The sequence below is a fragment of the Sitophilus oryzae genome, unplaced genomic scaffold (genome assembly GCF_002938485.1).
Source record: "Sitophilus oryzae breed Bouriz unplaced genomic scaffold, Soryzae_2.0 scaffold_1582_pilon_pilon, whole genome shotgun sequence".
In the NCBI taxonomy this organism is placed as follows: domain Eukaryota; kingdom Metazoa; phylum Arthropoda; class Insecta; order Coleoptera; family Curculionidae; genus Sitophilus; species Sitophilus oryzae.
In genome coordinates this window covers 1156779-1228867 of record NW_022146261.1, presented here as the reverse complement: position 1 = coordinate 1228867, position 72089 = coordinate 1156779, and the positions used below count along the sequence as shown (strand labels likewise).

General features: G+C 33.5%; 4 protein-coding genes across 4 annotated transcripts; all 4 read left to right on the top strand.

Moving 5' to 3' along the window:
• The first annotated feature begins 8212 nt into the window (after positions 1-8212).
• On the top strand, positions 8213-12266 carry LOC115879564. Its single transcript, XM_030896459.1, has 4 exons — positions 8213-8350; positions 9352-9728; positions 9805-10011; positions 12242-12266. Exons 2-4 carry the CDS (start codon positions 9535-9537, stop codon positions 12264-12266), a joined length of 426 nt encoding a protein of 141 aa, XP_030752319.1. The 5' UTR covers positions 8213-8350; positions 9352-9534.
• Positions 12267-37826: 25560 nt separating this feature from the next.
• LOC115879563 lies at positions 37827-49166 on the top strand. Its single transcript, XM_030896458.1, has 5 exons — positions 37827-37958; positions 41234-41380; positions 41541-41708; positions 42011-42124; positions 46422-49166. The coding sequence occupies exons 1-5, from the start codon at positions 37827-37829 to the stop codon at positions 49164-49166; spliced, it is 3306 nt and encodes a 1101-aa protein (XP_030752318.1).
• Positions 49167-49770: 604 nt separating this feature from the next.
• LOC115879562 lies at positions 49771-50745 on the top strand. The gene has a single exon (XM_030896457.1). The coding sequence runs from the start codon at positions 49771-49773 to the stop codon at positions 50743-50745; it is 975 nt and encodes a 324-aa protein (XP_030752317.1).
• A 41-nt stretch (positions 50746-50786) lies between these two features.
• LOC115879542 lies at positions 50787-51801 on the top strand. The gene has a single exon (XM_030896435.1). It carries the CDS (start codon positions 50867-50869, stop codon positions 51494-51496), a length of 630 nt encoding a protein of 209 aa, XP_030752295.1. The 5' UTR covers positions 50787-50866; the 3' UTR covers positions 51497-51801.
• Positions 51802-72089: the final 20288 nt, after the last annotated feature.

Genomic DNA, 72089 nt, shown 5'->3' with positions numbered 1-72089 from the left:
AAGAGCTAGTTCCTAGCATTCCAACTAAAAATCATATTCCAAAGAGACTTAAAAGCGTTATTCAGTGTAAAGTTACATTAAATTTTGCTGATTGTGAACATAAGGATAGTATAGAAAATTTAATTTTTAATTGTTTTATAAAAATATATATATATCTTTAATTATATAAAAAAAAATTAATTTTAATGGGTAAACTGAATCCAATGAACAAAAATTCAATAGAGCAAACATGTTTCGAAATCTACAAAAAAAGAATAATAAAAAAAATAAATAAAAATTTATAACAAAAAATAAATGATTTTTATTATAAACTTCCTTGTCATATCTGGTATATAATCAATTCACATGTGTTATTAATCATACACCTATTATTAAAAGTTAAATCTGGTAGTACTTTTTGATTGTGGTATAGAAAATATTGTAATGTGATTTTTACGGCATGTGTATTGTTTAACGATTATAGACTAGATAATTTGTTTGACAAGTATATTAAATCAAACATCTTTTACAACATATTTTTTTTAAATAGATTGTATAAGATGTTTTTTAAATTTACTTGAAACAAATTATCTGGCATAAAATTATCCTAGTTTAAATATTGTATGATCGAACAATACGGCTTCAAGTTAACTTAGAAATGACTATTGATGACATTAACCTATTACCTCCCACCGTACTTTTTTGGGTACATCGTAAAAGTTTGCTTCCCAGCGCCATCTGTCAAAATAAAACTACAATTTGATAAATTGGAAGTAATCTGCAATGTAGAGGGAGTACACACTTTCAAGGATTTAAGTCATTTTTCCTTAATAATTGATGAAACCACCGATATTGGCACTGAAAAGTCCTTAGCCATATTTGTGCGATACTACGACGAAAAAACAAATACAGTAAAAGACTTAAAAGTAACTTGAAGCCGCATAAACTTCTTCATCCAGCGCAAACCAGGTGGCTTTCTTTACAAGTAAATTTACACTAAATTCTTTTCAAATAATTATAAATTAACATTAATTTTTTCAGGCAGCTGTAGACAGAATTTTGGAAAACTGAAGCCCATTGCTTTTGAGCCCTTTGAGCAAAATTTACACTACTGTAACAAAATATTAGAAAAGCTAAGTGGCCCATTTATAAGGTATATTTTCAATTTTTATCTTACGTTCTAGATATTGTTAACAAATTAAATCTAGAATTTCAATCTGAAAAAAAACTAAAATACGTTTAGTTCAAGCTAAACAAAATAAAATAAAACACTAAATACACCAAAACACTTTTACTTTTACACTGGACGCGCGTTTCGCTAACCATTAGCATCATCAGCAGATGATTATAAACTAAAATACAATCTACAATTGGAGCGTTTATATACTCGCTCAGTGGGCACAGAGTGGGCGTGGCAAGATCTAGCCAACCGAGTCTGAGCCCACCGAGCGTAACAGTTAGATTTCCACCACTAGAGTAGTAGGAACAAAGAACTTGAAGGAATTGGACCGTTGTCTCTGTTCATAGTATCTTTACATTTATTAATGCTGATGCTTTCATATGCATCTAATTGCCTGTGATTTGAGACTTGTTTAATTAATTTCAAATTATTTAGATCTATACTTTTTAATTAGTAAAAGGTTAAATATCTTACCGTATAACATAAATTTACATCTGAATTAATCTAATCAGATCAAATTTTCTTCATAGTATAGAAAACATCGAAACTATTTGACTGGTAATCGAGCTATCAATAAGCTGACACTAAAATTTAATGCATAATTAAATGGGATAATTATTTTCATGTAAAACAAAACTTTATACTTAATAAGACCACAGGGAGTACATAATAACAGTGTTACTGAGATTTTTGATTTAATGTATTGCTTGGTATTTGTAGATCTATTATTGTATTGTGATTACAATTGCCTTCTTCTCCATTGATGCATCCTAATTTAAGATTACTGATTTTCTAATACATAATTAAAGTGAAATTATTTTTCCTACCATTACATAATTAATTTCTTCCTACCATTAGGTAGATACCTGAAAGGTTAATAAATTAAAAACGAATTTATTAAGACATTTAAACTGTTTACCTCATTTCTCACATATTTTTGACACCAAACATTATAAATAAATCAAAAAATATTCGTATACCAACTGAATTATATGATATTTCATTTTGAATAATAAAAGTACTTTTTTACAGGTTTATTTGGCATTGTTTGCATTGTTTTTTGTTGTTTTCTGTTTTGTTTTTGTGCGAGTTTAATAACCCACGATTAACCTTAAACATAACCTTAAACTACACACCATACTAGGGATGTACGATTCGAATCGATTATTATCAAATCGACGTGATTTTTATCAAACGATTTTTTGGTATAATCGATCTTTTTTTTTAAATCGAAGACCGATTTTATTTATACAGTTTTACAGGTTTATTTATTTGTTAGAATTTAGAATAAGAAAAAACACTTTAGTTTTGCTGGAATATTTGTTTGCAGTGCATCCCTAGTAAAAGGCCACTAGCAATGAACTGAAAAAATTAAATTCTTAAGTGCTCGCTGCCGCATGCGCCGATGTTTGTTTATCACTTTGATATCAGGTGTCAGATTTTTGTCAGGGGCTTCCATATTTTTTATATTTTAGATAACGTAGAATATTCTTTGATTTTACCTTAATTCTTTCTTGTACTTTTATTTTATTTTTGGGATATCCCTACTCCATACATTAAACATTTAGAAAATTGATTTATCTATCTTTATACAACCACCAAAACGTTGACCCATAATAGTAATACATCAGTCCAGTAGAGGACGCTAAGTCAAAAAATTCCTAAATAAAAATTTGTAATTTGTAATTCCTTCAGTGTTTTCGAAATCGTTGTCGGGGTTGCGTCGGTTTTGAAGAAATGTCGAAGAGAACCCAGGACTGTCTACCATCAGCCGCCGGATATAAGTAGTGATTAAAGCAAGTTTTTTTAACATTTTTATTGTATTTATGAGTTTAGTGTTTGATTATTATCATGAGTTATGTCGTGACGCTACCCCAGAAATGCTGGTTCATCATATTTCGCTGATCCGCTGATATACCCGCAGCACGCGTCGCCGCGGGAGCATAGACATTTTTTTCTACTAGCTTAGACAACTTGTATTTTTTTTTACTAGTTATTGTTCAGGCAGATGCCATTTTAATAGTTGTAATTTTAATAAATAAATATTTTTAAACGAATTTGGCTGTTCTAGTTATTTAACTGGCGCAGTCGGTAGGATGTTTTGGATTCTAGCGTATCGTACGTTTGAATTTTCGTTTAACGATCAACCAAAAACTGTCCAAAAACAGAGTAGTGTTCAAGAAAGAAGATTTTGGTCTACCTGAAGATTGGTCTTCAGAACATCAACTCTACAGGAATTTGAACAGTATCGTCGAATTTCGCAAGAACCAGTAATTTGGGAAGAACAGCATCGCTAACCAGAGACCTGATTCTTATAGAAAAGAATGGCCAAAATACTAATGTAAGTGCAATTTTTAATTTAATGTCTGAGCTCGAAAATATTATAAATAATTTACAAAATTTAAATTTAACGCCTTCAAAGTGACCCTAGTGTACCTAATAATTTAAGAAATTTTTTAGAAAATAATTTAATTTTAAACGTAAAATGTCTCTTAAAAACAGAATATCTAAACTGTGTTCCGTTCTTTGACGGTAACCCAAATGATCCTAAATAGATACCCTAGTAACTTGTCAGGGAGTCTAATCGATAATTTTTATATTGCTGCTGAACCACAGAAATTTTCAAAATACTTATTTACTTAACTCGTTGATCGGAAAATTGACGGGAAATGCAAAATTAATTGTTAATATACAGAACGTTAAAACTTGGGACGAGTTAAAAAACACTCTTCGACGTAATTTTGCCGATCAAAGAGATGAAGTATGCCTTAACAGAGATTTGGTTATGTTGCGACAAAATCCTAATGAAAAACCCAATCCATTTCACGATAGAGTTCTCCATATACTAAATTTACTGTGTTCGCATATTGATTTACATGAATTAACAGAAACAGCTACAATTTTAAAAAGAAAATTGTATAATGAACTTGCCTTGAAAACATTTTTATCGGGGTTAAGGGAGCCTCTTGGTACAACAATACGTTGTATGCGCCCCCAAAATTTAATGGAAGCCCTACAGTTTGTGAGTGAAGAACATAATATTCATTATTTACAAAATTCAGGAAAATTTATGCCTAAACCTCAATTGTCTAATAATTTATCTAACAACAGTACAAATAGTTTTGAAAATCATAACGTATTTTCTAATAATTTTAGACCTAACTTTCAGCCTAATTTTAATCCATTTAATCCTAATACTCATAATAACACACAAAATAATTTTGCACAAAAGCCCGTGTTTCCCTCACAGCCTATTCAAATTAGGCCTAATGTAAATCAACAACCGCAAGAGTTTTTCACAAATTCGCAAGTTTTTGGAAAACCAAATTTTTCTAGACCGAATCCAAATTTGCCACAACCTAGTCCCACGCCTATGAGCATTTCAACAAACCAAACATCTAATAGATTTAGGCCGGATAACAATCCTAATTTTAATAATTCACATCCCACGCCTATGAGCATTTCAACAAACCAAACATCTAATAGCTTTAGGCCGAATAACAATCCTAATTTTAATAATTTCCGTCCACCTCAATTTGCATTTGAGGAACTACATAATATCAAAATGGAAAATGAACAAAAATCTCAATCTGAAATTCAGAGTGATAACTTCGAAAACGAGTATGAAACTGATTTTTGTTATGCAGAACATTTAAACAATTTTTCACAAGAACATGAAAACGAAAATTTCCTCGACAACCAAAAATACATAACACCAGAAATTATTTCCTTTAATATGTTTAGCCCTAGTGAGTTACCCTTTGTAATTTTTCCCGAACAAAATTTAAAAATACTTATCGATTCAGGTTCAACTAAATCATTTTTAAATCCACATATTGCAGAAAAATGTTATTCACAAAATATTATTAAAGATCCTTTTATAGTGTCAACAGTTTTTCAAAAATCAGCACATCAATATAGTGCAAATATTTCTATTTCAAGAATATTCAACTTATCTCAAAAACAAAAATTAAAATTATATTTATTCAAATTTCATAACGTGTTTGATGGACTTCTAGGACTTGATAATTTGAAACTTTTACGAGCTAACTTAGATTTTGAAAACGGATTCTTGTTAACATCACACGCGAAGATAAAATTACAGTATCATCGCACTCAAACAAGGTTGAACTGTATTACAGTATCGCCACGTGCGGAGCAGATCATTGGAATTAAAACAACTATAAAAAGCGGTGAGACCATAGCACCTTATCAAAAACTGCGTAATTGCGAGATACCGAAGTCTTTAACTATAGCTCGAAATGAAAAAGTTGTTACAACAATTCTGAATAATACCGACGATTCTATTCCTTTAAATTTTTGCGAACCTATCGAAGCCAAAAAATTTGATCGCGTTTCTATTGAAAATTTTAATTTTAATAATTACGATGAAGAAACCCCCGAAATATGCCAAAAGACAAAATACGAGCAACACCCTGTAAAAATGATAATGAAAATAACACCTACACCTACACAACCATTCGAAATATTATACTTAGACACTTATACTAATTTAATATTCTGTCTATGGTAAATAGGCGAAAACTTCATATGTTAACATTTATCTACCGTATCTCACAAACTGGCCAACCGCCTTATTTAAAACCATTGTTTATACCTTTTGACCACACTCATGTAACAAGAAACTTACATCGTTTCAGAATACCTCAACATAGGACGGCTGGCTTTCGGAAATCGTTTTCTTTTTTTGCGCCGCAATTATGGAATTCTCTTCCAATTAGTGTTAAATGCTTTAAATCACATTATTTTAATAAATATGTTAAGAATAATTTGCTTGGTTTTACAATCGAATATAATACTAGTAGTTATTTCTAAATTTATCTTTTTATCTTTTTGTTATTTTGGCAAACCGTGGTGAACGGGCCTTTAATCTGATATGGTTTTGACTGGCTCACTGCTCAGCTTTACAATTTTGGAAAATATTTGTGTATGTGTTGAAATTGTAGATGAGTATTTTTAACATTGCTAAATTATTCCTCGTGTATGACGCTTTGTTCTTGAAAAGCCAAAGCCTCTTTTTTTTTGCTTTGCCGGTGGTCCTCTGTTTTTCTTACGGGTTTGTTTGTTGTTGGTATATTATTGTATTGAAAATGAAATTCTGTTTAGTTATTTTTTACAGGGAGTGTGCCACACTGATGCCTTTGGCAATCAGTGAATCGGTTTTGTAATCGCGGTGCACTCCTTATTAGGCTATTAGGCTATTAGTCAGCCAAAGTATGGTTTATATTTTATATATTTTTTATATTGGGGCCTAATAAAAAGATTTGATTTGATTTGATTTGATTATACTCTCGAACAAGGAAAATTCTTAACGATAACAGATATTTTCTCAAAATACGCACAAGCGTACGCAATACAATCAGCTTCGGGTACAGAAATTGTCGATAAATTATTATCTTTCTTCTCACATCATGCGTACCAAAACAAATTGTCATTAATGATGGTACAGAGTTTAAGAATACTTTTGTTACTGAATTATTACAGTTGCATAAAATTAAAATACACTTTTGTTCGCCAAATCACCCACAATCTAACGGGGTTATCGAACGTCTACATTCAACTTTGTCCAAACATATAAAATTATTAAACTCAAAACGCTTTTTAAAAACACCTATTAAACAAAAAATGGTTTATGCTATGCGTACAATCATACTTTACATTCTTCCACAAAATTAAAACCAATCGATATAAACGGCCATATAACTTCTAATGATTCATTCGGCATTAAAATTGATCAATTACTTTTAAACAATTCTGTAAATGAACGTAAAGAAAAATCGAAAATTGCTGCATTCACAAATCAATGAAAATTTAATTAAGCAAAAAGAAAAAGTTATTGGGAAAATAAATAGTAAAGACCGTGACAACCCAGATTTATTTGAGGTAGGTCAAGAAGTTCGAGTCAAGAAACGACAAAAGAACGCGAGAAAATTTGCAAGACCAACTCAAATCGTATCTCTGAACACGAAACGTAAAACCGCGACAACAGAGTCTCACGATAAAGTACACCTAAGTAATATTAAAAGACCGCTTAGAAAAATATATAGTTTTGATTAGTATATAATTAATTTACAAAATTTTAAACAATTTATAATTTTATTTTTACTATCAGTTTATTAAAAAAAAATATCGTTAGAAATTATTTTACTCTCTAAAAGGATTATAAAAATTAGATGATTTATTTTATTTACAATGCTTATTTTATTTATTAGAGATGTACCAATAGTACAACCTTATATTCTATTCCAAATAAGGGTCATTTTAAGGTTATCATTCAAAAATAAAAATATCTTCAATAAAAAAAAATAAATTGCACTTCACATTTTCTAACGAGCCCTGTCAAGAAATCTCTGAGGGTGCAGCCACACTATCCTGAAAACGGCGTATCGGCGTAACGGCGTAACGACCTTGATCGATTTCCAGTAATTCTATTGGCTAAAATTTGTCAAAAATTTTGCGTATTCAAGGTCATTGCGCCAAAAATTAACTTAACATTTTTCGACGTAATGGCGGATTGTGATATCATATATAAAATAATTCTGTCCTTTTTCATTATCGCCTCCATTTCTTTCCAACAAACGATATTTTGCAAACTGCGTGCTTTGGGTATTTTTTTTTTGTTGTTTTTGTTGTGTTTTGTTTTTAACGTGTATTTGGTATGTATATTTCGATTTTGATCATTTTGATGTCCTTTTCATACGTTTTTTGCCTATTTAAATGTATAAAAGTCTTCAAATCTTTTATCTTTTTACCTTTGTGCCTTTCTAGTTACCTACCTAAAACTAGAACCCTTCGAATGTACCTATTCTCTGCCTTCGAACAAGGCTAGAACCGGCACCCACGAAATAACACTGGAACCCATTGAAGAACCAGCTAGAACTGCACATCCTTCATTAATTATTGTGATGGTAAGAAATATTCTTGAATTACCCTTTATTATATTACTTCCCACAACTTTATTATTTTTTATTAAATATTAAGATATTTTCATTAAATAATATAATCCAATCCCCGATGATTTCAAGGATCAGCCTAAGGAACGTTACAAATGCGGATATTGTAGTTCGGTTTTTCCCAGAACATGCCAAAGGTATACTGATCACCATTGTTTAGCCCATTTTAAAGAAGGAGATCAAATTGTTGCAGATGAAAATAATGCGCTGACTGTAGGTGAGTACCCTTTTACTAGTCTTTTACCCACCATTTCAGCAATCATTTTAGGCTCTATAATTCATCATACAAGTGTTTTACCAGTTGTAAACTCTGCTTGAACTTCTGCCTTTTTGGAATCATTCATTTATCAAATAATACCTCAACTTTTGTTTAGCTGAATTCAGTTATGTAAAAAATATTTGTTTATTTAGTATTTGGAAGCCTTTTCAATTAGAAAGTCACTAAATTTTTTCTAAGGAAATGCATAATTTTCAGTGTACCAGTTACATGAAACACGTTTCTGTTTTTCATTCTAGAAATTTTTCTAAACAGACACGAAAAAAAAAATTCTTGTGGAAATGTACAATTTTCATTTATTGATAAAATATAGGAAGGTTGAAAAGCACTCGGTAATTGGAATTCATAAACAGGCGCGTTTTAGCTTACAGCGTGTTCAGATTGCTTTGGTTTGGTTTGTTGGTTCGTTTTTGTTTATTTTTGTTATTTCTCGGTATGATATTGATGTCTAACAGTATCTACTAGGTTAAGTTCATATCTACATGAGATTTTAGAATGTAAAACAGGAACATGTTTTCATGTAATATCAGTTATTCTAAAAACACTATTTAATGAACATGAAATATTTCCACAGAAATTTGTTTTCTGTGTTTATGTTTAGAAAAGTGTTTAGAATGCAATGTAAAACAGGAACATGTTTTCATATAACTGACTTCATTTTAAAGTTGGAAAAAAGAAAATGAAGCATTTCCGCAGAGAAATTTGTATGATTTTATGTTTGAGGAGGCTTCTATATACTGCGTGTTTTGTTGTTTTTTTATAAGAAATTTCAGGTAAAAAAAAGTTCACCTCAAATAATTTACCTAAGCACTATATTAATTCATTATAGAGTTTGATTTTTTAAACCCATAATGTGTGTGTGTGTGTGTGAAAACGATTTTGCATGCTTTATGCTTATGTTATAATAATAAGGGAATAATAATGTATACTTATTATTTTAGTGTCAAACGATACAGAGCCAACGTTTCCGCGGAGAACATTTCAGGGCTTGGATTACGACAATTTGGACGAAACTTTAATATATTTAGTTCAAGAGAGGAGAGCCCTCTATGATTATAGAGTCCCATTGAAGGAGAGAATCCAAGCCAAAAAAAAACAATTTATGGAGAGAAATTTCAAACTGCATGGGGAGGCACTTAACAGATGAAGAGGCTAAAGCCAGATGGAAATATCTAAGAGATAGTTACACCAGATGCCATAAAAGAATGACAATATATAAACCGAGCGGTTCTGCTGCTGAGACAGATATGGAGCCCCCTTTTCGGTTCTATAGACTAATGTCGTTTTTAGAAGATCTAACATGTTCAACTCCTAAGAGGTAAGAAAGTTCAACTCCTAAGAGGTAAGAGTAATTAAGGAAAAAAATGGTGTCAAGAAAATTTTTATTTTTTTAGAATGGTATCATCCATATCAAACCGGCCTTCTTCTAGCAGTACTGCATCTAGTGGCACTAGCGAATCTCCGAATCAGCATGAGTCTTCCAATCAGCATGAGTCTCCCAATCAGCATGAGTCTCCCAATCAGCATGAGTCTCCCAATCAGCATGAATCAGATATATCGGTCTCTTCCTCTCCGTCTACATCTCAAAATATGAATAGTATGTATATTGTATCCCAGTTTTCATATATACCGTATGATCGAGAAAAAACGGCGTCAGCGTTGGCTATGAAATAAAGATCGCTGTCATTTTACACGTAAATTTATATGGGAAATGTCATCGATAGTCATTTCCCAGCCAACTGGACGCCGTTTTTTTTCGATCATACGGTATCTATCATGCGCTAAGGTGTCTCTGTATACAGGGTGTTTCAAAAAACATGTGCCATCTCTCCATTGCCATCTCTCATGGAGAGATCCCTCACTTAAAAATAAGATTGATGGCCATCTCATAACTATCTACTTAGGAATGCAGAGCACGATCTTTATCTGCCAACCCCGAGCTCAGAACTAGTTAAGGGTTCCATACTGTACAATGCTAAAAAAATGTACAATCATCTGCCTTTGAATATCAAGTCGCTTTCATTCTTTCCCGCATTTCGCAAAGCTCTAAAATCATACTTACTGGAGAGAGCCCTATATGCGGTAAACGACTTTTTTGTTGATATTTAATTATGAACAATTTTGAATTTTAAAATTTTGATCATCTCACACATTGGTCAAAGGTCAAGTATTTAATATTTTATAACTCTAGCTCTAAAATTATATCTATTTACTGCGTACTGTTCTAAAATTGTCCATGTATATTCTTTTTGTAATTTTAAAGACTTAAATTTTTTTGAATTGTATTATTTGTATTGTGTATTTTTTTTGTGATTTTGTTGTTTGTGAGTGCTTTGTCGATGAAGCTGTTTTGGCTTTTTGTACAATAAAGCGTTGTTTGTTTGTTTGTTTGATTTATTTTTCATATCAACATAGGTCCGATTCTGCTTTGTTTCGTAGCTACAAGGTGTTAAAGTCTTAATATTTTTTTGATTTATTATAATTTTCTTCCAAGTACTTTTATTGTTTCAAATGAAATTTTGAGGGTAAAAGTTGCTATAAATGCGACATATTTTAAAGCTAAAAAAGTCTCGACATATTCACCAGGGACGTGCATATGGGTTATCACTGGAATATTTTTCTAAAAAAGCATGTATGCCATTGACTTTTTTTCTCTTGTTGGCAATATTGTGTAAGCAGTTTAATGCCGATTAAAAGTTGTCTCTTGATATTTTGTTGATTTCGGCCTCCTTGATGAGATAAATGCAATTTTATTAATTTGCCTTGATCCAAGTCTAATAAAATTTTAATAATAATAATATAATTTTTATTTAATAATAATAATAATACAGTTGAATGAAGCTATAATATACTATTTGATATTTTCCAAATATTATTCTAAATATTATCTATAAGATAAAGTACCTAGATGTGTAACATTTGTCATCATTTATCAAAATATAAAGCATGTAAATTACATAGTCGCTTACATAATCATTTTGACATAAATTATGCAATATGATTGAAAAAGAAGGCGCCAGCGACAAAAATTGATGATTGATGAATTTATCGACACTTTTATAGCATCAAAATATGTAGCACTTATACCTAGTAACATAGTAACTTTTACTCTCAAAATTTCGAATCACTAAAAGTGCTTGGAAGAAAATTATAATAAATCAAAAAATTATTAAGACTTTAACACCCTGTAGCTACGAAGCAAAGCAGAATAGGACCTATGTTGATATGAAAAATAAATCTATGGCACATGTTTTTTAAAACACCCTGATGTAAATGCACTAAGATGTAAGATGTCTCTGTATATGTAAATAAGATTTATCAAAATATAAAGCATGTAAATTACATAGTAGCTTACATAATCAGTTTGGCATAAATTATGCAATATGATTGAAAAAGAAGGCGCCAGCGACAAAAATTGAAATGAAGGTCCCTGTTATTTTATATATAAAATTATATGGATAATGTCATCGATTATTACCAAGCCAAAAATTATGGCAATTTTTCAACAAGAAAGTGAAAAGTCTAAAGCTGTAGATTAAAATATGTGCTCACCATAGTGGAATTTTATTATACAGTATATGATATTTTAGCATGTACCTATGCAGGGGCGGATCCAGGTTTCGGGAAAGGGAGGGCGCCAGACACAAAACTTTACTCAAAATACATACTCCACACTTTGCTCCAGAGTTATTTCTGACATAATGAATTCATAATATCGTATTACACGACTGAAATTAAGGGGGGGGGGGCTTGAGCCCCCCGAAGCCCTCTCCGTGATTCCGCCACTGTACCTATGTATTATCAGTTTATTAGAAAACTTTCATATTTTAGGAAAAAAGAGAAAACAAACGTGTGAAGACCCTCTTTAAAAGCCCCATCCACCGAGAATCCGGCCTTCAGGTCTGCAGGGATTTCTATTGAGAGTAGAAGAAGGGCTCTCTAGACTGCCATTTAGAAAAAGGTCTATATTAGAAATAAAGATATTGCACTTATTAGAAGAGGCAGATTCTGATTAAAAACAAACAATCACTCCAATGTAATTTTGACATATTTTCATTCATCTGAAGCCCAAGTAGGTGCTTGGTCTTGGATGAACTAAAATGTGTCAAAATTACTTAGCTTAATGATCTGTTTTTTGATATGTTAACTTGTACCTACTAGTCGCGGCTCGTGACCCTTGTGACTGGGTAGACGACAAAATTTTAGTTGCGTCTATTGCCCTCCCCCTAATTTACATAATACCCTAACCCAGTTTGTAAATATATGTTATCTCTGGGCTAAAAACATAGCTCAAGAATATTTAGGACAAAACTAAAGCAAAAATAACAGCATTCAACGTAATGACATAATGATTGACATAATGTACAAGTATATGTTTTTTTTATCTATTACTATGGAGTCACTATGGAGTACATCATAGAATTTTATTTTATTTTTATTTATTTACGCAAACTTAAAAATTGGTAGTATTGAGAGAAAGAATAATTATGTTTTATATATTAAATTGATGAGTCGGTCTCTTAATAAAGAAAAGTTATTTATTATTATATCAGTAAAATCATCAGATTGTTGAAGAGCTGTGAAAAGATCTTTTTAGTTTGAAAGTAAGGCAAGTGACGATAAAGGTTTATTTTTCATGGAATCTCTACTATAAACTTTAATGCATTTCAAACATGAAAAATGTCTCTCAACTCAAGTACTTGTAAATGGTGTAGTAACAAACAAAAGAAACAATTTGGAAGCCTCTGGAAATATATTTCCAGGATTATTCTCCTTAAATTATTTTATAATCGAAATTATCATATCTATTATTGATACTTACAATTTATTCATTAATTTATGTTGGTCAATAACTTTTTTTGTTTGTTAAATCACTATTAAATGCGTTGAAAATGTATCAATATAACAAGTTTGTTAAATCAGATGTTAAACGCGTTGGAATTTTTTTTATAGGATTCTTTAAATTTTGGATCCGCAAAAGATAAATAAAAATAATTGAGACATACGATACAACATACAACCTATCTGCAAACCGTATTCCTAAATATATAACAATGTTATCTAATATTTCATAAAATAAAATTCGCAAAGATATTTGACTTAGCCGCTTTTATTAACATATCGAATTGAAATAGCACACTGAGACTTTTCTGTAATATCTGTTGTATCGTCTTCTTGCACCGAATAAAATAACGCGATTTTTTATTTCGGATTCTTTTATTTCTGTGGCGTGTTACTGAAATACTGAAATACAACCGGTTATATCATTTTGAATAATCTCGTACAAGCCCGAAAAATGTTTCCAATTTGCTTTAAACGTTTTTTGAATTTTCATATAAAAGTTTTAAATGCTACTTATAATGAATCATATAAAATATCCCCTTAACGAAATGTGATATATCTCCTTATGAAATATCGGGAATATCCTCTTAACTTCTACTAAGCCTACCGAGCCTCCACGACTTCATGCGAAGGCGACCGGAGATTTCGCCTAAGCCCCGCCTTAATACGATACAACTTCGACTTACGTCGCGTCGCTACCACACAATGAGTTGGGACAGAGACAGAAGACTGCCGTACGTCGTACATCGACTCTGATAGTAGGTGATGTAGAAATCGCCGAACAAAGGCACTCCAACGGTCAAAATTATTTTGTTTTCTAAGGGTACGAACATAGTGGAGGCAGGTTTCTGCTTTCCGGCAACCAGCGCCGTCTCTGGGGACCTATTCTTGACCACATATCGCTCACATCTCGCATCTCCGAAAAAGCCATACAACAATACACGTAATGCGTAACTTTGCGTATATGCCGTGTATTGTTATATGGCTTTTTCGGAGATGCGAGCAGGGTTCGGAAGTAGTTAATTAAGAGGAAATTTACCTGATTAACTAACATAACCTAACCTAACCATATCCAAACGCCGCTCCTGCCGCGCCGGCAACGCACATAGGGGTATTTGGTCTATAAACCTGGTCAAAAGAGAAATATTTTTATTTTCATCTTTTATCTTAACTGAATACAAATCTATAAATACTAAATGTAAGCGCGTTTATTAGCTTTTTTTAAGTCGTAAGTTGACTATCAAATAAATAATATATTTCAATTATAAGTATGAATTATCTTGAGTGTATTCTGAAAATTTTTAAGATTATAAAATAGTGGAATTGTTTGTAGTGCTTTTTTGCAAATTGTTTATAATAACTGTCATGATGGATACAGAGCCAGCTGGCAAGTCCTGTTTTATGCCATATTTTTATTTTGAAACGTTTCCTTCTATTCTATTTCTTTATAATGTTTTATATTTAAAAAATCAGAGGCATTTTTATAAGGTGTAAGACTATTCGGCAATATTCCGCATGGAAATTAGTATCCGTTCAGTGCTCAAAGTCTCCAGCTTTGAAATATGTACAAAACTCTTGCCAATATTTGCCACTGCCAAAAAAAACATTGATTTAAATAGATTCTTAAACGAAATAGTCTTTACCCTATAACACCCATCCTCGCTCAAATATCGTCTATAATATACAAATTACTTTCTTGTTCTAGCATTCTCATCCAATTGCTTGGTTTTGCACAGAATGGCCCTATTTGATCGGTGGAAAGACTTTCAATTCAATTCAATTCAAAATGTCTTTATTAGGTATATAAACAATTGTATACAAATTAAAATAATAACGATGGCGACGTTCACATTTGTGCTCTTCCACGCAACCATCCAAAAATAAATATGTAAGAAAAGAGTAGTAAAATGAATAATCAAGTTATAACAGAAATATGATTAAAGACCTACATTATTCAATAATTAATTACAAAATATATATAAAAAATAAGGTAATATGAAAGAAGTGAGAAAAAAAATTGAACATAAGTTTAAATATTAGTCTTTCAACACACGATCTCCCATCACATAGTCCTTCACTCTCTTTTTAAAAGACTGAATGCAAGAAGGGTGTCCGATATCGTTGGAAATATCATTGTAAACTCGGACCGCATTATAGGAAAATGAACGCTGGAACAAAACTGAGGCATGCCTTTTTTCGCCAGTTTCAGAGTAGAGGAAAAAATATTATGTAAGAAAAACAAAATGGGGTTCCATATTAGCACCCTCTCCTCTAATAATTAATACTACTAGCAAAAAAGCACAAAAATCATAAAACATAATTTTGGCCAACTTTTAGTTCTTAATACCCCTATGTGCGCCGTCGGCGCGTGCAAAAGCAGAAATAAATAAATTTTCGTTCCGGTAAAAGCGAGAACGCCGATGAACGCTGGTTGACGGCGCCTACCTGCTTTCACTGTGAACTAGCCGATTTGATAACACGCTTTAATTTTTCAAGGTTATAAGCGCGAGGCGGCGCGGCTCTACTATGTACCCATATACAGGGTGTCTCAGAAATACGTGCAAGTATTTTAACTTAACTGGTAGTATAGTTCAACCCCAGAAACACGCCTATGAGGTTTTTTTCTAAATATTTTTTTTTTGAAAATTCGGAATTTTTTGAAAATATTTTTGGAATTTTTTTGCAATTTTTTTTAGTTTTTATTTAAAAAAAATAATTTCTTGATCATATGGCAACATAAGTAGTAGATTAAATTTATAAGACAGAAAATCCAGAAAAGATCCAGTGGTTCTCAAACAAATCTCGAAGTATTGGAAAGAATGTGTAAGGACCAAGAACTATTGACTACAATAAAACGACGGAAAGCAGCATATTTTGGTCATATTTTTCGAAATAACAAATATAGTTTCCTACAGCTGATCGTTGAGGGAAAGATTGAAGGACGACGAGGCATCGGGCGTAAACGGTTTTCCTGGTTGCGGAATTTGCGCCAGTGGTTTAATATAGGAGAGGCCAGTGCAATTATCCGTTTGGCTCAAGACAGGGAGGAAATCCAATTGATGGTCGCCAACCTCCGATGAGGAGAAGGCACATGAAGAAGAAGGTTCTCAAAATTTTAGCAAAAAATTATTTTTTTTGGAAATTTTCAAAGTAAAATATCTCCATTATTTTGGACTTATTTGAAAAACGATAAAGAGAAAATATGTTTCTTTTATCGAGATCTACCACCCTTTAAAATACTTGCACTTATTTCTGGGATACCCTGTTTATAACAATACACGTGATGCGTATACGCAAAGTTGCGAACGATGTCAAGAATAGGTACCCAGATTGACGCCGACTACCGGTAAGCGGCAAACCTGCTTGCACTGTGTTCGCACACTTAGTGTGCGTAACTTTGAGTATACGCATCACGTGTATTGTTATAAACAGGGTATCCCAGAAATAAGTGCAAGTATTTTAAGGGGTGGTAGATCTCGATTAGAGGTGGGAATTCTAGTTCCTTGGGAGGAACTAGTTCCTTAGTTCTAGTTCCTCCAGAAGAATAGTTCCAATCACAATAGTTCCCGACTAACATTGATATCCCCGTTGTTTGCTAATGGATTTCGTTTTCAGTCAGAACTATTCACCCCCCAGTTTACTATTCAAAATTATACAGATCATTATAATTGTTATACTGTACGAAATATAAGAAGACGTGTAATTGCATATGTTAAAAACATATAGGTAAATTTTATAGCAGATAAAGAAATTAAAGAAACTCAAATCAGAGTTTAAAAACTATATCACAAAGCAATTGGAGGAAATAATACGAAAAATTTACGAAAAAAAATATTTTTCCCCACTTCAACCTTTTTGTTGTTGTCTAAAAATTCAGAATATCTACTTTATTTTATAAGATATTTCTTAATTTTAGGGACCTAAAGTGAAACATTCGCATAAAATATTTAAAAAACAAAGTAAAAATCAAAAACAGTATCCACAATTTTCTGTGGTAATTACGCCGCGCTGGCTGTGGCAATAGACAAGGCCGAATCCATCGTCGTCTTCTTGTATTATATCGCGGATCTGCCGGCTGAATAGATTTTTGTGAACTAGTCTTTTAATAGTTCCTCTATGTCCGGATCCGATAACATACGGCTGGCACTCCCCACGCCTGCCTAGCATCAATCGCGCTGGCTGATCCATACGTAAACTAGTCTTTTATTTAGTTCCTCTAGTTCCTTTAGGTCCGGATCCGATAACATACGGCATACGGCTGGCACTCCCCACTCCTGCCTAGCATCGATCGCGCTGGCCCGATCCGTGCGTACGTAAACTAGTTTTTATTTAGTTCAGTTCCTGTAGGTCCGGATCCGATAACGTACGGCTGGCACTCCCCACTCCTGCCTACCATCGGGCTACGCGCGCTAGCCGATCCGTCGCATATTATTCTATATCGGCCACAGTCTCGATCCCGGAACAGGTCCTGAGGAACTAGTTCTTTGAGAAACCAGGAACTAGTTCCTTTCATTCCGGAGTCGGAATGGTTCATTGGAACTAGTTCGTTCACAAACTACACACCTCTAATCTCGATAAAAGAAACATATTTTCTCATTATCGTTTTTCAAATAAGTCCAAAATAACGGAGTTATTTTACTTTGAAAATTTCCAAAAAAAAATATTTTTTGCTAAAATTTTGAGAACCACTGGATCTTTTCTGGATTTTCTTTCTTGTAACTTTAATCTACTACCTATGTTGCCATATTATCAAGAAATTATTTTCTTTAAATAAAAACTTAAAAAAATTCAAAAAAAAATTTCAAAAAATTCCGAATTCTCAAAAAAAATTATTTAGAAAAAAACCTCATTGGCGTGTTTCTGGGGTTGAACTATACTACCAGTTATGTTAAAATACCTGCACTTATTTCTGGGACACCCTGTATATGGGTACATCGTAGCGCCGCGCCGCGCCGCCTCGCGCTTATAACCTTGAAAAATTAAAGCGTGTTATCAAATCGGCTAGTTCACAGTGAAAGCAGGCAGATGGCAGGCAGGCACCGTCAACCAGCGTTCATCGGCGTTCTCGCTTTTACCGGAACGAAAATTTATTTATTTCTGCTTTTGCACGCGCCGACGGCGCACAGAGGGTATTAAGAACTAAGAGTTGGCCAAAATTATGTTTTATGATTTTTTTGCTTTTTTGCTAGTAATATTAATTATTAATTAGAGGAGAGGTTGCTAATATGGAACCCCATTTTGTTTTTCCTACACAATATTTTTTCCTCTACTCTGAAACCCTTTCCACCGATCAAATAGGGCCATTCTGTGCAAAACAAGAAAGTAATTTGTAAATTATAGACGACATTTGAGCGAGGATAGGTGTTATAGTTATATATTACAAATACTCCTATGTGCGGCGCCGGCGCGGCGGAAGCGGCTTTTGAATATGGTTAGGTTAGGTTAGGTTAGTTAATCAGGTAAATTTCCTCTTAATTAACTACTTCCGAACCCTGCTCGCATCTCCGAAAAAGCCATATAACAATACGCAAAGTTACGCATCACGTGTATTGTTATATGGCTTTTTCGGAGATGCGAGATGTGAGGGATATGTGGTCAAGAATAGGTGCCCAGAGACGGCGCTAGTTGCCGGAAAGCAGAAACCTGCCTCCACTATGTTCGTACCCTAACGCAGTGGCACAGTCAGTGTACGCCAGCGATAGTGAATATTAAAATAATATTGATTATTAAAACACACTTCCGTGTATTAACAGTATTTTTATGTATTGGCAACATTAATAGTAAATAATGTAATGTAATACTGCTTAAATTCTGCCAAAATTTTAGGGTAGGCGCCGCCTACTACCCTGACGAGCCGCCACTGGTACCTACCTACAAGTTGTTTAAACATTACACAACTTGTAGGTAGGTACTAGTTTCTAACATAAAAAGGAATTATTCTTATTCATAAATAGCTTATTTGCTATTAAACATGTAAATAAATAGTCTGTTCACAAATTCATTAAGTCAACATAAATAATAAAAAAACTAGGGGTGTGTGAGCTCAAAATACTAATAAGAAAGGAAAGTTACTTTTTTACGTTTTTTTATTATGTATGTTCTCTTAATGATTTTATAAACAGACTAGTTGTTTACATGTTTAATGGCAAATAAGCTGTTTATGAATAAGAATAATTACATTTTTATGTGCCTTTAATAATTAGTTTGTAAGCTAGTTATACTGGGTGTATTTCAAAAGTGGCTCATACTTATAACTTTTATATTTTTTTAGATATCAAACATATCAAATTTCGTTTTATTATCTAAAAAAATCAAAGTTACAGGTGTGGGCCACTTTTAAAAAACACCCAGTATATATGAAGTGTTTTATTTTTTGTTAAATTTTGAATATCTGTATGTTAATGTTACAGAATATATTATGTTTATTTTTATATTATGTGTTTTTATAGATATTTCCAATACCCCATTGCCCAAGAAAATAACTTAATTATAGTTTAGTTTATTTTTAAAAAATCATGGTCGATCGTCGATTCCACTGATGTATTTTAGGAAGCATATCTGTAGTATATTTTTAAACTAGGAGCGATTGTAAAAGTAATTGTCCAAAACACAAGTCTCCAATTGGTTGTTCAGCAACCACACTTAAGCCAGGATACAATACTCCATAAGTATTACAGCCCGGTGTAAATATGGCAGCTGAACAACCAATTGTGTAAATATGGCAACACACAGTGGACTTGTATTTTAAGCAATTATTTTTCAAATCGCTCCTTCTAGTCTAACAATAGACCGTAAGTGGGAGAAAGCTTTGAACGCAACAGAACATCGAAATGTGTTAAAGTGACAAAGAAACTGTCACATTCAGAGTTCCATCTAGCTAGAAACCTTCCCTAGTGGAAACCACAATCAATGACTTAAATAGTCTATTAATACAAAAATTCAAAAAAATTACAAATAACATAAAACTAAGGCGGTACACTCAAAATTACATTAAACATACAATAATAATGTTCTACTATAACTATCATATAATCTATATACATATATATAATCTCAATGCTGACTGACATAGTTATCAACGCACACGCACTAGAGCATCTAGAAGCACAATAGGGTATTTTCAGTAGTCATTGTTAAGGACTTTTTCCATCTGGAACTCCACTTTTCCACATTATTAAAATAATATGTGAAGCGTTCTCTTATGTCAGCAGCTTTTTTACTGTACATATTAGAACCTATTTTAGTTACTGATATTAAATTGCAATCATCTATGTTTGGACTTGACGAATATCGCTTCTTTTTAACATTAAGGGACTGTTCTTTCGCTATCAAGAAATTATGCAGACAAACTGCAGCTTGCACGCATAATATAACAGTCTTTTCTGAAGCCACTATTGGTTTTCGAAAAATTCTCCATTTATTGGATAAAATGCCGAAAGCCGACTCTACTACCCTCCGAGCTCTACTCAGTCTATAATTGAATTTTTTTTTCTGAATAGTCAACTGCCCACTTCTTGGGTATGGCCTCATGAGGAAAGTGCTTAAGCCAAAAGCTTCATCGCCTACTAAAACATAGGGTAAAGGGGTAGGGAATTCCTTACATGGCGGTCTCGGCTTAGGAATGCAAAATGTATCATTCCGAAAGCCCATACCTAAATTTAAAAAAAAACATGTATCTGGTTTTATAATGAGACAAAAAACTAACGTTAATTTATAAATTGGTTGACTTCCTTTAAATCATCCCCAGCGAATCAAATATATAAAATGGTGAAATAAAATATAAGAATATATTATACATAGTTATAACTTGCTAAATATTTTTGTTCAGTCATGATTCAGAGCAAAAATTATGTTAAAAGGAATGCAACCATTAAGGAAGATAATATTCCTGAAGACATACCTATAGGACTATTGCTGAATATAGTACTGTCACTCTGCCTGCCAGGAAAGCCTATATCCACCATAGAAAATCTATAGTCTGCAGTTGCAACTGCTAGAAGCACAATACTGTGATTCCCCTTGTAATTGTAATATGCCGAGCCAGAATTTGCTGGAGCCTGAAATAAACAAAAATTTGGTCTAAATAAACAAAAAACTTAATAAGTACCAAATATTAGGTGTATTCAATGGAACACAGGGAGGTCATAATTAATAACGAATAGTATAGGGTCACTGGTATTATACTTATTTTATTTATAATGCTAGATACAACATTAATTTCAATACTTTTCAATAGCTTAAAGTTTAATCAGTAATCCTTAGGACCAGGAATCAAATACCTTAATCCAATACCCAGGACTGCAATGGGACAAACATATATACATAGATTAGTCTGAGAATTTATGTACTAGGAACTTGGCCTAATGCATCTTTTGCTAGATTTAACTCAAACATCTCAAAAGCTATCCTGGCATGGAGAGACTCTCCAGGAACGCAACCATTATTCTTTGTCCTGTTAGATAAAATGTGTATTCATGAATATAATACCTACAGTAAAGATCCTGTGACATATATAAACACCCTATATTCGCATGAATAAATTATTATTACAGTTTGTTGAACATGGCAAAATCTACACCAAGAAATTGACAACAAATCGAAGTACATTTTTACCAATCGATCATCAATCAACTAGACAAAAGAAATCCATGAATACTTTCGACTCCATTCAACAGAAGTATCCAGCATGTGGACTTTAATAATATATCCAATATTATTTATTTGGTGCGGCTACCTTCTAGTTAAGAAAATTAGACGGACTTGCTGCATGAAGAAAGAAAGGACAGAAACCACCCCTACCATTCAACTACCCCTCCAGACGGTATAGTTGACTCTTCGGCGGGAGGAGGTATGTCGTGACGCTACCCCAGAAATGCTGGTTCATCATATTTCGCTGATCCGCTGATATACCCGCAGCACGCGTCGCCGCGGGAGCATAGACATTTTTTTCTACTAGCTTAGACAACTTGTATTTTTTTTTACTAGTTATTGTTCAGGCAGATGCCATTTTAAAAGTTGTAATTTTAATAAATAAATATTTTTAAACGAATTTGACTGTTCTAGTTATTTAACTCATGTGAAAAATTTTAAATAATATTTTAAAAGTGATAGACATGTGATAGGTTTGTGATGTTCAGTTTAATAGATATTTGGTGTGTATGTGTTTGCGTATATGTGTGCTGGATAAAAAAACACTTTCATTAAAAGGGTAAGCTCTAACTAAACATTAAAGGTTATAATTGTTTATTGAAACGATTGAAAATATTTCCTAATATGGCGAAAAAAGAAGCTATAATTGTTAAGATTTATTTTTTCAGTTTACTCCACTGTAAAAAGTATTTAAAATATTGCGCGTTTCTCTAGAATTAGTAGAGCAATCTACACTAATATGAATAAAATTAATTTTCGTATTTTTTTCTGTAGCAACTTAAAATAATTGAATTTATAGATAAACATGCAGAACGTGGGTATGGTAGGAGGTGGCAACGTTGCATTCTCTCCGACACTCTCTATGCCCGGTAAACGAATTTCCCGGGAAGTGAACAGTGGCACTCAAAAGTTTTTCAACATTTTCCGGAAAATGTCAAGAAAAATATAAAATTTTCAACATTTTTTTTTCGCAAAAAAAACCTCATAGGCGTATTTCTGGGGTTGAACTATATTACCAGTTAAAATATCTGCACTCATTTCTAGGCCACCCTGTATAGATAGCACTCCAGTAAATAACATAAACCCTTCAAATCCTAGGTTGTTTATCGAACTAGATAAAATTTATTTGGGTGCCCAAGTTGATGTAACGATTGATGGCACCTTTGATGCAAACGAGGTTAAAAATTTTAAACTTCGGTTTCTCGATTTTTACATTGAATTGTGCACCGAAACAAAAAAAAGGTTTAATTTCGAAAATCCTGTTATAGAATTTCTAGCCAAATTTGACCCAAAAATCGCTGTATCCGGAGAAATTGTCAGTATAGCCAAAGATACTAGGAATTTTTTCCAAATTTGGTAACCGATATTGAGAAACTCAATACAGAATGGCGTTTACTTGCTGACCTCGATCACCTGAAAGGCCTAAATTTAAACTCATTTGAAGACTTCCGGAGTGAAATTTTTAAGTTAAAAAGTGATGCTAGTGACCCGTTATGTCTCCATCTCTCTGTCTTGGTGAAAGGATTTTTGTCTTTACCTTATTCATCTGCTGCAGCAGAAAGGGGGTTTTCACAATTATTTTTGTTAAAAACCAAAACCCGAAATAGATTAGATATTGATACCTGCGAGAGTATCTTGCATGCTAAGGAGTTACTAAATAAGGAAACTTGCTATTACGTAGACGCCTTCCACAGAGTTATTAAAAAGAAAATTTAGTGAGACCTAAATATACTTTAATCTACCCCTCATCCACCTAATTCTACCCCCCTCTTTCACGGCAATATACCCCGAAAAAAAGTGCTTGTGGCAACACTGAGCGTATACAAAGGGTAAAGACGCCATTGTGTGCACGCGTTGAATCTTATCAATATAGCGGGCGGTATTTAAATAATTTTCCTATAGATATATATGCTAAATCGAGTTATTGACTTTATAAGTTGTAACGAAAAAATATTTTCGTTGTACTTGCCTTCGGAATATTTTATTTTTAAACAAGGTTTTTTACAGTTTGCAATTTTAATCGCCCCGGCCCTCATAGCAGCCAGCACCGTTTTTCGTCTTGTCGATAATGTTATCGGTCGAGATACTCGAATTAGAAAAATATTTAATTCGTGATAAATTAGCAAAATATAAATAAATGTTAATTAATTTAAAATATACTTTTATTGTACTTCTAATAATTCGCTATGATACATAGCAAAGTTGAACTTATTATTTGGATTTTAATATGTTTTTATTCAAAGATTATAAATTAAGTTGCTCTTTTGGTTACAATAAAAATCGCCTCATATCATTCCGTCCATCATGAGAGTAGTACGGGAGACCGGGGCTGGTTGTCACACGGGTTGGTTGTCACATGGCCGAGATCGTGGCAACGTCGCCATATGCACTCGTCTGAACGTTGGCAGGTTATCCGTCGGTCCTTAAAAGCTACGTGTACAGTGTACATTCGTTTCAACCTTGCCAGCGTCGAGTTAGTTTGCGGGCCGAAAGAAACAAATCGTCGTGGGCGAGTAACATTTTTGTTCGTAATAAAACTTGTGTTTTTCGGATTTTAATTTAAAATTTGAAAACTGTGTTGACTACATTTTGTCTTTAACTGATCTGGCCTCAATTTAACGTAAGTATTGGCCGTGAACTTATGGACCTTTTTGTGATATTAGCTTTTATAAAATTAATAGTGCAGTGGGGCAGGTTGTCCCAAACCTCTGGGAGCTGTTTGTCACTTGTGACAACCAACCCACTGCTATTTTGATATTATAAAGCGGTGGTAAATTGATATTTAATAATATTTTGTACTGTTTTCAGGCTACATTATGGTCCGAAATTTTCAAAAGAAGACAGAAAAGGGACAAGCGTCGTCTGATGTTCTTTTACGAGCCGCTAGGTTAGTAAAACAAAATAGATCTTCAATACGAAAAGCAGCTGCTGATTTTAAAATAAATTACCGTTTTTTGGCAAGATACTATAAGAAAATTGAGAAGAGTCTGAAATAGTTGATGAGCAAGTGGTTACACCCTCTATTTCCGTTTAAAACCATTTAGTATTTAAACCTGAACTTGAAAACCAACTAGTTGAATATATCCTTAAAACATCCGATATTTACTTTGGATTGTCACCTAAAGAAGTAAGAGTTCTAACTTATCAGTTCGTTAGTGCTAACTCTTTAAAATTTCCGAAAACATGGACTCTCAATAAAATGGCAGGCGCCGACTGGTTTTGTGTTGTCTATCCAAAAACCTGAAGCAACAAGTTTAGCCAGGGTCAGCAGTTTTAATAGAACAAACGTTAACGCCTTTTTTGACAATTTAGCTTCAGTGATGAATAAATATAAATTTGAAGCTCATGAGATTTGGAACATGGATGAAACCGGCGTCACAACCGTGCAAAAACAGGTTGGTTCTATAGTCGCAGCAGAGAGAGGAACGCTCGGTACCATGGCTAGTGCAGTGTCAGCAATAGGCAATTTCAATCCTCCTCTTCTTATTTTTCCATTTCAAACCCCATTTTCTAAATTCGGGTCCACCTGGTTCACAAGGCGCAGCCAATCCGTCTGGCTGAATTCCACCTTCATGTAAAAAGCACTGTGGATAAGCCCTGCTTACTTGTATTGGATAATCATGGCTCATATTTAAGCATAGAAGGCCTTAATTTCGCCAAAGCAAATGGCATTGTTATGCTCTCCTTTCCCCCTCATTACTCACATAAATTAAAGCCACTTGACCGGTCTGTTTTCAGTCCCTTTAAAAAATATGTAAACACTCCTTGCGATGGCTGGATTTTGAATAACCTTGGAAAAACTATGACCATCTATGATATACCTGGAATAGTGGCTTATGCTTGTCCACTCGCATTTACTCCTAAAAATATCCAGTCTGGGTTTCGGTTATCATCTTTTCATACAATAGAAACATTTTTTCCGATGATGAATTCCTTGCGAGCTCCATCACTGATAGTTTCGGAAACCAGACTTACAGATCCTGTTTCTGTAATAGACAAGCAAGAACCAACTGATCCTAATCAACCATGCTGCAGTGGTTTAGCAAAAAAGCCTATTAAGAAAATAGTTACTCCGGAGGGACTAAGACCCTATCCAAAAGCATCGGCAAGGAAAACAAATCGAGTAAGCAGACGTAAGCGAAAAAGTGCGATTCTAACTGATACCCCCGTAAAAGATCAATTAGAAGAAGAGAAAAATAAGCAACTGAACAAGAAAGGCAAAAAAAGAAGCTGTGAAAAGAATTGATTTTGATTCCGAAAAAAAATGTAAAAAAACAGAGAATAATCCAAAAAAAGTTGAAAAAGGTTAGGGCCCCCTCTCTAGAGAGTGAAAGTGACGAAGAAGAATGCTTCTGGTTAATATGTCTGGAACCATTTTCCAACAGTGCGCCGAATGAAGACTGGGTGAAATGTAGATCCTGCTCCGGTTGGTCTCATGAAACATGTACTGTTGGAGGAGAAGTGTATACCTGTCACAACTGCGATTGTGACTGAGTTTCCTAAACTTTTTCTCAAACTGTTAGTTGGTTTTTGAATAAAAATGTTGTGTTAATATATTTTTCTTAAGATATGATTTTGCAGCTTATTTAACATTAAAAATACACGTGACAACCAACCCCAGGTACTGTGACAACCAACCCAGCATCGGGGCAAGTTGTCTCAGTTTTCACATTTTTTTGAAAAATTAAAAAAATGCATTTTGTATCTTTTTAGAGTGCTATAATTTTTTTTATGACAGTCCGAAAGCGTGCAAAAAGTTGCTGACGAATAAATTGTTATCAAAATCTTTCCCACTTATTAAAAAAAATATTTTTTGAAAATTGTGACAAGTAGCCCCGGTCTCCCCTACCAAATAGTACGTTCTAAAAAATGTTGCAGACTGTAAAACACCGTAAATTGTTGTAGGCAATTCATAATACAATTGGTTGCAATTTTTGGTTGCCTACCTACTGTTTGAGATTAACTTGTTTATTTTTAACGGAGGTTGAGTCATAGACAAATAGAAAAATTAAAAGACTGACAGAAGACATACGACGCGCAGGGGAAATGTTCCTGTAGCGGCATTGACGCAAGTGGCGAAATACATCCATCTAGCTATCAGTGTTTCGACACTAGTCCGTTAGTCTTAGCATATTCAGAAAGACCACCTCATTCTTTTGTTCAAAAAGCGGCACACGGCGTGGTACAAGGCTTGATCATTTTTTAAGAAACTTTTTGATTGTTAATTTTATTTTTGTGCAAACTAAACAGTTGTTTTTTATTAAAAAATAGCAGACAAAGGTAATAAAAGTAATGTCCATACAGAAGTTTATATTTCACAATCTATTCTTTCTAAAAATTATACCATCCGGAGGGCTGGATGGTATAATTTCTAGAAAGAATAGATTGTGAAATAAAAACGACTCCTATGGAGATTGATCGCTCAACTTAAATATTTAATTATTAAAGTGAAAGTGTGAAAGAGATATCAAGGGCTATTCTTTTAAAATATCATCCGGTCAGTGCAGACCCTGTCGTGAACCAGAAGGTTAGGTTAGGTTAGGAACCGGAAGGTCTGCTAAGTTGGATGTTGGACATAGAATGGAAGGAATATCATGGTCGAGAACAAGGCATAATTCTATGTCCCTTGATGTAGGGAGGTAGGTTTGTTTCTAATAGGCAGTAAAACCAAAAATTCTACAGTGAATCTTCATATTCTAGGCTTGTAAAGATAAATAATTCCCGGAGCCATCTCGAAGTATCAAGTCGGAGCGAATCAATTGATAGCACGATGAAAAGAAATAATAGCCATCATAAAACTGTAAATACGTATATAACTGTAGTATACTGTGTATATGTGTCTGTATGCTAGTACAATAATGTAGCTATTTAATTGTAAGTAGCTAGATATTTATTAGAATAGGGGTAGCCGCCGCGCCGGGTAGCTGGTATACATGTTATAAGGTTTAAATAGATAGAACATAGATGCTACTACTAGAGTACTAAGTAGGTAAGAGTAATGGATAAAATAGGAAAGCTCACATATAATTGCGCTGCACTGGGGTGTCCAAATTCATATTACAGGCAAATAATTGATCGAAAAAAATGGTTTTCAATAATGAATTTACCAATTAAAGAATTACGACTATATCTTTGTGAAGAGCATTTTGAAAAAAAAAAATTTGTGGCAAACATAGACTATACAGGATGAGTCTCAAATAAGTACAAATATTTTTAGGGGTAGTATATTTTGACCCCAAAAACACGATTATGATGGTTTTTTCGCGAATTTTTTTTTTTAAATTTGGGGTTTTTTGAAAAAAAAAATGGATTTTTTTTTAGTTTTCAGTTAAAAAATATAATTTGTTGTGGTTTGGTAACAAAGGTAGTAGATTAAATTAAACGCGTTTGGTATCCTAACATCAAGGTTCAAGATTTTTCAAAAAAACATTAATTTTGCACCAGATAAGGCTCGAAAGATAGTAATGGCTTGCTGTTACTTACACAATTAATTCTCAACTAACTTAATGTTATATTTTAAAAATATATTTCTTACTAATTTTACGAGATGGGGAGGATCATATAATGTACAAATCTTTTGTCCACGTACATAAAAATATGGACCTGAGTGATTAATATTGGGGTCTTCTGAAAGTTGTCTAATTGCTGCTCGATTAGCGCTACCCTGATCACATTTTTAATTTTAGATTTATTTTTATATTTTTTAGAAGCTGTCTAACTTTCCTATTCCGGAAGAGAACCGGCTGAATTATGTGACTATGTAATATCGCAAGCTATAAAAGACTGGTTAAAATTAGCTAAGCATCGGCAATTTTATAAATCAGAAAGAATATGAACCTATGCTTTTAATATTATTATTATTTTATATTATATTATATAGATTTGTTAGGTATTATAGATCAGTATATACATATTATTGTTTGATTAATTTATTTTGATATATTTAAGCATTTTCCATTTTTTTTACTTTTTTTCGTTGGTAGTAGTGTACGGTTTTCCACCAATTTTTTTCTATTTTAATAGACTTAAAACTTTAGTTTAATTGAAATTAAGTTTTTTTATGATTATTTGTGAAAAATACTTTGATTGCAAAATCATTAAGAAATTGCGTAGAAATTAAATTTAGTAATTTAATCACCAGCATTATTATTTTTAGTAATAGGAAAGATTTTTGAAGCAGTAAAAACAAACCTTAATTTTAGGTTACTTAAGATCCATACGATTGACAAAAAACGGGGTCAGAAATGGCTTCAAAATGAAGATTGCAGTAAGCATCTAGCAAAAAAGTGACCCAAGTGACAGTTGGGCCACTTTTCTGCTAGGAAATAAAATCTATATTATTACAATAATTTTGCAAATCTGTTGATTTGTTAGCGCAGGTAAGTTAGAAATATTAAATCACATATCAGTAAAAGTTTAGCAGTCGTACGAGAAGGTTGTGTTACCGATCGTGCGTTTTGTCTGCCGGTTATTGAACGTTTTGTTTTGTTTCGATTTGACTTGTTTTTGTTCCTGACCCGAAATCAACTCAAAGTTCACTGTTTGTTTAAACTTGACTTTGTTTACTTGTGTTAGTTTTTTGCAACATTAATTGATAATTTTTCGGCGTACTTGTTTCCGCTGTGCGTGAGTTTTAGCTTGTTTATACTTCCGAATTTTATTCAGCTGTCATCGACTTTTATTAATATTATTAATCGTTTACATTATTATGGCTGAATTTAAGTGCGACTCTTGTCAAAAAATCCAAAAGGACAGTTATAAGGTTCGCTGTAGTGGAGAGTGTCGAAGAAGTTTTTGTATGACCTGTACAGGACTGGATAAGGCAACAACAAAGGTGCTATGTCAACAAAAGTACCACAACGTTAGATTTTTCTGCACTGTCTGCGATTCTCCTACATTAAAATATGTTCATGATAGGATTACACAGCTTCAAGAATGCCAGGTCAAACCAGAAATCATCGAAGCACTAGGATTCTGTTTAAAAAAAATATTGACATTTTTCCAGTCATAACTGAAATGTATGACATGCTGAGTGACCACGATTCCAAGTGGAAAATTTTACTCAAGAAAATTGATGACATATCCAGGATATCAGATACCACACAAGAATCCTTATTTAAGTCGATAAATGAGATAAAGCAAGACACCTTCAATTTATCATCAATTTTAATGGACAACTATGATGGGTCTGTTAAAGTCCAAGTTCATGACCCATCTAAGGAAGAAATGGCGAAGGAAATGGCTGATCTTAGGCAGAGCGTTAAACAAATGTCGCTCACATTGGAAAAGCTTGTTACAAGGGATAAGACCTGTACAGATCATAATATGCAGCGGAAAAAATCCATTTCAACGCAGACGGGCCCTATAGATCACCAAAATAGTACTTTAGATAGTACTTTAGCTTTTATAGATTCGCCAAAAAAAATAGTTTCACCCAAAATAGTGTCATCGCAACCTCCTAAGGCCGCCATAAGAGAAGACTGGAATTATGTGGTGGTGTCCAGAATTCCACCTCCTTACACAGCGAATCAACTTGCGCACTATGTTAAAGAAAAACTAGGAACCACCGACTTCATCAGATGCTTTCCAATGCTGAAAAATAAGGACAGTTCCCATTCCGATTTCAAAATTGGAGTGCAAAAGAGGTGTCACTTGGTGCAGCTTAAGGACATAAATATGTGGCCGCCGGGAACCATAATAGATTCAACCTCAACATCCTTAAGCCAAGCTTCGTTTACTTCTTCGGTTGAACCTGCTCAAAATCTCAAAATAAACATCATTGAGAACCGCAAGCTACCTCACCTACTTGACCCACCACTGGCAACTATGCCAAGGGAGGTAAGAACTATTAAGATTGGGTCTGACAGGGAGGCTATAGCTGCTTGCAAGTCCCTGGCGATGGAAAATCCAGAAATTATTGTGCAGGGAAGTGCGAAGAGAGATGGTTTGGCAGTTATGGACCCGATGACCCCACCTATAGTACGGCTGTCTCAGGACTCAGATGCGGTAAATGGACGTTACGTGTTGGCCAGGTTGAGGGACCCCTCCATTTTGAAATCTCTTAGGCTATTCCTTGCCTATCTTCACGACCAACCATCCAGTGTGTGTTTTGAAGGACACACTAGTACCAGCATCAAATTGATGCTTGCATCAGAAGGGCTACCTAGTGACCTGGAGTCCTTGCGTAAGTTGTACTACCGCTTCCACAACGCCTATGGTATTGGTTCAACTGAAGTTGATGCAGATCTTTCAGCTTTCAGGTCATTCTTTTCTGCGGAGAGCCTTCTACGACTTCAAAAAATTAGGGAAAGTCATGGCAAATATTATTCCAGTGGTTCCCCAAATAAGAGTAAAAATTTTTAGTTGAATTGACGCGAACAGAGGATCAAGCACCCTCTGAAGAATTAAGCGATAGCAAGCTTGGTCTATTCCTTATTAATATTCAGTCCTTAAGACATAAAACAGATGAATTATATCTTTTACTAGAAGAACTTGAATTTCCAGATATCATTGCCATAACTGAGCACTGGTTGAATTTTGATGAGCCTGTGTTTATTAAAAATTATACCACAGTAGCCAGATTTGATAGAACAAATTTTTCTCATGGAGGTACTATGATAATGTCTTTAAACAACGACTTTTCCGAGGTAACTAGGTACAATGATTTGTTATCTGAAAAAGTATTCAAATTTTCCATTGTCCACCATAATGCTTATGACCTTTACATTATTTGTATTTATAGAACACCTGACTCTGACGTGCAATTATTCTGTCATAATCTACTAAGCTTGCTTGAGTCCCTGCCCTTGAAAGGCAAACTAATTTTGTGTGGTGATCTTAATATTGACTTTCTAGGTGTATGTGCTGCTCAGGAGTTTCTTCGGTCCATTTTTGATTCTTTTGGAATGGCCATGCATGTAGGCTCACCTACCAGAATATCCAATACCAGTTCTAGTACTATAGACTATGTTGTGTCATCTTTTGATCCTAACTCCATCGCCTGCAACGTCTTTAGCTCGGGTCTCTCTGATCATGAAGCAGTTTTAACTAAATTTTCGATAAAGTCCAAAATCAAAAATACCCCTCGTAAATTATGTCGTATTTTTTCAGAAAAGAATGCTCAAAAGTTCAGCCACTTATGTAAAACAACCAACTGGGATACTAGCTCTTATGATGTCGACACCGAATTTTCTATTTTCGTAAAAATATTAACCAGTCTAGCGTTCAAATCCTTTCCTCTTAGGCCTATAAAAAATAAGCATAATAAACCTTAGACCACTAAAGGTCTACGCATATCTTCTAAAAACATGCGTTCATTATCTCACTTAAAAAAATTCGCAGACAGTCTCTTCTTCCACAATTACGTAAAACTATACAGAAAAATTTATCATAAGACTATAAGAGCCGCTAAGGACCTTTATTATAATAGGAGAATAGTCAATTCTGGTAATGTTGCTAAGGAAACATGGTCTATTGTGAATGAGTTGAGAAACAAAGCTTTTCTTCGTCTAGCAATATCTCTACCTCGCCTGAGAACCTTAACGATTACTTTGTAAATGTAGCGAAAAACTTAACTAATACCATATGTCCTCCTCATGATCCACTTTCTTATCTCTCTAATGATAATGTAAACTTACACAGTTTCTTTTTTTCGCCCGTAGTTCTTGAAGAGCTTCGGAGTACAATTAATACCATCAAAAATAAATCCTCTTCTGGGACCGACGGGCTAACTTTAAAAATGTTTTCGAATCTGCCAGAAAGCACTCTGAATCACCTAACAACTTTAATAAACATGTCGTTCCAAAATGGTGTTTTTCCAAAATGTCTTAAGACGGCAATAATCATTCCTCTGCACAAAGGAGGAGACAAAGATGAAGCTTCTAACTATCGCCCAATTGCACTCCTTCCAACGCTATCTAAGATCATAGAAAGGTTGGTTAAAAGAAGGCTGGTATCTTTTCTGTTTAAGTACGAAATACTTACTGAATATCAATTTGGATTTCTAAGCAACAAGTCCACAAATGACGCTATGTTTTCCCTCCTTAATAAAGTTTACTCCAGCCTAAACAACCATCATTCTACAGCAACAATTTTCTGTGATTTTTCTAAGGCGTTCGATTGTTAATCATAAGATCTTAATTAATAAACTGCAGCACTATGGGTTCAGGGGATCATCTCTCGGATAGTTTAAGTCGTATCTGAGCAACAGAAGTCAACTTGTGAGGGTGGATACCACGTTGTCTTCTAGAAAGCCAATAGAATGTGGAGTACCACAAGGCTCAGTACTAGGCCCTGTTTTGTTTCTTCTTTTTATTAACGACATTGCTAACATAAACATCAGTGGCAAAATATGTCTTTTTGCGGACGACACTAGCTTCACTTGGAGCAACAAGGACATCACGGCACTTCATAGGATTATATCAAATGACTTAATCACCATTAAATCTTGGTGCGATTCGAACCTCCTGAGTCTCAACATTTCTAAAACTAAAGCTTTGTCGTATAAAAACTCGTTGCATCCTTTTGTACTTAACAACACCACCATTGACGTCGTAAAATCTGTAAAATTGTTAGGGCTTGTTGTGGACAATTCTCTGAAATGGGACATACATATCGAAGCTTTGTCAAAAAATAGAGCTCTGCCTGTTTTGCATTAAGGTCTGTTTCTAAGGAGCTTAACTTGTCAGTGGCTAGAACTGTTTATTATGCACTTTTTGAGTCGCACCTCAGGTATGCCCTTCCATTCTGGGGTACGTGTTGTGCGACTCAATTTGACCACATTTTCAAGCTCCAGAAGAGAGCTGTTCGATATTCACTAGGACTAAACAGCAGAACTCATTGCCGGGACTTTTTTAAAGAATTAAGAATATTGACTCTTCCTTCCTTATTTATATTTGAATCCGTTTGCCTAATACGTAAACATGTATCAGCTTCTCAAGAAAGGCCATCTCACACTTATCCACTCAGGAACGCGGAGCAAGATCTTTATCTACCTACCCCACGCTCAGAGTTAGTTAAAAGTTCAATATTATACAACTCGAAAAAAATGCACAATCACCTGCCATTTGAAATCAAATCCATAACATCATTTTTTTCATTTCGCAAAGCATTGAACTCTTATTTACTAGACAAAGCTTTCTACGCCGTAAATGAATTATATTTGAATTGAAAATCGAATTTGATCTTGAAAACACTGGTCTAATGTTTGCTATTGCTATGTTTACTAATGACATCGAAATTAATTTATTTAGAGGTCATTGATATTTTGCGATAAACTGGCTAAATATTTTTGAATATTATTTTAAATTTTTTGTTCTTTGCCATTGTAAACATTTATAATGTTAATAAATAAATCTTATTAACAATAAGACTGACAATATTATTTATATAATGTTTTGTATTATCTTTTGTTTGTTTGTTTGTGTACCTTGTTTTTTTTTCTACTTTGTTTGTTAGTTTACCTTTCTCTACAAATTGAAAAATTTTTTGACAATAAAGGCATTTATTTATTTATTTATTTATTTATATTTCATGCATGTAATAAACTATTAATAGTAACAAAAATATTATAACTTAAAAATAAAACCAAGTATAGGGAGTGCTTCGGCTTCGGCCTATCGTATCCATAATTTTTTTTTTCAAAAAATGTTGCCTTGTCTGGGCAGTGCTTTTTTTAACGAGTAGCTTAGGTACATACTTCAATGAACAACTATATTACTATCTTATTACCATTTTTTTACGGTTTCTAGTTTCTGTTATAGGGTCATTTTTTATATTATATTGCTACGCGTTAGTTTTTGAGCACGCTTCTTAAGATTCTAGCAAGATTTTTTATTTGTTCTAGATCAAAAAAAATTCACAGATTTTGCAACATGCGCAACCATCATAGGCGTATTGAAAATACCAGACACAAGTTGGCGGTTGTCGAAGAAAAAAACTTTTTTTACACACCCCTTAATTTTAAATGAACTTATTCGATACTTTACGGTCACCCTTATAATGTTTACTACTGAACTGTGATATTTATTTCTTGGTTACAGAAACCATGCAATGTAAGGTCGTGGCGGTAAGCAGCAAAAATAAATTATATTAATAAAATTAATGTAAAAAAAAATTTGGTCACAAAAGTTTTTATTATTTTTCTTTTTATTATTGAATCTTGACATTTAGTGATGGTGGTTTCATTATGTTGTTTCTTGCATTGGACTTTATTAATTAAAAATATAAATCTGAAACAAAATTTCTGATTTTAAGGGTAGGTACCTATAATTTTTTAATATTAATTCTGAAAAATAAGAAAGTAAACGTAATAATAATTAATATCGGTTTAAAGGTCGAAACTACCAGTTTGATTAGATTATCGATGTATACATATATACTCTGTTTTTTTCTCAGGTAAGACAGACGATGACAAGAAAAGCAGATGACATCCCATACCAATCTATTTATTTTACTAAAAAAGTTTCCAATATTTTTTAAGTTAGCTATGGATGGGTTTAAATATAAATCCGTCATGCGTAGTCTCTTGTTGTTTTTAACCAGTTTTATTGGTTTATTGCAAAATGACAGATAATATTTCAATTTTACTGGTTTGACGGAACGATGAACGACAAACGGACGCCGGATTAGGATTCTAAGCCCCTCAATTTTAATATCTTTGACATGTGTGCCTGTCCAGAGGCCTGTCATAAAATATTTTTGAAATGCTGCGAATAAGAAACTTCTTATTTCTTATGAAAATCAATTTTATTATCTTGGCTCTCCGAGACGTTTTCCATATCCGTATATACACCAATGGTAAGTCACGGTAATATTTATTAACCATATTCATATTAGGTATTATTACTTACCTTCCTGATTTATATTTCCTGTTGTCTCTGATGGTCCTTCAAAATCTTCCAAGGTCGAAAAAGAAGTACCGATTGTAGTTACTGATAAAACTTTAGCAATTTTTAATTTAAGTTTTCTAGCTTTTTTTTTTCATCTTCTGTAGTATTTAAGATTTTTTTAACGAAGATTCAGTTAATGAACGATGAACCGTTTCGCTTATCCGCCATTTTTTAAAAGGTACCACAGATCACTCGATTCGAGTCATCACGTGAACTATTGGATTTTATATTTATATATTATATTTGCATTTTATATCCGATTCAACTTATGACTTCCGATCTGATTACTCCTACACTGATATAATCTGTATTACGACTTATGCTAGGTTAATTAAGGAAATTTGCGACCAATTTTGAATTAAGTTATACTGCAAAGACTAGCATAGCCTATGATTTGTCGTTGTCAATTATAATTTAAATGTAAAAATACTTAAAAATATTATTTTTATAAAGCCACAAAGGAGAACAACAAATTTATAATGATAGACCATAAATAGACCATCCAAGAGATAATGAAATTAAAAAAAAAATTAAGTTTTAACTGTCATAATTTACTAGGAAAAAGCAGTTCTAGCATAATTCAATAGGTTCAAAATTTACACGACCATTAGTTTTTACCTTTTCGATAAGTTATGAGATCGTTGGGATACGAGAGGTGCTTAGACATTTTCATTTTCAAAAACGTCTTGTATTTCGAAAATGAATTTTACTTCGAAGTGCAAGTAAATTAGTGGATATACCTAAATAAGCCAAATAAGTATCTTTTTTTCAAGTAATTATGTTTATAAAATAGGCGAGTATTGTTTTAACAAATACTTATACGTATATTAGGTCAAAGTGCAGAGGCAACATTATTTTTGATGTCGACTGTAAAATAATGTGAAAATTACGGGAGATATAAAAAATGATATACAAATACATGATAGAAAGTTTAGCAAATATTATATTACAATCAAAAATAACATATATGCATACATATAAATTTAAAATGTGGTAAAATACAAATATGAGGCATGGGTGCAAAATATGACATGTGCATTGGTGGCTTACACACTGGATAAAATCAAAAAAATTACTAATCAATTAAAAAATGCAATAAAGGAGTTAGCGTCGTTTTAACTTATATTAATAACAACTAAAGTATACTAAAATCAATAAATTTTACAACTAGACAATTCCATAATTTCGGAGAAAAAAGAATATTATCATATGTATCGATTTAAAGTCTAAAGCACTTCGCTATTAAACTGTTAAGAAAATCAAGAAATCAAATTTAATTAACTAACCCAATCCCGTAAGGACGCAACTGAAATAAAAATTACAGAACTGTTTTTATATGAAAAAATACATCTTGATACATGGAAGGCGAGTACTAAATTTTATAAAGATATTTAAAATAGTATCAGTGTTATTATAAAAAAAACTGATTTTCCTGAAAACTTTACCGCCCTGTATAAAAATGGGAGGCAACATTACTTTTGATACTGTTAAATAATATGATAATTAAGAAATATATAAAAAAAATTGTGTACAAATACATTAAACAGAGAATACAAAATTATATACATACATATAAGTACCATAATAAGGATAATACCTTATTGTTTACAAATACAGTGTGAGCTTACAAGACTCAGTTACGAACAAAATAAAATGAAATATTCATGAAATATAACACACACCCTATTAGCTTCACGGCTTATACCATCGAATAAATCACATAATATTTCTCTCACCTACATACTTGACTTAAAACTCAAAAAGTACTCACCAATATCTTAAACCTAACAGATTTTAATCAATTTTCAACACTTTTAACACTTCGAAGCGTATTTTAACATTATGGATCATTTTATTTACGACTTCTACCTCATTTCGGCCTTTGAACGACCTTGCCCTATTCCATATTCCTATAACGCCGGCTAAACTATCGACGTGTTGACAGGCAGGTTAACGAACCCATGCGGCTCTAGCATGTCGTTTTTTCAAAGATGGGTCCCATATAAACGCGGCCAGAAGTATTTTCAATACTAAAAATGTCAGATACTTCTAGCATCGCCGAACCCAGCGAATTCGATACAGATTCTGGTTCGGATTTTCACTCGCCAACGGATAACGAGTCCGAAAGCGATTCTGGAGAATCGACTATGACTGCACCTGGTCTCAACGTTGTGGATGAAAAAAAAGAAGAGAAAGGAAGATAAATCACAAAAGGAAAAGGCAGAAGAGTAAATTTTCAAGAAACTCTGGAAAATCTTACGTAAACTACAGGGATAACGTAGTTCCAGAAAAATCGTTCTTTGACGCAGACTGCAATTGTTCCAGATGATGCCACTTGTTACTGAGTATTCAAGAGAGAAAACGGATATTCGAAAATGTTTACAATTTGTCAAATTTTAATTTGCAAACATCTTATATCAATGGCCAAGTAACAGTTACTAATAAGGTTCACACATTCTGTTCACACATTCTCAAGATCCAGACAAACGCCGAAGACACGGATTTATAAGCTGCCAAAAGAAAATGGAGATAGCGTTAATGTCAGCAAACTTTTTTTAAAAATGCTTTAAGGGTGTCAGATGGTCGCTTGACGAGGGCTCTAATTAATAAAACAAGAGGTGGCGAACAAACTACTCCGCCTATAGATAGAAGAGGCAAACATCCTCTCAAAAACAAAACTAAGCAGATGGATATTTATAATGTACTTGTAAAACATTTTTTCAACAAAGTTGCCAAGTATATATCACATGGATAACGTTTATTCATAGGGAACCAAGCGCCAAAATTCGAAAAATTAGTTAGTTGTGCCATCTTTTAGCAGAAGGGTTACTTATGTCATCATAAAATGTTCGGAATGAAAATATTTCATTTAAAGCGCCATATGACGCGTTGAACCAAGCGACATCATTAAAATAGCTGTTTTTTTTTACATAAAGAGATCCAAGTGACACACCTTTTTATATGAATAGCAAATGTCATTTGGTTCCAAGGATATATCCTATATATCCTTGCTTGGTTCTCTTTACATTTTTTCGACAGTTATAAGTTTTGGATTTTAAGTGAAATGAGTGAAAGATCAAAGTTGATAGTGTTAAAGGCCCTTGACCAAAGCAAAAGGGATTATTATGTTTGTCCAAATTTTTCAGCGAAAAAAGCTAAGTAGATGCAACAAAACAAACAGTTTATAGGTTATGTTAGTCAGTGAAAACGTATTTTTTTAAATATTGTTTTGATTAAGTTAATAATTTAGCTATTATTATTTATTTTTGAAAAAATATTTTTGTTTTAGTACTAGACGTAATTATTATTTAAGATATTGTATTCCACGAATTTAATGTAAATAGAACCAACATCAACAATTGGTGGTTGATTCCTTTTGTACAAAAGCATGTTATTACGAACTTTCAGAAAGTAGATATTTCGAAAACTACCAAAGACAGAAAATCCATTAGCCTTCTAGGTTTTGAGGATTTAAAAAAAATACATCCTAATGGAAAGGCAATTTCTAACAAAAAAGCTGCTGACATTAAGAGTTTGTTACGCTTCATTCCCACAGATGCTAAATATTTTTATAAAATTAATGAAACTGGGGAATTTTTAGATGATATTGATGGGTTTGGTCAAGATTTAGATTTTGTAGAGGAAGATAGTTAAAATAAATCAGTAGGTACATGTTTGTTAGCTGTTTTAGAGTAGGTAGTGTATTATTAGTATAGCGTGGTCACGAATTGTACTGTACAAATTAGTAGAGTAGTTGATGTTTTCGTAAAAAACATCGTTTTTTGTTTTGAAGTTATAGTTTTGTAGGTAGAATATTTTCAAAAACTGTTTTGTTTCTTACATTTCTGTAGAAAGTGTTTTGTATAAAAAAAAACATTCGGTGTCTGTATTACCATTTTAGCAATTAGTGTATTTTGCAATAAAAAGCGTTTTTGTGATTCTTACTATATTTTTGCACCAATGTTGAATGAAATGTTTTAAAATAAAAAGTGTAAATTTATTTAAAAGTAGCCATTTCAATACTAACTTTATTCTTAAATCTATATAAAGAGCCAACATCCAAAACTTCCTTTGATGCTGTTTAAATAAATTTAAAACCAATACATATCTAAATATATAAAGAGATCCAATCACCATATTTAATATATATAATCAGTTTTATTTTAATTTTTAATTTAAATGCTAAACTTTTAAGTTAACTACAGGTCTTTCAAAAATGGAAACAGCAACCAAAAATATTAATTAGGAGATTTATGATAAGGTATCAAAGTTAAACGCGTTTTTATCAAAACAAGAAATTGGCGCTTGGCTTGGATCCCTATGAATACACGCTGTGCACGTTAGTCCCGCCACACAGATCCACACGATTTTTAACCCTGCTGTAAGGGTTAGGCTGTTACGATTAAGCGTATACAATTTTACAGTGTATAATATCGCAAACAGAGATTGCCACTGTTACACATGGCATGAGGGTCAAAGCAAGAGAGGCTCATCAGAGATTTCAACATGTCTTTTTAAGTTTTCTGGAAATTTATGATAAAGAAGGTGTAAAAACTGTATTTCTTTTCTGACGGGTGCTATGACCAAAACAAAAATTCTCAGTCACACCTTCAATGTATCTTTATTTTTTGTCCAAAAGCAAAAATATTGAAGTCATAACTCACTATTTCTTCGAGAAGAACCATGGTCAAAGTGAGGGTGACTCGGCTCACAGTGCCATTTCAACATCAGTGAAAAAGGTAGGGGATGTCTTCATTCCTAGCCAACTTGTACCTGTTTTTAGACTGGCTAGAAACACCCCTGCATAGTAAACGAGATGCAGTACAAGGACTTTTAGGATTTTAAAATGTTGTCTCAAGACCTTAGAGTTTTGTCCATTAAGAAAGATGACCAGGGAGAATAATTTAAGTGGTCAGAAGTAAGCCAAATAAAAGTGGAAAAACATAATCTAGGAGTAATTTTATTTAAAACGAATCACCTTCAGGTCTCCTTCAGACGTATTTCCCTACAGAGAAATGCTATTAGTAAAAAGGTCAGGTGTGGTTCGATATACAGTGATAATCTGTTCGATATACTCCCGATAATCTGCCACTCGGCGATCGTAATAATTATCGTAATTATATTAGTAAATTATCGTAATAATTAGTCATCGTTGCTGTCGAAACTCGTCGAAATAAGAACATGCAAAGTTATTAATAGTTGAGACTTGTCATGAGCGTTTTGTATCATCGTTCCCTTGTTTAATATCATAATATATGTATGTATATCTTACGTATCGTAGCAGTATGACGGAGAAAAAGAATGTTTTAAATGTTCAGGATAAACTGGATGCCATTAAAAGGTTAGATAAAGGTGAGAATGTTTCAAAAATTGCAAAAAATCTTAAAGTTGGCAAAAAACTGTTAGAAAATCTAAATTAGAAGTGTTGGATGATGTCTTGTAGGTATGCTTTATGCAAGAAAGACGTCGAGAAACTCTCTTAAGTGGACTGTTGCATAAGGAAAAAGCTCCATTGTTACATAAAAATATAAATGCAGGTGAAGGCTTCACTACGGGCGACGGCTGGATCACCCCCTGGAAGCAAAGGCATGTAATCCATATGTTGAGCATTTGTGGCGAAAAGTTATCAGCAGACAAAGAAGCAGCCAGCACCATCCGCTTAGGGTTTTAAAATGAATAAGGAGAGAATTACGGTTGCAATTTGCAGCAAATTATCCGTTACAAGTTACACTTTTTGTAATTGGTTGTAGCCTGAAAATCCCCTAGCTTTTAAAAACCTTAATAGAGATGCACTGCCAGTGTCCTATCGGCCTCGGAGAGCAGCCTGGATAGATTTAGAGTTGTGCAAAGACTGGTTTTTCTCTCAGTTTGTACCTCAAGTACAAAATCGTTTGAAAAATAAAAATCTCCCATTAGAGGTAATTTTGTTATTGGACAACGGTCCGTCCCACCCTAATACAGATATCTTGTCAAGTCCTCCATTAGTGACATCTATTTTGCAGCCAATGGATCAGGAGGTAGCGTGATTGTAATATATTCGTATGGCTTCGCTCTCGTTATTTTTTTTAAATCTCTAATATTTGAGCACAGAAAGACTTTTTATGTATTTTATTGAAAAATGTCACGAATATACTTATATTTCTTTTTATACCACTGAATACATAGATTCATACATACATACATTTTTTCAGTTTCATAATGAGCAAGAATAAGTTTTTAGAATAGTAGACTTAGTGACGATGGATGTGATGAAAGCGATACAGATGATGATGATAGATACGATATGATGAAGACAATCTTCCGCTTTCTGTCTTTATTAAACCTACCAAAGGAGGTAAGCGGATCATGATCAAAAATATCAAAGTGTTTAGAGCTAAATATAGATCAATTACGATTCCGTTTCAATATTGACTTGCCTGACAATATTCTATCGTTAGAAAATACATATGATTTTTTCAATTATTTCTTCCCCAAAGAGCTCATCACACTAATTTATTAGAGACAAACATATATGCAGTGCAAACCAAACCTGAGCGTCCGCCATGTTTTACTGAAAGTGACGTAAAAAAAATCCTTAGCATCATAATGTTTAGATCTTTGGTTCATAGGCCCAACCTGAGGTCATTTTGGAGTAAGGAACTACGATTTGCACCAGTAGCGGATGTAAATATTAATGCCCGTAAATATGTTCGAAGAAGATGAGAAAATTTAAACATTTCGCTAACAACGACACTTTTATACCGCGCGATAAACAAGGTCATGACAGACCACAAAATTAGGCCTATAGTTGATTTTTTCAACAACAAATCTTCTTCAGTGCGATTAGAGCAACATCTTAGTATAGATGAACAGAAAACAAAGCCACAATAGGCCCTCGCGGCCGCAGTGGAGGGTTCCATGGGACCCACTCTTAGTCAAATACAAAATACAATACAATAGCAGTAATGAATAATTAGTAATGAACAGATGTGCTCAACTAAAGTTAGGCACTACTGTAATGTTCTTATTTGGGTTCGCAATTACATGCTCTGAAAGAAACTCTAAGACTATATAAAAAACCAACTTCATTTCGAATAACTAGTACAATCTGTTCTTGTGTAAATCTTAATAGTAATTCATTAACGATTAACCCTAATTAGCATATCGCGCGACATCCAATAATGCATAGTTGCATTTCTAATATTATATAAACAACTAATTCTAAACATATAATATAAACTGACCTTAATTAACTTAACTTAAGAAATACTTATATCTAAACTATTATGTACAGGGTGTAATAATATTTATACACTACACTACATGAAACAATATATGCCTTGAAACCCCACAAACGGAGTTTCAAATTTTTTGTGATGTCAGGAGTTTCAGGCTTTGCCTATAAATTTGACACGCCTGGAAAAAATGCAAGTACCAAAAAACGAACCCGACCTAGGAGTTACTTCAGAGTATAATCGAATAAAAAAAGAAACCTTTCAGACAGAGAGTTTTTTTTGTTTTTTTTTGTCCATTTTATTTTCTCCTTCGTATTACATTTACGTATTGCTGAGGCACTTTTTGTAGGATACAGATCTACTTGCAAAGAAGTGGGTTTTTGTTTTTGATGCTGCATAGGAATCCTATAGGCACATGCACCTAGATAAGCTATTTAAAATTGAACTTTTTTTGAATATTATGATCATTTATGTAAACCGCATATAGCTATATATTTTTTTGTAAGCTTACTATATTTTTTTTTATTATTATTATAGTTGGGAAATTTGGAGTGATTACTCTCTCTATATGTAGAGATTATTTTTATTATATAAGAGTTTCTGGCCTTGAACTGCTATTATAGAAATTAATTCCACGTTGTATTCGACATAATGTGGATCAACCTGCTCTCACTACCGGTTTCGGGGCCCTACCCCATCATTAGGTGAGCTTGGGTCGTTTCCACAATATGTCGAGCACAGTGCAGAGTATATAAACACGACTTGTTGTAAAGTAGCGGTAAGATATTAAGTCCCGCATCGCGAGATAGCGGCCTGCGTGCAATAGTAGTACTTTCGTACCACCGAGGCACAACTATCGATAGTAAATAAAGGCTTTTTTCGGCTAGCCCAAATTACATTTAGTTGTAACTCACCCCGTCTTCATTGTATAAAAGCTAGAGGGTATCTACAGAGAAGAAATTTTGTAGTGGATTCAGCCATCTCTGAAACTTTCTATTTTTCTTTCTAAGACTTTTTATTTATTTTTTGTTTCAAAAGAATAACGCCACAAGAATAATTCCCAATACCAAATTGTTAACAGAAGCTGCATTGAAAAATACCGATCTTGGTTCATGTCATGAATTTGTCGCAACAATTGAAGGTGTTGATATTTCCACTGTTATTTGGAAAGGCAACAAATATGTTTCTTTGGAATCTTCATTTGCTGAAAGAAATCTGATTTCGAATTTAAAAAGATTTGATCGAAAAAAAGAAAAATATAGAAGTGGATTGCCCTAATATAATACGAGAATATAATAGACATATGGGCGTAGTGGGCCTGTTGGATAGTATTATGGGGAGATATAAAATCAGAGTAAAAAATAGGAAAATAATACATGAGAATTTTTTACCATCTCCTAGATCTAGCGCTAGTCAATTCATGGTTATTATATAAACGGGCACTAACTAAAAATCAACCAGATATTAAACTAAAAAGTGAAGCTGAATTTCGTGCTGAAGTTGCAAATTACTTGTGCTGTATAGAATCTCTAGCTCCGAAGCGAGGTCGCCCAAGTTCTAGTTGCAAAATGACATCGACGAAAAGAGAAGCAGAGGTCCTATGAAACCCGGACAGAAGTCTGGACGGATCAAACTGGGCATTGGCCAATTTTGCAAGACGCAAAAATGCGGTGCAAATTTCCCAACTGTAAAGCCCGCCACAGACTACGGTTAATCTCATCCTTTCGTAACGCCGCGATCCAAAACGTCGTGAAAATTTTGCTAAAAACTCATGTATGTGGGGTAAAACCGTCGTGTCGCATCGTCGATAAAAATTTCTGCCGTCGCTTGATTTTTGGAACGACGCACAGTGCTTCGTCCCATGGACAAAAATCGAAAAAAAAAAGTTAAAATTTACTAATACCTGAATATGTAATTTTATACTTATAGCAATGTTCAATCATCCTGTATATTATTTTTCATAAGCAGCGTTTTTTGTTAGCAAATATTTTCACTAAAAATAAATGTTGCGATCATTGTCTTATCAGTGAAAAGAATAACATTCATAGTAGTTCTGAATATTATGGAGTTAAACGGTACGTACTTAATTGAAAGCCACTATGGAAATTGTTAAACAAGGTATGTACTTTAAATTTATTTCTAATTGTTTAGTTTTTATTTATTTTTTAAGATGATTCTTAAATCGGTATAAAAATTTTACGTTTTCAAACTTCAAAAAGGTATTTAAAAAAAACATATCAAAACATATCGTATTTATTGAATATTTTTGTTGACATATTCATACACTTTTAATTTTTGTATAGTTCACCTGCGTCTGCTTGCGACGAACTTTATTTTATAATACTTTTCAGATGGAGTAAAATTGATAAGCAATGCCGATCTGGTTAATACTTGGTGTTTAGTATTGTTGTATGTACTTTGCTGGAAAATTTAAATGTACCTATTTTTTGTTATTTCTAAGAGCTAACGGCAACGTTGCAACGGACCGGCCTACGTGCCTTGATGGCGTCCGGCGAGTGTTTCGCAGAGATAGAGTTGAGAGTTGCATTCTTACAGTAGTAGAATAAAGACGTTTTTCTTTGCGTGAGCGTTTTATGTTTTATTACCGGCAGAAGCCTTGCTTTTCTAATCTCATCGGTTCAACTTCGTACAGCAAGCCTTAGGTAACTGACGACAAGTGAACATAAAGTTGGTCCTTCGAGCCGGATATTTGAACAAAAAAAAGGAAGCATCGCTGAAGCTGCACCACGAAAAACGTAATAAAGAAATACGAAGAAAATCACGTACGCCGTCAGCCATATTGACAAGGCTCCGGTCAAACAAGCACGAGAACACGATTCAACAAAGTTAGGTATCCCGTATCCTTTCTAACCATTATTTAAACCATATATAACCTATTTATATCCTTTTTTTCGCCACTTGTGTTGATATATTTAAGATAATAACCTATAACTTATAATAATTTAAGTGATTATTGTCGTATACTTCACAACAGGTAAATAAATTAGGTAAAATAGTTATATACACGGTGTAACAGGCAACTTTTACAAAAAGAATATTAAATAATTTATCATAAAACATATGATTTGCACAAATTAAACAAAAAACTCGTTAAATAATGAAAAATTATCGATCTTTCTCTATCTCTTTGGTTAATTTCGATTAAACATAACACAATTAGAGTTTATAAAACAATAATTTCTCGAATTCTCGCATATTTCATTTGAAAAATATTAAAACGACAAAATGACAGAAAGACAAAGAGAAGAAAAACGGTTAATAGCTCGTCGAGGCCAAATTAAGGCAGAGCTCACACGGTTTCAAACTTACTTAGATAAGTATACCGCGGAAAAATATACACTGACCGAAATAGAAACGCGTTACGAAGCAACAAAAAATATTTTATCGGAATTTAAGAATATACAGGGTGAGCTCGAAGATGTTTTGCTAGAAACAGGTAGTTTAAACGCGGATCAAGCAAGTGAGGAACGCGAAGAGTTTCAAGTTAGGTATTTTAAAGCCATTTCTGCCGCGAAAGATTTAATTTCCCATCTCTCACAACCGGTTAATCCAACAGCGCCGCTGTTTAACCCATTTGCTGTACAACAGTTGCAGCCAAATACTAAGTTACAAGCCATAAAAATACCGGAGTTTTCGGGGCAATATTCAGAATGGCAGAGATTTAGAGATACATTCACTGCCTTAGTACATAACAACGGTACATTACAAAACATCGAAAAATATTACCATCTTCAATCCTGTCTGAAAGGTGAAGCTGCGCAAGTCATTGCATCTCTACCCCTTTCGGATGCAAATTATGAAACAGCTTTTAACCTACTGTCGGAAAGATATGATAATAAAAAGGCAATAATTAACGCACATCTTAAAGAAATCTTTGATCTACCATCGTTACAAAAGGAATCGCATATCACGTTACGCAATTTCTTAGATACGTTTTTAAAAAATTTACGAGCCATGGAAAGCTTAGGCGAATCCATCGAAAGTGCAAGCACAATTTTAATATACTTTTTAAATTCCAAACTGGATTTTTCTACAAAACGCGAGTGGGAAAATTTTAGTAAAGACATAACTAAGCCCAAAATTAACGACTTTTCCAAGTTTTTGACACAAAGATGTCAGGTTTTAGAGGCTTTAGACACGAAATCAAGCGGAAATCTGGTATGTCGACAAAAACAAAGTTTCCAATCTTTTGAACATTCTAGTCCTATTTGTCATATATGCAATAATAAACATTTTAGATATGTATGTCAGAAATTTAAATCTTTACCAGTGTCGTCTCGTTTTGAGGAGGTAAAGCGGTTATTTCTTTGTACAAACTGTTTAAGAAAAGGACATAGAAACTCTGAGTGTAGATCATCAGGTTGTAGGATTTGCAATGGTCGACATTCAACCCTTTTACATCAATCAGGGGCGTCCACTTCAACAAATGTTGAAAAACGCAACAACAGTAATCCTTCAAACCCTAGACCTCAAACAAATGTCAATATTTCACAAGTATCTTCTGCAACAGACCAAGGTAATATGAATCAGCGTATCAATAATACTCCAAATGAAACCCAAAATTGTACAGTGTTGTCACATTATTCTCAAAAACTGTCCCAACCTTTTGTTTTATTAGCGACAGCGCTAATTCATATTTTTGACGCAAATAATACTCCCGTTTCATGCCGAGTCTTACTGGATAGCGGCTCACAATCAAATTTTATAACCCGAGAAATGGTAACACGATTAAAGTTACGCACACGAAATGTAAATATGCCAGTTTCTGGAATAAACCAAATTAAAACGACAATCCATGAACAAGTTAACACAACAATCTCTTCTATCCGCGATACATACAAATCAAATATCTCATGCTTAGTGATTGATAAAATCAGCGATTTCACACCACAAATGTCGTTTGACATATCAAATTTAAAAATACCCGATCTTCCACTCGCTGATCCCGATTTTAACGTCGCTTCGAACATAGATATGCTTATTGGATCTTCGATTTTTTATAGTTTACTTACCCAAGGTCAAATAAAAATGGGAAAAGGTTTACCTGTCCTACAGAACAGCGTTCTTGGCTGGATTGTAGCTGGCAACATTCCCATAAATCAACACCAATCAAAATGTTTCTTCTTAAACACAGACGCTTGCCAAGATGATTTCAATTTAAACTCACAAATTGAAAGATTTTGGAAAGTTGAGGAAGTTCCTGAGATAGCTGAAAAATCTTGGACTTCTGAAGAACGCGAGTGTGAACAGCATTTTGTGAACACTTTCGTTAGAAACGACCAGGGTAGATTTATACTCAAACTACCATTAAAAGGTAATTTTTCGGTTCTTGGGGATTCAGAAAACCGTGCTTTAAATAGACTATACTCCGTGGAACAAAGATTGTCGAAAAACGAAAACTTAAAAATACAATATAGCGATTTTATGCACGAATATGAAAAACTCGGTCACATGAGACAAATTTCAAGAGATCAAGTGTCATCAACACCGATTTATTATTTACCTCACCATAGTGTCATTAAATTAGATAGTGTTACGACTAAAATCAGGGTGGTGTTTGACGCTAGTGCTAAAACTACTTCAAATATATCTTTAATGGATGGTCCGATTTTACAAAATGAGCTATTTTCAGTTTTGTTAAGATTTCGAAGACACACGACCGCATTTATTGGCGATTTGACGAAAATGTACCGCCAGATATTAATACATCCTGAACATCAAAATTTACAACGAATAGTTTGGCGAGAAAATCCACAAGATGAAGTTAAATATTATAATTTACAAACGCTAACTTATGGCGAAAAACCAGCTTCATTTTTAGCTACGCGTTGTCTTAAACAAATTGCAATAGAAAATATCCATGAATACCCCACTGAATGCGACATAATAAATAAAGATATGTATATGGATGACATCTTAACAGGTGCTTCGGATAGCACAGACTTAATCAAAATTCGCGAAAATCTATCTAACATTTTGTTAAAATACGGATTTGAAATACGGAAATTTCAATCTAACGATGTTAATTTTTTAAATACTATATCGGCTACTTCGGATACGCAGTACTTGATCACGGATGACTCATCTACTAAAACGTTAGGCGTATGCTGGATTCCTTCTTTAGATATTTTTTCGGTATAAAGGTCAAGATTTAGAATTTAAAACCGATCAAGCGACAAAACGATCGATTCTTTCCTTTATTGCAAAAATATTCGATCCTCTCTCTCTTTTGGGTCCTATTTTGATACGCGCAAAACTTCTTATGCAGAATTTGTGGTTACTTCAACTAGAATGGGATGAGCCAATTCCTAATGTTCTTTACACACAATGGCTAAATTTTAAAACAAACTTATTAGACATTCAATCCTTACAAGTTCCTAGGTGCGTTCTAGTAGGTAAACCTCGTAATATACAAATACATGCTTTTTCTGACGCTAGTGAAAAGTCGTACGGATGCGCAATATATCTACGTTCTATTGACGAGCAGGATTGTATCAAATGTAATTTACTTTGTGCAAAGTCCCGCGTAGCACCGTTGAAATCAATTTCTCTACCACGTTTAGAACTCTGCGGAGCGTTGTTAATGTCACGACTATTATCTAAATGTTTATCTATTCTAGATCTTCCAATTAATGAGATATATCTTTGGACGGATTCTACGATAGTTCTGTCATGGATAGCAGGCCAACCACGAATGTGGAAACCTTTTGTTAGTAATCGGGTGTCGGAGATCCACTCGCTAACAATGGTAAAAAATTGGAATTACATATCCTCATCTCTTAACCCCGCAGATATTATTTCCCGCGGTTGTACTCTACATGAGTTAAAATATTCAGAGCTGTGGTGGCACGGACCTGAATATCTTCAAAAACCTGTAGAATTCTGGCCAACTGATTGTAATATTACTAAATTTGCGAAAATTTCGGAAAAGGTTCCGGAGTATAAACCTCAAACTATGACATTTTTTAATACCAATACTGAATTACACGAGATATTCGAAAGATATTCAAATTATAATAAATTAATTCGCGTGTTTGGTTATTGTTTAAGATTTATTAATAACTTAAAACTCAAGAAAGATAATCGAGAATATTCTAATAGTTTATCTCCCGCTGAGATAAATAACAGCATAGAATCACTTTCTAAAATGGTACAAATAACCGCATTTCCCTCTGATTTCCGATCACTTCAAGAATCTGGTTCTGTAAATCCTAAAAGTAATTTAAGATCTTTATCACCTATTCTTGAAAACGGTTTAATTCTTGTTGGTGGTAGACTTCAAAATGCTAATATTTGTTATCACTCAAAACACCCGATTATTCTTCCTCATTCACATCCATTCACACGTCTAATTATTGAAAATGAGCATTTACGCAGTTTACATGCAGGTACTCAAACCACTCTTTCATTTATAAGGCAAAGATTTTGGCCCTTAAATGGAAAAAATTCTGTTAAGAATTGTATTCGCAAATGCGTTATATGTTTTAAATCCAAACCTAAAGGGTTAACTGCTAAAATGGGTCAATTACCGGCTCCGCGAGTAGTTCCTACTTCTCCATTTTTGACGTCATCAATTGATTTTGCTGGTCCTTATGAGTTGAAAGATGGAAAATTAAAAAACCGCAGAATTATAAAGGCTTACATTTGCGTCTTTGTTTGCATGGCAACCAAGGCGATACATCTAGAGCTCATTACTGACTTAACTACTGACGGTTTTTGAACACTCTAAGGAGGTTTGTTTCAAACGTGGTCTCTGCACGGATTTATATTGCGATAACGCTACAAACTTTGTAGGTGCCAATAATGAGCTATTGGCTATACAAAATTTAGCTAATCATGACATGTTTCAAAGTTATTTGACTGATAATCAAATTAAATTTCATTTTATACCTCCTCGATCGCCTAATTTCGGTGGACTTTGGGAGGCCGCTGTGAAGTCTACGAAACATCACTTAAAACGAGTTTTGAATCAACGACATTTAACGTATGAGGAGTTTTATTCCATATTAACACAAGTGGAAGCTGTCCTTAATTCACGCCCTATAACCCCATTATCCAATGATCCTTTCGATCTGGAAGCACTAACCCCAGGACATTTCCTCATTGGACGAGTCTTGACGGCTGTTCCACAGAAACCTTTATTGGAATCAAAACCTAATTACGTCAAAAGATACCATCTTACTCAACAAATATTCCAACATTTTTGGTCCAGATGGGTTAAAGAATACCTACATTTGCTGCAGCAGCGCACGAAGTGGCAAACTGGCAATCCCCGACTTGATGTGGGGACAATGGTGTTAATGAAGGAGGATAATTTGCCTCCTATGTTTTGGCCACTCGGTAGGATCATCGAAGTGCATCCTGGTTCCGACTCGATAGTGCGTGTAGTGAGTGTCAAAACCAAAAATGGTGTGTTTAAACGAGCTATCAGCAAGATCTGTGTCCTGCCAATGAATGAGAGCTTAAATTGAACTTGATTGTGATTACTGTTCTAGTTGATTCTATAGTTCTAGATCATTGTTATTGCTATCCTGATTATTATTTTTTGTTCTTATTTCATTGAAAGCCGAACCTTTCAAGGGCGGCGGAATGTTTAGTATTGTTGTATGTACTTTGCTGGAAAATTTAAATGTACCTATTTTTTGTTATTTCTAAGAGCTAACGGCAACGTTGCAACGGACCGGCCTACGTGCCTTGATGGCGTCCGGCGAGTGTTTCGCAGAGATAGAGTTGAGAGTTGCATTCTTACAGTAGTAGAATAAAGACGTTTTTCTTTGCGTGAGCGTTTTATGTTTTATTACCGGCAGAAGCCTTGCTTTTCTAATCTCATCGGTTCAACTTCGTACAGCAAGCCTTAGGTAACTGAGGACAAGTGAACACTTGGCTTGATCATAAGGACAGGAACTCAAAATTATTTGTATTTCAAAAAATGTGTTCTTTGTTAGATATTGATGAACCTTCCAGTCAAATGAGACACCACTTATGCCTGTAAAAGCCCACTATGTTGGAGCGAAACGTCGCATAAAAAAAGTTTCCATCTTTCAATTTATTATAAAACCTCATACCCAAGAAAAGGAAAAAATAATATATGGATATGGTCTATTAAAGAGGTAACTATTAACACCCGAACCCCTCATACCAACAAAAAGAACAGTAACAACGCGAAAAAGTAACATATTAGAAAATTATTTACAGAAATATCTTATATGTGAGGATACTTCATCTACCTGTGATTTGGATACTATAAATTTGGAAGATTCTGTCAGCAGTGATTCTTCTGAACCAGAGTAGTTACCATCTGTTGTCCTAAAGTAAATTTATAGTATCTTAAGTTTTTTTTAATTAAATATAACATTAATTTTTCTTTTTCATTAAAGAAAAACATTTTTATCTTATATTAGGATTATATTGTAGGAATCATGTTCTAATGTTATTTCAATTCTTTTTTATCACAGGGATTTATTTAATACTTACACCGTTTTCATACTATAAATTATTATTTCCTTAGATGGAACACAGCTCCAACATTTTTATTATTTATAAGATTTTTTTTCATAAACGTGGGACTAAGAACATCATCATTTAGTACATTGAGAGTACTCATCATTTGTGTCAAATAAACCTAGTTTAAATAAATTGCCTACAATAAAAGAGAAGTTCTGCATTCCTCTAGAGCCATATGTTCGAAGCACTGTGCGACGGTTCGACGCGTGGTCGGTTTTTTGCATTAGCGGAGCATAGAGGACTCGAGATCGACAGCGCTACAAACACGTTCATACGTGAAATAAATATGGATCAGAAAACAATAAGCCAAAAATTTCTGATAGATTGTATCGAAAGTTATAGACGATATCCTTGTTTGTGGCTGATCAAATCTGTAGAATATTGAGATTGGAATAAAAAAAAGTCGTGCATATGAGGTATTAGTGAAGAAATACCAAGAAATGGCAAGAATGCAACAGTGCAAACTGTAAAAAATAAAATAGATTTACTTACATAGATTTTCGGGACCTTTAGGAAGGAGTTAAAAAATCAGTGATTCCTAAAGATCTGGAGCAGGGGCAGATAACGTTTACCAACCACATTTATGGTATTTCAATTATTTCAGGTTTTTAAGTGACCAAGAAACTCCTCGAGAGAGCATTTCCAGCATCGACGACGTGGTAAAATCCGTACGTATACCTAATTTGAATTTGAAAATGTAATATCATGCCCTTGGGAATTATTTCATTCGCCTGTCAAAATCCATATTGTGGTATAATACTCAATAATACGACACTAAATTACTCAAACAAGAATTTATTGAAAACCCGCGAAACAACGCAACGTTGCGAAGCCGCCATTTAGAGAGAGCCCGAAACCCTAAATTCTGTCATTTTACAAATGTCCCTTTTTAACCGACTTCAAAAAAGGAGGAGGTTTCTCAATTCGACCGTATATATTTTCGTTGTTTACCGATTTTTATGATTTTTTTTATGAAAGTTTATACTTCTGGTGTGGTACCATATTAATTTGATCAAGAAAAAATTCAAAATGGCGGCTGGGCGCCATCATGAATCAAAAAATTAAGTAGAAAGTGGGGTCGTGTAATACATCATTTTAAAGCTCATGGTTAGTACTTTAAAATATCCAAATATAAAATTAATATCTTAACTTACAACAAAATGGCGGCACATTTAATAATAATTAATGAAAACTTTTTTATGTGTATTCGCGGATTTTAATTTAACCGACTTCTTAAGATAAAAAGTGTTTATTGGCCAATCCATTATTATTTTGCGATATTCACCCCCGTATAAAAGAAAGAAGGGGGTAGGGGGGTGGAAATTAAAAAATGATCTCGTATGTAATTTTTTAGGTTTTCGGGGTCAAATAATTAATTTTTGCCACATTTTTTTCGATAATGGCAATAATCTACTTTAAATACCTGGAAATAAAATTCAAAAATATTTTAATTTTTGGAGGGTGGGGTTAAAAAGGGTGTTAATTGTCAGAAAATAGCTTTTCTTCGTTAAAATTCGAAAAATATGTCATTTTAAAAGTATTTGGATGTCTTCGCTAAAAAATCGAGCAATCTGCCTTTTTTAGAATAAAAAGTTTTTATTGATTGATCCATTAATAAATTTGTATTATACACCCACTAAAGAAGGGGGAGGGGGGGTTTGAAAAATGACGAAGAAATAATTCATTTTTGCAACATGTTCTTTAGCGGTATCTAATCGCTTTCTTTTTCCGGCTTTGGATTCTTAAAGAACGAGTCGCTCTCATTTGCGCAGTCTTTTTACTGGGTCTTCCCATTCTTACAAAAAATTTTACTTTGTTCTTGTAGATTTAGGTTTTATACAGTGGATTATAATATGGCCGGCTTCAAAAAGTTGAGTTTTAAATAAAATAACATTAAAAATTATTTTATACTTTTTAGTGTAGGTCTTCTTTATTTTTGAAATCGGTTCAATTTTTTTTAACGTTTTTATTACAATTACCAAGTTTACACGAATGCTTGTAACGAAAATATTTTCGTTACATTTTTCCTTTTATATCGGTTATCCGTTTTTTTATATATTATCGATTTTTTGCGGAACCTCGATAGTGGTACACATCACTAGCGATGGTTGTTAGTTTAAATTGTTTAAATATTTTATATATTTTCTGGTTGCCTATGGGTTACCGATAATAATTTGTTTATTTTTAATGAAAACGAAGGTTTATTATTAATATTTTGTTTAGTGTTAAATAATTAAGATGCAATTGTTACACACATTTTTTTGAAGGTATGTAGGAAATTTTTATCGTATTTATTATTTTTACTATTAATTATAAATTTTTATATTGACATTTGGTACTTAACGCATGTCTAAATGAATGGGAGAATTCTATAAAGGGACTTGTTTCACGCTCTCTCATCTCGATCTTCTTTGCTTAAACACCTAGTTTTTTTCCAGACACCGGCACGAGGTACAACTTGAAAATTATTTATTAGTTTTTGTTTAAACATTTCTTACTATCTAATATGAGTTAATTATTTGATTTAATTATTTAATTAGCTTGTAACTTTAAATTCCTTTTTCTATTTTATCTTTTTATCTCACAGTTCATTTTTTTTATCATCATTTCTTTATCTTCTTATCTTAGTAGCACGTGTATGGTAGTTTTGTAAAAAAATTTCTAATACCTTTAACTTTTATTTAGTACAAATTATTTTTATCTTTCTTATTTATGTACTGAGACGCAAACTGTCGAACAGGAACCCGCAGAGCTGTTCGATTTAGCAATCTCAGGGGCCATGAATAGAATCAATCACTGCAGGAGTACTCTCAGAGACGAACCAGGAGGAACTCTGGTAAGTAAGGATTTTTTATAATATTTATATTATACGACTTATGTCACCTTTAACGAATCCTTGCTTGCCAGAAGGCAACTCTTGTTTATCTGGACCCTGTAGTGGTGGTGTCTATTGGCAGGCCATTCGACAGATAGATTTTTGTTTTTTGTTGTTTTTGGGTCACTCTAGGGAACGTATCTTTACCTCGTATCTGCCAAATTTACCTTACCTTATCTTTATCTTATTTGGCGGATGCATTATCTTTGTTCCTGGAGTGACATATCTTTTCTTTTAGTTTTTATCTGTCGAATTGAGCATTTATCGGTTTTCGTATCTTATCTCTATCTTTCTATTTACCTTTATCTTTCTATCTAGTTTTTTAATTTATCTTTTAATATCGCATTTTAGTATTAACTTTTGTTCTAATTTAAATTTTCCTATATTTCTAGTTTTTTTATCTTACATATTTTTTTATTCTTTTTACACGTGTCTACAAATTAAATCAAATAATTTACTGTAACAATATATATTTTTTTCAAGTCGTACCGAAGTGATTGTGGTGGTCTGGAATTTTCTAGAGAGAGCAAAATATTTTTCTTTTATATTTTTTTTATAATTCTATATTTATATTCTTTAAATAATTTGGACAATCTTTTCAATTATAACTTAATTTAAACTGTCATTGCCTATTTTCTTTTTTAAATTTTAATTATAATTTTTATTATAATAAGTACCAGTTGGATTTAGATATTGATTATTGTTTATTTGAATCCCTAATATGTTGTTTAATCATAAGTTATTTTTATTGTACCTTCATTGGCAACCAACAGACAGTTAAATTGGTAAATTAGAACACCACCACAAAACTGGGTACTTATCAATTGTGTTGAGTAGAATACTGCTGTTTGTTATCTTCTAGGAAGATACGAGAATTGACCCTCCCCATAAGTAGCTCACGCACTGAGACTGGTGGAGTCTCACAAGCTCTCCAACGTTAGCCGGACAATCACGCTACCCACCAGCGGACGAGTGCAGCGAAGAGGGTGAGGCCTTTCTCCCAACCAACCGAAGCAGAAACACTTAAGTATTCCAGTTGCATATCTAATATCATATAATCGAGACTGTCACAGCCAATTGCATTGATTGTTTATAATTGTTAATTAAATATAAGTCATTAATGAAATTTTCTATTGTCTTATTTAATTCCAAAGCATACTTCCACAAACCAGTAACTTTTAGAATTTTGTGGGTTATATGCTTAATTCGCATTAGTCAATAATGCGATTTAGTGAAAATACGGTTTGGGTCGTGTTTACACGACGGGTTAAAAAAGGGATTTTTACGTTGACGTTAAACAGCTGTTTCCTATTGCCAACCTAGGGAAACTCAAAACATAATAATATTGCTTTTGCTTAAACAGCTGATATTGATTTTTCGCATTTTTAACAAATCATTCTAAACTCTTAAACCTTACAAATGGTTAATCTAAATATTGTTAGTGCCTTTATGGTTCTGTTAAACCAATTACTATATGAAAGAAGAAATCAGGTGATATCTAGAATCTTACGAAGAAGAAGGCAAACTCTAAAAAGAATGAGTAGTTTAATGTTAGATTCTTATTTATTACATTGTCAGATTGTAATGGAAATACCAGGATCAGTTTTTCAAAACTTTCCACCGATGTTCAGGATTTGTTGGATGAAACCAAGGAGTGGTCACTTTTGGGAGACAATTATTTCAGGCACAATGGAAGACCAAGAATTCATTGAAATGTTTAGAGTTAAAAGATCCACTTTTAATATAATTTGTGACCAACTTTATGATGAATTAAAACCTAACCCAAATACGATAATAAGGGAACCAGTTTCAGTGCAAAAATAAATGTTGCAATAGCTCTTTATAAAATGGGTAGCTGATGTGAATATCGGGTTGTTTGAAAAGTTTGTCTTGCAAAGTTTTTGGTGTTCATAAAAGTTCTGTCCATAGTTGTATCAATCCATGTTTATATCAATTTCTCAATGCCGTTAACAAGATCCTAAGGTACATCCAGATCCCAAACTCTTTGGAGGCTGAAGCAATTGCCAACAGAATTGAAACAAAAACAGGAATGGTTCAGATTTATGGGGCAATAGATGATAATTACAGAATTTATAGTATGTTATGGCTATAAATATTAAAATATAATATGTTGTTCGGTTCCCTTAGAAGAACATGTTTTAACTTTATTTAAATATAAATTTACACTAGATCATACAGTTTAATTCTCATAGGTGCCTGAAGATGCCAAGTAATTTTTAGAAGTATGTGCTTTATTATTAAAGTCATTTAAAAATTTGTAGGTACTCATATACCAGTATTACCTCCTAAGGATGGATACCGAGATTTGGTCAACCGAAAAGGGTGGCCCTCCATGGTTCTCCAATGCGTAGTGGATGATTTTTATCGATAAGCATCTTCGAAAATTAAGCATTTCTTTTTAAACAATTCATGGTGTAGTTGTTTGCAAGCCGTTTTTTTCTTCAAACGTTAAGAATTTCAAGTTCAAAGGTAAACACGTCTAAAATAAAAAAAAGAGCGAAAGGTGTAAAAGACATGAGAGGATTAAGTGGCGGTAAAAACAAAATTTCAGAACACCGATTTCAAGAAGTTATCCAACACATTGACAAATTTATATAAATAGTATAAATCGCATTACGCGAGAGAACAAACAACTTGCATGTATCTACGTTCGGACACTACATTAAGTGTTATGTATAATCTGTATAAAGAAGGTTCCAAGAGTCCAGTCTCATTTTCAAAATATAAAGATATTTTTTGCGTCATTTTAATTTAAAGAGAAAGCCACTGAAAAAAGACACGTGCCAGAATACCTGTGACAAAGTTGGAGGTGTTAAAGAATACAGGAAGTCTTGAAGAACGAAATATATACAACATGGAAAAACAAAACCATTTGTCTTTAGCAAGTGAGGCAAGAAATACAATGAACACAGAATGACACCGATTTTGGGGATATAGAATGTGCGTTAAAACTGCAACAAAGATTGGTATACAGCTGAGGATTACATAAATGTTATGAAATCGTGCAAAAAGAAAAATCTTCTTGTTGTCCATAAACTGGAAAAGGAATTTTTTAGTGCCGCTAACATAGAAAAAAAACATTGTCAATAGAAAAATGGATATCACAAAGAGTAAAGTTAATTGGCTGAAATTTAAAGAAATTTAAATTCGAAAAGACAGACCTTTTACAATATTTGTTAAAACTTTTCTTGAGGATGAAACTCATCGGGAAATAAACATAGAAAAAAAGCGTGGGAGACTTCAAAATATTGATAACCAAAAAAAATGTTTTTTTTTTAAATTTACTTACAAACTTATGACCAGACGGAAAGCCTATTCCAGAGAAAAAACTAGAAGACATAAAGTTCCTGCTTCCTCTAATTCCGAAATATGCTAAGAAGTTTTACAACAACTTGGTGGGTGACCCAATGAGTGAAGAAGAAAACTTGGTATCAGAATCAGAGGCTTCGGAATCTTCCAATGTACAGGGTGGGTCAAATTCGACGCTTTTAAATGGAAACACCCTTTTCTATAGGAGATAGACGAAAACTAATATCGGTGTCTGGAGCTCAATTTTCATCAAAAACATGATGGTGAAATCCGCACATGAATATCTGTTACCGTTTCGGAGTTACGGGTGTTTTTCAAAAATAAGCAATTTTAACAAATAGCTGTAACTTTTTTGTTATGGAAAATTTTGTATTTCTATGAAGACATTTCTAAAGCACCTTTTAACGTAGAATTTAATGGTTCAAGTATAATTTTTTTAAAATTAATAATTTAAGAGTTATCAACAGAAAAATTGATTTTTTATTTGAGACACCCTATATATTTTTAATTAACGGAAGAGAATTTAAAATTACCTTTTCAAAAATATAGCACACTTGATATTTTGTTATAATCCCCTTCGCAATACAGAATTTTTAAAAGCTCGCCACTTTTAACTAGTAGGCTTTGGACCCCTTATTGATGATATGCCTTTAATGGAACTAGAAAACATACTTTTCCAGCAAGACGACGCATCACCTCTGAACGCTGAAGTTATCAGCAAATTTTTGCAGCCAATTTCAAGAACAATTAAATAGCTAACCAAGATCTCAGCCGTTGGCCGTCGAGGCCGCCTGACTTAGTACCCATGGATGTAATCCTATGGATATATTTGCGGAAGAATAAAGGTCCCTTATTCTTCCGTATAATCTAGACAAGAATTAAAAATACTTAGCAGTTATGAGAGGGAATCTTTCACCCCCACTGAGTTAATGAATACCGCGATAAATGTTCAAAAACTGCCCCGTCTGCCCATAACAGAAGACGGTCGATATATCGAACACCTGTAGCAAAAGCTCATGTCTTGGTTTGCTACTTATTTTTATTGTTATTAAATATAGTTTAAATATGTTGATGTTGGTTAAATATATTTTAAATTGTTATAAAATTCTGCATCTCTCATAGCAAATATTATTTTCGTTTTAATTGATGCTCACAGCTAGAATTTTTTTGCATTACAGCCGGTGCAGTTCAAAGCCTACTTATTTAAAGCGGGCGAATTTTTATATACTCTATATCTCAAAGAGGAATCGAGCAAATATCAACTGTGTTATATATTTTAGGAAAGGTAATTTTAAATTATTTTCAATAAAGTAAAAATATACAGGGTGTCCCATATAAAAAATCAAATCTTCTGTTGATAATTCTTAAATTATTAATTTTAAAAAAATTATACTTAAACCATTAAATTCTACGTAAAAAGGTGCTTTGGAAATGTTTTCATAAAAATACAAAATTTTCCATAGCAAAAAAGTTACAGCGATTTGTTAAAAATGCATATTTTTGAAAAACACTCGTAACTTCGTAACTCCGAAACGGTAACAGATATCGATATGCGGTTTTCACCATTTTGTTTTTGACAAGAATTGAGCTTCAGACATCGATATTAGTTTTTGTCTATCTCCTACAGAAAAGGGTGTTTCCATTTAAAAGCGTCGAATTTGACCCACCCTGTACAAGATCAAGATCAGTCCAAAAGGAAACGCGAAATTGGAAAAAATAATAAAGATATAAATCAAGATCTGGAGGATGAAGGGAAAAGCTTACCTAGGATAAAAAAGGCCACGTAATCAGTCAAAAACATATCAGGACGCACAAAGAGAAGAAACAAAAAACTGTGTAAGTCAAACTTTTGCAAACTTTTGCAAAAAATCAAAGAAAAGAAAATGCAATGAAATTGATAATTTAAAACGCGAAGAAGTTTTTAAAAAGTTCTGGCAAGATGTATCATGGGGTGAAAAGCAATCTTGTGTTTGTAATTTATTTAATAAAGTACCACCTAAACAAAGAAGATCAGAAGGTGAAAATGTTCGAAAAACGGGTACTCTTAAATATACCCCGAAAATAAACAATACCGTTTATCCTGTGTGCAAAAAAATGTTCCTTTCTACAATGGGGTTAAGAGAATGGCAAGTTCGTAATTGGGTCAAGAAAAGTAAACATGGAATTATGGACGAAAAAAATAAAAAAAACAATTGTGGGTATTTTCTCAGAACGAGCATCAAATAAATTTTTGAAGTCCTTTTTAGAAAATCTTAACAAGTTGCCGTCGCACTATTGCCGAAAAGACACTAATAAATTATACTTAGAGCAGTCCTTTTTTAGTATTGTTGACCAAAAACACCAAAATCGGACTAACATTATGTCAAACGCGCTTTTACGTCTATGAGAAGAACTAAAAGTTAGCATCGAACAAAAATTTTTGGTTAAAGGTCATACTCAAATGGAGTGTGACAGTGTTCATACTAACATTGAAAGAAAACTAAAAAACAGATTTTTTTTTTACCTAGCAACTATATAAGAGCTTGCGAACAAAGCAGAGCTGAAAAATATGAGACCAAATTAGTGAATCATACTTTTTTTAGTAATTTTAATAAAAATCGGAGTTATTCTTCAGTACGGCCTGGAAGAAAAACTGGAGACCCAACGGTTACCGATGTACGCGCTTTAAAATATTCGGAGCAAAATTATTTTTTAAATTAAATTTTCATAGCGAATATGAGCTATCTCGAAGAACAAAAAGAATATTTCTTCTAGTAATAATGAATATGACCGACTTCATACCCAAGGAATTAAAATTAAAAGAACTAAATATGATCACCTTCAACAGTTAAAATCGGTTATACCTGAAGATTGCTGGTCGTTTTATGACAATTTACCTTATGAATTAATTTCAACTTTTTATAAACTAGGTAGTTTAGTTTGTTTGTTGTGTTTGTATGTTGCCACATTTTTTGTAACGTTTTAAATGTTCCATTTTTATGCGCAATGCCAAAAAAATAAAAATAATAAATGCTTTTCAATAACTCGTAAGTCTATTTTTTGTGTTTCAATAGCACGTAAGTCTAATTTAACAAGGAAAGGCGTTTAAACTAAAACGTTTTGTAACTTTTACGATATTTTATATTTTCTTCTTAATTTGTAAAATTGACACCGATCACATATCCTCAATCCCCAAAAAACTTTCTTTGTGATTTCCCAAAAAGTGTCATTTTTGACTTACGTGATATTGATTTGAGGTCATCGATATACTGATTACTCGTGCCTTAAAAAAGTATAAAAGGCTTGATCACATTGCACTGAAACGTCTGGAAAATGACCTAATTATTATATTTCCCAACGAAAAAGTAACAACGTATTTTGTGGACCCAATTAAAAAAGGCGAATCCAGTATTAATAGATCGGAAAGGGCAAGAGGAAAGTTAGTGGAGAAGTATAAAAACAGACTCCATCTAGACATAGTACAGACAATAACTCAAAGTTCTAAGAAAAAATAACCTTTCAATTATAAACTAAAAGCAAGTATAAAAATAAATTGTGTTTTATTTATGCACATTAAAAGCATTTTATAATAGTAACTAAATAAAAATGAGTAATTTTGACTTAAAATCTCATTGACAAATTGCTTTAACTCTTATAAGTATAATTAATATTTTTAGATCACATTAAACCACAACTAGAGGTTGATCCAGGGGCTGCGGACAGTGCAATTTGGCTTAAACGCAACTCTGCGGCTTAAATGCAAAATGTGGTACCATTGGAAATCTAGCTATTCCCTAGGAAACAAACCAGCACTACCACAATTGCTGAGTGTCTTGCTGAGTGGCCAATCTGCTGCAAAGTCAAATTGCCCTTGAATTGGTAGGTATATTATTAGGTACAGTAATAATAAAAATGATAAGCTAACTCATATTTGTGTGAATTATAAGGCACTGTGTGAATTATAAGAACAAATCACAAACTAGTCAGAGGCAATCAGCATTCGCCATTGCAGTTGGCAAACTATTATTTATCCTGGCCAATCAAATTGGCGCTGACTATAGTTTGTGATTGTTCTACGAACAGACCTATAATTTTTATCACAGAACAAAGACCTTTTTTAATTATTACACTTTCTCTTTTAAAATTATGTTGATGTGTCAAATTATTATTATTTTTACTTTAAATTTAGTTTCAATGATAATTTTTTCATTGTTTTTTTAGATTACATGACTTTGAAAAAATTCACCCAACTATAGACATAAACATAAAATCAGGATTCCAAAGCCTGTTTGACAGACTTTATAACAGCAAAAAGAGCTGTTTGTCCAGTTCAGATGACACCATTTCTGCTTTTCTTCACGGAGAAATAGCAAGAGGTAATTAAATTTTAGTCTTTTTATAGTACTAGTGCTAAAATTAGTTAAACTACCTATTAAAAAATGGCAGGCCCGAGGAGAGGAAAAAGAACTAGTAGCTCAAAACCAATGTCGCATTAAAAAACTCTTCAAAGAGCGATTGAGACTTATCGTGGATAAACCGAAACCTGGTTTCGGTAACACGAACGATGGCAATACCGCACGAAGGTTTTTCGAGAACTTTGATATATCAGCAGAGGTCACAGGGGTAGATATACAATAATTGATTAAAAAATTCATATTATTTTGATATCAATATTGAAAAATTTAGAATATACACGTTAGACACTGCACATTTTTTTTTGTTTCCAAATACCCTTGGTTTTTTATGCCACAAACAGTGCACAAAATATTAATTCACGGACCTGAAGTAATATCAGCAGCGTTGTTGCCTATAAGACAGTTGTCTGAAGAAGCACAAGAGGCAAAAAATAAAGATTTTTAAAAGATATCGGGAGGGTTACTCACGAAAATGTTCCCGACAAAAATGCAATGAAGACATTTTAAATCATCTTTAAGTATCACCTGACCCTTTAATAACAAGCTTTAGAAAACTTCCAACAAAAAAAATTAAATATTTCCCAAAAGATATTTTGGACTTGCTAAATCCTCCTAGTTTCGAAACAAATATTCCTCTCGAAATTGACAACTTCTCGTCTTCATTTTCCTCTTCTTCGTCAGATTCAGAGTGAAACTTGTGTTTCTTTAAACTTTTAGATTTATAAATTAGTTAGATTATTGTATTAGGTTTAATTTTTGATTATTTATTTTTCCACATATTATTATAAAATTTACACTAAAACTTTACACCAGATGGCATTTTTTGGTCAATTTTATACTGTTATTATTTTTGGAATGTTGAATAATATTACTGTTTTTATTTAAATCACTATAATTTTTTATTTGTCTTGTTTTTTTTATTATCTATATAAATATTAATAATAATAACAACATGTTTTCTAAAGATATTTTTTAGGCTCGTATATTAACGGGGATATTCTCTGGCCAAAAGCTCGTGGAACACCCTGTCTAATATACAGTATATTATTATATATTATAAAATACATAAAAGTGAAATATTATATCACTTTCTAATTCACCAAAAGAAATTATATTTTCGTCAGTTTAATGTAAAATTCTCTAAAATATAGAATTTGCACTCATCTGGTGTATATTTTTATGCACTCTGTATAATATTGTTTGAGATTTTTAAAATAAAGTACGCCCCAAAATGTCTTCGATTTTTATTTGTAACTATTATCACCAAGTTCAACAAAAATGCCACAAATCTGATTTAATGCCAGGTTTCACGTTCCTCGGCTCCACTGTGCGCCGCGCCGGATCTTCAGAGCTCCATTGCATTTTATAAAAGGCAGTTGTAAGGCACTTTTAATTTAACTTAACATAAATGTAATGACGGTCAATCCTTGTTTCATGTGACATGAGGGTGTGGCGGGACGAGAAGCGAATCAGATTGCTTCATGTCTGTATACGCATCTTTCTTCACTACCGCCTGAAATCAAAGAAGTTACACTGTTCTCAGATACAAGTTCTGGCCAAAACAAAAATTCATTTTTACCAGTTATGTTTATGTTAGTTTTAAAAGCTAATCCAAATTTGGATCATATAAATCATAAGTTTCTTGTACCCGGCCACACCCACATAGAATGTGATACTGACCATTCCGTTATAGAGAAGACAAGGAAGAAATATTCATGTTGCATTGAACATCCGCGAGATTGGATGAACCTAGTTAGATTGTGCGGAAATAAAAAACCATTTATAGTAACAGAAATGTCTCGGAAAGATTTCTATGAATTTTCCTCTTTAATATAAAAGTGTCTCGTTGCAAAAAAAGTCACTAATTCCGAGGAAAAGGTAGACTGGAGACAAATTAAATGGTTAAGGCTAGGGCAAAAAAAGGTATACTGCAAGTCTGAAGGCAGATCAGCTATTTAAAATCGTTAATTTTTTAAAAAAAGATAATAGCTGGCCACAAAATATAAAGGTCCCTTTAACATACAAAGGTCCAAATCCCATCAACGTTGAAAAAAAGCGGAATCTTTACATTTCAACAGAATTCCATGAATTTCATAAAAATTTAGTTACTAAAGATAATGTTAATAACGTACTGCTTGAGAGTGACAGCGAGAGGAATAACAGTGATGCCGATGATTAAGAAATCATTATAATTCTTCATGTTGTGTCTCTCCACAAAATACATGCATTGTTATGCTTTAGTTTTTGCATTTATTGATTTTATACTCTTAATAGGTTTTGTTTGTTACTTAAGTTAAGAAAATCAAGTAAAATATATGTACTTATACCAAATGTTCACTTTAATAAGTAAAGTGTAAAATGCTACAAGTTGTGTTTTTTTTAATATTTTGGTAATTTTTTGTCATTTTTTTGAAAATAGGTTTGTAATAACCTAACCCAATTACAAACATATTTTCTATCCGATTATTTCATAGACTTCTTTTTTGTTTAAAATACACCACGTTTTCAATGTAGAGGATTATGATTATACACAAACACAAATTCACAACGTCTCAATGTAGAGGCGTTGCACTAGAAAGAAAAGATGGACTTTTGGCAAAATTGACTGCCATCATGCCTGTAAATCGCCTTCCTTTTTGGCAAAATTTACCGGTTGCAATCGGTACACCTGAAGAAGTGTAATTTCTTTTCTCCGGATTTTTCCGAAGTTTTTTTATGACACTATTTTTTGTTTTGGTTGATGTGTGACATTAGTAATATTTTAGATAAAATAATTTAAATAATACTTTTATTCTGTTTGTTATTTATAACGTTATTATTTTTTTAATAAAACCTGCAGCCTTAATTTTGAGTCTTACCTGCTACTTTTCTTGAAAATGTCAATAATACTAAGAAATATGGTCCGATCTGCTTTAAAATCAAAGTCCTTTTACTATTGTCAGTTTTGTACACACAACTTAATACATATAAAATGTTTATATCTGCATATCCAATTTGAACCTACTTAAAAACTTAAAAACCAAGAAAATCTAATTCTAAGTTCAAATATCTCAAAACTATTTTTTCATCGTTGGGACCTTTTTCCTCAGGACGGCAGAATAACACGGAGACAGAACCCGAGATACTTCCAAGCTAAGTAAGAGAAGTCATTAAAATACTAAAAAATAATAAGGCGATAGGTATTGATGAGATCACAGGGAAAACTCTTAAAAAACTAGACGACGAGGGAGTTAATATCATACATAGGGTTTCACGAGATTCTCGAAATTCGAGATTTCTCGCCTCGTTTCGTCTCGATTTCGAGACGAGACCAAAGTCTGCGTTTTTCTTTTGTTACATATGGCTTTTAGTTCATACCATACCTATAATTTTTGTATTCTATAACATGATATTTTTTAATAATAATAAATTAGTTATTTATTTTCGAGACTCTCAAAATTTCGAGAATCTCGAATCGAGATCGAGAAATTGACTTCGAGAAAAACATCGAGACGAGAGTTTGTTAATATCTCGTCTCGATGATCAAGACGAGACGAGAAATTGCCTTCGAGACGAGATTTCTCGTCTCAATGAAACCCTAATCATACACACAATATGTAATCTAACATGGAAGACCGCGATCTGGCCCAAAGACTGGACAACATCGATTATGATTCCATAAGAAAGGCTATACTCGAAAATGTAATAACTATCGCATACTTTCCCTGCTATCACATAGAAGGAAAGTGTTGCTACATATTATAAATAATCGACTTAGGTACTACATGGGCAGCGAAATTGCAAGAAAACAGGCCGGTTTTCTGAAGGGTAGAGGCACCAGAAATCAAATTGTTAACATTAGACACATGTTAACAATTCAATCGTTAACTTGATAGAAAAATGCCGCGAATATAATGTCCCCATGGTAATGTGCGTTCCAGATCACTTAACCAACTTAATCAAAAATCTGTACTTGGAAAGTACCGCTATAGTAAAAATAGAAGATATGATGAGTCGAGACTTCCACCCACAAAGAGGTGTGAGACAAGAGTGCGTTTTATCACCTACACTGTTTAACACGTATGGCGAAGCTATAATGAGGAACTCCCTAGATTAGTGGGAGGGTGGAATTCTTGTTGGGAGAGTTCCAATATTCTAATCACACTTGAAGCAACGGAGGTGGAAATGGCACTTCTCTTAAAGAGAATAGAAGCTGGAGAGTGGAAAGTTTGGTCTAACAAAAAAAAAGAACCAAAACAAAACTAATGATAGTGGATAAGCCTAACTTAGTAAACAGGACACCCCTGCTTTACGATCTCGAAAGGGTAAGCAGCTTTACATATTTGTGGTCAATACGCAACATGGGCGGATGCGTAGAGGAAGTTAAAAGACGAATAGCCTTGGTCAACAGTGCGATGCTCAGAGTGAAACTTACCAAAATATGGAAATGCTCATACATAACCAAAAACACTAAAATGAATCTGGTCCGAACGTTGGCCTTTCCAATCTTCTCATACGGCTCAGAATCGTGGACACTTAGAGTTAAAGACGCAAATATATTGATTCCTTTGAAACGTGGTGCTACAGGAGATTGCTCAGAATTCCCTGAACCGCGAGGAGAACTGATCAGTCGATAATGGGAGAGTTAAGTGTAACCACCGAGTATCACGATTATGCATGAAGAGGGTATTGCAGTATTTTCGACACGTGGCTAGAAGACGAGATGCCAATATAGCCCTTTCAGTTCCACTTGCAATAAAAAAGAACCCTTGTAGTATATCTGTCCCTTGAGAGGGACAACCGTTTTTACAGCATTAAATAAAAGAATTTTACGTTTTGGGCGCTGTAGGAAATGTGTACCTTCCAGGAGACAACCTTCTTTAAGCGGTAGAAAATCAGCGCGCACATGTGAACGCAGATTTAAATTTGTTTCCGGTTAACATTAATCAGGTGATCGAGTCAACGTATCGTACAGGTCGTGCATAAATAAATTACTCAAAAACTGGTTTTTGAAAAGAAAAGAGGTGTTCTTTGTGTAACTTGGTAAGTATAAGAGACAGTTTAGCTAATCCTATCAACATTATTGCGTTGGTTTGTAGTTGGGGGGTTTAAAATGGCGGTTTTTTGTTTATGTCCTCGAACAGGGACAAATCAACTTAACGTTTAAAAAAATGCATTAGTGCATTATGCTTTTCATGAAGTTTTTACAAAAATTATGAAAGTGATTTTATGAAATATGATGCTCGTGTCCTAGGTACAGTCAGTAGCCAAAAAAAACGTATTGGTTGATTTAATTTTATAGCACTATAGAGCATCAACACCACTTAGAGCAATAAAATAGTATAATTATCTATATTTTTATTCACGCGGGTGAAGTGTCCGAGAAACGAAATTCGGACACCTAAATGAAAAGCAACCATGGCAATGCGCAGCGCTTCGACTTGACGTTTTATGACCACCTTTGTTTTTTATTTTGTGAGTATAACTGGAATAAGTTAGGTCCCTTTTTCTTTCAGAAAATATGTCTATGTATAAAAAACCTCTCACTAATGACGAACTCTTGCACTACTTGGAAAATGATAATGACTCAGATGTTCTATTATTGTCGGACGAAGAAGATGAGGTTGAAGGCAATGAAGGTCAAAACATGACTGTCCATGATAATGATATTATTGCAGCTCTAAGTACAGATGACCTGGAAAATACCGAACTAAACTAAACACGCTTGGAAGTCCGAGAAGAAGATGAAAATGAAGTAGAAGAAAACGCTATTCAGTTCAAACAAGAAATAGAGTTTCAGAAAAAACATGGTCTCACGGAAAAATATAAAATTAAATGGATGAATAATGTTATGTATGAAACGAGAAACATTAAAAAATATTCGTATAAACCACCACCAGTACCCGTTATTGATATGCCTCCTCCAATATCTTTTTTTATGAGATATATTCCAGAAGAACTAATGCAGCAGATGGTGGATATGACTAATTTATACGCAACCCAGAAGAATACAGCTCGATTTTGTCCAACATTACAAGAAATAAAAAAGTTTATTGGGGTACATATTGCAATCGGCAATTTGCAGTTTCCAAGAGTGCGAATGTATTGGACTCCCCAATATAGAATTCCACTGATAAAAGATGCCATTAGCCTTCATAGGTTTTTTAAGCTGAGGCAAGCAGTCAACTTAGTAGACATTACTAGCCGTCCCGAAAATAATACAGATAGGTTGTGGAAAGTCCGGGACATATAGGAGGAGACAGGAATTTTTACTTGAAACTAGTTTATGCGTTGATGAGCAAATAGTACCTTTTAAAGGAATACTCAATATCAAGCAATATGTAAAACATAAACCAAAAAAATTTGGGATAAAAATATACGTTTTGGCAGGAAAAAGTGGTACTATTTATGACTTTTAAATCTACCAAAGTAGCATTACTAAATACAGCCAGTCTACAAAAACTTTGGCAGTGCTGCTGGTTTTGTAATGCAGTTAACAGAAAGAATAGGTGAGCCAAATCATGGTCTTTACTTTGATATCGAGGATTGTAGCAGAAATATCGTGATTGCCTCTGCATACTTTCCGGGTGATGGGCAGATACCGCCTCCGGAAGTAGAGGAGCTCGCGCGATTCTGCAGCCAACGGCGACTACCTCTGCTATTGGGATGTGACTCCAATACGCACAATGAGGTATGGGGAAGCACTAATACTAACACTAGAGGTGAGTGTTTACTAGAATTTCTCTTAGCATACAATCTTGAAGTTCTCAATATAGGGAACACACCCACGTTTGTGACAAAAACGCGGGCGGAAGTATTAGATTTAACAATCGGGAGTGCTAGTGTAACTAGTTACATGAAAGATTGGAGGGTCTCAACGGAACCTTCCCTATCAGATTACAGAATCATCGAGTTTAAATTAGGAGGAATCATACTCCAAACTGAAATTCGAAGGGGAATCAAAGAAAAACCGATTGGGAACTATACCACACCAATCTCGTAGACAACCTGGACCAAATAGATGCAGGTAGGGCTAGGAACCACCTGTATCTAGAATGGTACGCAAAGGAAGTCAGTGGTGCAATATTGGATGCATATGAATCTAGTTGCCCCACAAGTAAGGGTATACAAAAAAGTAACAACAAGCCCTGGTGAAACAAAAAGCTAGCCAATCTTAGATCGGAGGTCCGACGACTCTTCAACAGAGCCAAATCCATGGCAGCTCTACGCCGAGAAATTAACTGAGTATAATAAGGAGATTAGAAGGGCAAAGCGGTCTGACTTCAGATACTTTTGCAAAAACATCACTTCAACTACTTATGCAGCTAGGCTACACAAAGCTATGGCCAAGAGTGGGCCCATCCCCAACATGGCACTTAAGAAACCTGACGGAAGCTACACGGAAGGAGATGAAGAGAGAGCTAACCTCCTACTTCATGCACACTTTCCAGGTAGCATATCTATTGATACGCAAGTAGCCCCGACCGAACCCCACAATCCTCGCAGGAAAGCCTGGGAGACGGCCAAGCTAGTAATAACAGAATAGCAGGAATAGATGGGATTTTTCAGATGACATAGTCATCATTGCACGGGGGAAACATGAAGGCACCCTGTGAATATTATCCAAAGAGGACTCCGCATCGCTGAGAAATGGTGCAGGACTGTCGGGCTGAGTATTAACTCAGATAAAATCGCAGTAGTGCCATTCACCAGAAATGGCGAAGGGGCGTGGCGCTTCTTCTGTAGCACTTAGTAAAGACGGAATTATAATAACTAAATGGTACGATAATAAATCAGGTCATTACAGCGTCCAATTTCATTGGAATCAGTGGCGTAGCAAGGCGGTGATGATGTGGGCGGACCGCCCCGTGCGGCGACCCTCCAAGTACCTGCGGGGCGACAAAAAATTGTTATTAAGGCGCCGGCGCCGGACGGATTCTGTAGGAGCGGCAAACCTCCCTCCTAGAGGCTCTCCGCCCCGGGCGCCCCTAACCCACGCTACGCCAGGAATCGGTAAAGAAGACAAATGCACTAGATGGAACAAAAAAACAAAGAACTACCTCCAAATTTCAAGGACCCGAGGCCATCAAATTACTAAAAACAAGCTATGGTATTAGGCATTTCAAAAAAGAAGATAATGGATCTTTTGGCATTTCGGGAAAGTGTAGCAGAGTATCTAATCTTAGTCAGAAAACCTCCTATGAGAGGAAGGCCAACTGATGAGGATTCGCCAGTTCCAGCTAAAAAGAAATTGGAGGCAAGGCCTTTTGTAGAAAAGAGGTATGATGGTTGTGAATGGAATCATATTCCCACCGTCGATGAAAAAAAAAGATAATTCTAGATGCAAATTGAAGGGATGCAAAAATAAGACACATTTATATTGTACTAAGGTTTATTTCGTTGTTTTGTGATGTATATATATTTGTGAATATTTCATTGTTTTATAATGTTTTTTCGGTAAATAAATACCATTATGTTTTTATTCGTTTAACCCACCATGGCACAATGTCCTTACATTACACAAAACTGTCAAAAATATGAAAAACATATTTTCACTAATAATAATCGTAAAAGTAATGCATATAAAGTAAATAAATAATATCCATATATATTTTTTTTTCCTTTCTTGGGTGTGAGGTTTTTTTTATTAATTAACCTCACACCCAAGAAAGGAAAAAAAAATATATATGGATATAATTCTAAAGGTTTGGTTTGGTTCTTAAATAAATAATTGAACAATATATTTTTTCTCAAAAAAATGACAGATGTGTACTTCAGGGGTATTCGTTGTTATGTCCCTCTGAAAGGACAAATACACTGAAAGGGATAGACAGGCTTATAGTGATGGGAGAAGTACAGAGAAAGGGAAGTAAAGGCCGATGGTTCCAAACTACTGTAGCTTTATCCTCCACAGAGGCAGAATATTATGTAGCTCTAAGCTTAGCTGTAAGCGAAACTTGTTGGTTGCGATACATTATGTAT

Bases quoted from the DNA above. Each gene is read 5' to 3' on its own strand.
- LOC115879564 (XM_030896459.1), top strand. From the start codon at position 9,535: ATGGGGAGGCACTTAACAGATGAAGAGGCTAAAGCCAGATGGAAATAT. The intron at 9,729-9,804 runs GTAAGAAAGTTC...TTATTTTTTTAG, and splicing joins ACATGTTCAACTCCTAAGAG to AATGGTATCATCCATATCAA. The intron at 10,012-12,241 runs GTATATTGTATC...TTCATATTTTAG, and splicing joins TCTCAAAATATGAATAGTAT to GAAAAAAGAGAAAACAAACG.
- LOC115879563 (XM_030896458.1), top strand. From the start codon at position 37,827: ATGTCAGATACTTCTAGCATCGCCGAACCCAGCGAATTCGATACAGAT. The intron at 41,381-41,540 runs GTAATCCATATG...AATTGGTTGTAG, and splicing joins CCCCCTGGAAGCAAAGGCAT to CCTGAAAATCCCCTAGCTTT. The intron at 41,709-42,010 runs GTAATTTTGTTA...ATAAGTTTTTAG, and splicing joins ATAAAAATCTCCCATTAGAG to AATAGTAGACTTAGTGACGA.
- LOC115879562 (XM_030896457.1), top strand. From the start codon at position 49,771: ATGGTAAAAAATTGGAATTACATATCCTCATCTCTTAACCCCGCAGAT.
- LOC115879542 (XM_030896435.1), top strand. From the start codon at position 50,867: ATGTTTCAAAGTTATTTGACTGATAATCAAATTAAATTTCATTTTATA.